The sequence below is a fragment of the Gastrolobium bilobum genome, unplaced genomic scaffold (assembly GCF_033153095.1).
Source record: "Gastrolobium bilobum isolate Gb01-03AN ecotype WA unplaced genomic scaffold, APGP_CSIRO_Gbil_v1 utg1085, whole genome shotgun sequence".
In the NCBI taxonomy this organism is placed as follows: Eukaryota; Viridiplantae; Streptophyta; class Magnoliopsida; order Fabales; family Fabaceae; genus Gastrolobium; species Gastrolobium bilobum.
Window position 1 is genome coordinate 128,837 of NW_026896442.1, and position 72,089 is coordinate 200,925.

The window sequence follows — 72,089 nt, forward strand, 5'->3', positions numbered from 1 at the left end:
AACTTGCTGACAGATCTTTAAGGAAACCCAGTGGTATAATTGAAGATGTCCTTGTAAAAGTGGACAAATTTATTTTTCCAGCAGATTTTGTGGTGTTGGACATGGAAGAGGGAACAAAAAGGCCTCTTTTGTTGGGAAGACCTTTTTTGGCTACTGCTCGGGCTATGATTGATGTTGAATAAGGGAAGCTCGAGTTAAGGATGAATGATCAGACCATCACCATTAATGTCTTTGATTCTATGAGAGAATCTTCTGACAAAGATGATTGTTTCAGACTTGATGTTTTAGAAGAAGTCGTGAAAGAAGAGAAATCTTCTAGTCAGGAGCTTGATGAAGAACTTGAGGTGCGTGATGTTGTTCCTTTTGAGGAAGAAAAGTGTAAGAACCTGCACCGTTAAGTAAGGAAATTAATTAAATAAATATGAGAATTAGGAAATAATTTCATAATTGAGACTAATAATTATTATGAGAATTAATTAATTATAGTAAGTGAGTAATAATACTGAAAGTCGCTTTTCTGACGAAAAGTGCAGATACCAGTTCTGCTACTCGGTATAAATGCGTACCGACGAAGTATCCCGAAAAATTATAATAAGTGCATGAATATTCTTAGAATAATATGTAGGACTTGTAAAACAAGTTTCAAGTCAAAATAATGAGAACTGGTGCCAGAACTGATACTGGCTATGGAAACGCGCGTACCGGAAAGGTGCTGCGAAAAATAAAATAAAAATATGATAAATCTTAGAAAAGTGAGTAGGTTCAGAATCTCAAGTTTGAGATTAAAATGCTAAGCGTAGCTATTAATGTTAATACTGTGTGTTATTTTAAATGGGCCTATTTAAGCTAAAAGGCACAAAACCCTAAGCCATAATTTGGCTGCTACGTGAGTGTCTTGAGTGCTGATTCTCTTCAGCCATTGTCCCTTCCCTTGAAGCTTGGACCCTTGTGCTTGTTTGAGGGCCAAGAACTCACCTTTTTACTTAGATTTCTTTTAACTTAACCTTGTAAACACTTAGTAATACATGGTGGGCAGGTGAGGTGCCTTGTTTCTGGGTTGGTTTCTTTCTTGTGGGGGGTTTTGTGGGCTGAGTTGGTGTTCCCCTTGGTGTGAGCCATTGCTCATGCTATTGGATGCTTCTTGGAGCCATCTTTGAGTGGAAAGGTCCAAGCTTGTGTTGTATTTTCGTGACTTGGCAAAGTCAGAACCTTGGAGCTGTGTAGAGTGCCCCTTGTGTGTCTCATTTTCGGATTTTTGTAGTTTGAGGTATGCTATGATTATAGCCTTTATCATTTTGAGGTTTTAAGCTTGTTTAATCGGTTAAAAAGAGAAACTTTAATCATTTGAGTAAAGAAATGTGTTTCTGAGTTCATAACATGTTAATGAATATCTGTTTAGGGAGTCATTGGACTCCCAATCGCATTTGGTCCCTTAAAAATGGGATTATGCAGATCACTGTTCGTATTTCTGCATTCTGGTGAAGAAGTATTCGAATACTTTTCGTGTAGTATTTGAATACTTGTTCACTGGTAGTCGAATACTCCTTGCAGGAGTATTAGGATAATTTTCTGGGAAGAAAAATATTCGGATACCTTGAAGAAGTAGTCGAATACTGGTTAGTATTCGAATACCACTTGGTATTCGAATACTTCAGTGAAAGTAGTCGAATACTTTCTGGAGAGCAGGAGTATTCGAATACTCATCGAGGAGTATTCGAATACCTCCTGCAGAAACTGCCTAAAATGACTTAAAATGAGATGAAAAGCCTTAATCACTAAATGAAACCTGGAGAAATGGTTATTGATGATTATTTACTGTACAAACAGATTGTGATTGTGCTGTTTGTGGGCTTGAGCTAGTGTGAGCTCTTGGTTTGGACGTATTGCTTAAGAGGTAAGCTTTCGTGTCCTCGGCTTAGCCATTGTTTGTTCCACCATGTCCCATGGGGGGATGGTTATATGCATGATGTGTTTTCATGTACTGTTTTATTGAAATGCTATGGAGCTGTTAAGTGCAAAATGCTTATGATATGTATGTGGTGTTTCGCCTAGCCATGAAGCCATGGGGTGGTCCTGGGGGAGGGTACAACATGGGCTGGTACTGTATGGGTAATAGACGTATTCCTGCACTTCTCTGATCAGTAGAATAGTTATACACACATGACCTGATTATCTGCTGTATTGCACTGATTTTGGAATTGATATTGAATTACTGCTTTTAGAACTTCTATTGCACATGTAAGTGAGCTTGGGGTGGAAGATCCTTGAGGACCCCTTGTCTTACTGAGATTTCTCTTTAGAGATCTCACCCCACGTTTGGGGCACATATTTCAGGTTCAAGTAATGCGGGGGTTGAGACCTCTAACGGCAGTAGGCCGGAGCTTAGCTGATTTCATGCTATTATGATGATTTTGCTGGATGCTGACATTGTTTTGTTTATGATGTTTATGCTTGGATGCTGGATATGCCTGTTGCTATTTGGTTATTAGTTTTATGATTATGATGTTGCTATTGAGACTATGTTGGGCTTGTTGCCTTATTGGTGAGCATGGGGATTGTCCATGCCACATTGACTTGACTTTATGTTTAGGTTGTTTCAGTTGAAATGAATAATGTATCAGGATATTGTCCGGACTACGTGTTGTAGTTCCGTGACCTAGATACTCAAATATATGTTATGAGGTATTTCAGTTAGTTGTTGGATTGCAATCACATACAGGCGATATTTTGTAATTGATGTTTAATAATTAACTTGGCTAAGTATAATGACGTCATAATTGAAATTAAAAAGTTATTTCGCATTTTTAAATTAAGCGTGGCTTAATACGATGACATGTTAACAAACCGGGTTAACACAGGGTGTTACATTTTATGGTATCAGAGCACTTTCTAGGGAAAAGCCTGTATGTATTGCAATAACTTAGGATGTTTTGTTGTGAGTCGTGTCTGTGTGTTCTCTCTATTGGGTTTTGTTATGATAATGCATGTGTGACCACACTGCGTGGGCCTGATCAACTCATTCTTTGTGTAACTTATGCAGAGTCATGGTGCTACCTCGGAGGAATCGAGACATTAGCGGGGATCAACCTGATCCTGTCCTGGCTGCATTGGCTGATATGCAGGCGGCTCGACTAGCCGACCAGGAGGCCATAAGAATGGCAAACCAGGCTATGCTGGACGCCGTCAGAGAGGCGAACAGGAAAGCCACTGAGGATGTTTTGGAGGCAAACCGCCTGACGAACATGACTATGATGGGGGTCATGTTGGAGGAGATGATGGCTGGTCCTGCTGTTGGTCAGTTCCCTCCGCCACCACCTCCACCTCCACCTAGTCTGCAGGACGAGAGCAAGAGTCATGTTGAAGGCACTGGTGACCTCACTAGGGTGATGGAGCCCTATGTGGAGCCTGCTGAGGACCGCGATATTATAGACCGCTGGCTTAATGCTTTCCGTAAGCATAAGCCACCTTCTTTCGATGGGTCGCTTGATTGCATTGCTGCTGCGAGATGGCTGCAGGAATTGGAGAATATCTTTCGGGTTATGCAGTGTACCAACCCGCAGAAGCTGATGTTCGCTACGTATATGCTGGAGGGTGATGCCCATGAGTGGTGGATGAACACCTCTCACGCTTTTGAGATGCAGGGTCATATTACGACATGGCCATTCTTCGATGATTGCTTTCTGGGTCGGTACTTCCCTTTTGATGCGCAGGAGAGGAAGCAGGGGGAGTTCAACAGGTTGGTGAAGGGCTCATTGTCTGTTGACGAGTACTTGACAAAGTTTAATGAGTTGGTGAAGTTTGCACACTTTCATATGGCTATGCCTACTCCGACCTTTTTGGCTGCTAAGTTCCGTAGGGGACTTAGCGAGGAGATAGTTGTTCTTCTTGCCGGAGCAGCTTCGAGGGATTTTGGGACACTGGTGCAGCAGTGTCGGGACGAAGGGAAAAAAAGGAAGTTTGCTGAGACGAAGGGAACGAGTAGTTCCACTTCCTGGAAAGATAAGAAGTTTGCTGAAAAGGGCAACAGGAAGCAGTTAGCTGCTAGGCAGGCGTCTAGTCAGTTCAAGAGGACTTCTTCGCAGCAGGGAGGTTTTGCTAGACCTCTTTCCACTCCTAGATGTGCGGGGTGCGGAAAGGAGCATGCAGGACGTTGTGCTACCGGTCAGTTGATCTGTTTTCACTGTGGCAAGGAGGGCCACTACTCCCGAGACTGTCCGTCGTCGACGGCGAAAGCGACAGCGATTCAGGAAGTTCCATTACAGATGGTTCCTTTGACTGGTACTTCGGCACTTGCAGTGCCACTTGCTACTGGACGTGTGTATACGTTGGATCGCCAACAGTCGGACTGAGCTCCGAACCTTATTAGAGGTACCATTTCCTTTGGTGGATCTTTTTTTGATGTATTGTTTAACTCCAGGGCTACGCTTTCCTTTATTACAACCCAATTGCTGTGGGGCTTGAGTTGCCCATGTCTGTGCTTTCTCCACCGCTGCGGGTGACCACCGCCACCAGAGAAAAGTGTGATTCTACCACTGCACATCGAGATGTCGTGTTTCAGTGGGATGGCTGTGACTACTCGATAGATCTGATTGGATTGCCGATGGATAATCTGGAAATCATTCCGGGCAAGGATGGGTTGTCCATAAATTGTGTGATGATTGATTGTTGTGCCTAGCGAGTGATGGTGTCTCCGTGTGATTCCACAGCCAGTTCCTCGCCTTTTATTTCTGTGTTGCAGGCTAGGAGAGCCTTGTGAGCAGGGACATTGATGGTTTCTTGTTGGGAGGTTTGGTGAGTGGGACACAGGAGGATATCACTGGCATTCCTGTGGTGGGGAATTCCTAGAGGGGTTTCTGAGGAGATTCCTGAGTTTCTGCCACAACGGGAGATGGAGTTCTCCATTGATTTGTTGCCTGGTGTGGGGGCCTATTTCATTAGCTCCATATCAAATGTCGCCACCGGAGTTGGCGGAGCTGAAGAAGCTCATTGAAGATCTTTCGGCGAAAGATCTTTCGACCGAGCGTGTCTCCTGCGAGAGCGCCGATCATGTTTGTTTAAGGTATGATACCTTACGCCATTACTTAATCGTGAGGGTGCCTTGATTGAGGATGCAAATTTCTCTTCAGGGAATTTAAGTGGGTAACACTTAAACTTTGTGGCAAGGCCACGCGCGTTCTTGTATACGCGAGTCTGTGCGCGTACAAATAGTTTGTGAGTTGAGTGGTCTCCATGACTCTAGGTTCTTATGTTATTTATTAATATGCTTCATAAGTAGTTGGCATGTTAACACCTGGAGTAGTGTAAAGCATGAAATAAGTACGATAAATTATGGTAATGTATCAATGTTATTTGACCTTTAATTGACTCTCGATTTGCAGATACCATGGAGATTGAGGTTTACCGTTTCATTGAGTCTTGATTTATTATGTTATTGAAATTGAAAATTTTGTAGGTGTACGTGAACTAAGGTACGTTATTATGTGAATGAATATGTTAAATAACATGTATTGGTTGAAATGAACATGATTATGATTTCGTACTGCAAAAGGAATATGAATTTATGTTGTGGATGTTGATTATAAATTGTAAGTCTTGTTGAGGCTAGAGTCATGGAATAGGACCAAGCTCGCTCAAGTTTGTGTGGATTTGAGTATCTGGGGTCAGGCACCTCTTTTGAGAAGTGATTGGTGATCCTGGAGAATCGAACGACGTTTTGTTGTCTTCGTGAGGTTTCGAGTTTTGACGGTGACTTCCTTGTTTGGGGGTGCACTTCTCGAGATGGAGACTATAAGAGTCAAGAATGAGCTTTTGGAGAAGATCCAATAGGCACAAGTGCAGAGAGAGTGCCTGGACTTTGTGAAGGATCTGGACGGTGTGTCTTGGTTTGAAGAGGGACAATGTTGTTTCGTGTCCAAATGTTTGTTTTCTAGAAGGCGAAGATTGAACACCAGAAGCCATCTGGTAAGCTCCAACCTCTAGAGATTCCGGAATGGAAATGGGAGAGCATTTCCATGGACTTCGTGGTGGGTTTGCCGAAGACTCAGGTTGGCTGCGACTCTATTTGGGTAATTGTGGACAGACTGACGAAGTCTGCCCATTTTCTTCCAGTGAAGGTGAGCTTCACTACCGAGCAGTTGGCCAAGCTGTGTGTTCGCGAGATTGTGAGGCTTCACGGGGTGCCCGAGAGTATCTTCAGTGATAGGGACCCAAAGTTCACATCTCGGTTCTGGGAGGCACTGCAGGAAGCTTTTGGTACGCAGTTGAGACTGAGTATAGCCTATCACCCTTAGACTGACGGACAGACTGAGCGGACCATCCAGACATTGGAGGACATGTTAAGGGCTTGCACTTTGGAGCAGGGTTTAGCATGGGATAGGTACCTGCCATTGGTTGAATTTTCGTACAACAACAGTTTCCATGCTAGCCTGGGCATGACACCCTACGAGGCGTTGTATGGTAGGAGGTGTCGGACTCCTACCTGCTGATCTGAGGTTGGAGACAAGGAGCTTTTTGGCTTGGACTTTGTCCAAGATACTACCCAGCAGATCCAGTTGATCAGAGAGAAGCTGAAGCAGGCGCAGAATCGCCAGAAGAGTTACTATGATGTGAGGCATCGTCCGCTGGAGTTCAGTGAAGGTGAGCATGTGTTTGTGAGACTTTCACCTGTCACCGGTGTTGGTCGGGCCCTCAGAGTGAGGAAGCTGAGCCCCGCGATTCAATGGGCCATACCAGATCCTTGGTAAAGTAGGACCAGTTACCTATCGGCTTGCCTTGCCCCCGAACTTGGCCAACATCCACGACGTGTTTCACGTGTCTCAGCTTCGCAAATATGTAGCAGATCCTTCGCACGTGGTGCAACCGGATGATGTGGAGGTTTGGGAGAACCTAAAGACTCCCGTCGGACCACTCAGGATTCTCGATCAAGGCAAGAAATATCTGAGGAGCAAGATCATTCCGATGGTCAAGGTGCAGTGGACTGGGAGAACTCCTGGGGAGTGCACTTGGGAGCAAGTGGGCGAGCTTCTCTGGCAGTATCCCAACTTCCGAGACAGGTATGTTTCTGATTTTGAGAAAAAAATCCTTAAAAAGGTGGGTGAATGTAAGAACCTGCACCGTTAATTAAGGAAATTAATTAAATAAATGTGAGAATTAGGAAATAATTTTATAATTGACCCTAATAATTATTATGAGGCTTAATTAATTATAGTAAGTGAGTAATAATACTGAAAGTCGCTTTTCTGACGAAAAATGCAGTTACCGGTTCTGCTACTCGGTATAAATGTGTATCGACGAAGTATCCCGAAAAATTATAATAAGTGTATGAAAATTCTTAGAATAATATGTAGGACTTGTAAAACAAGTTTCAAGTCAAAATAATGAGAACTGGTGTCAGAACTGATACTGGCTATGGAATCGCGCGTACCGGAAAGGTGCTGCGAAAAATAAAATAAAAATATGATAAATCTTAGAAAAATGAGTAGGTTCAGAATCTCAAGTTTGGGATTAAAATGCTAAGCGTAGCGATTAATGTTAATACAATGTGTTATTTTAAATGGGCCTATTTAAGCTAAAAGGCACAAAACCCTAGGCCATAATTTGGCTTCTACCTGAGTGTCTTGAGTGCTGATTCTCTTCAGCCATTGTCCCTTCCCTTGAAGCTTGGACCCTTGTGCTTGTTTAAGGGCCAAGAACTCACCTTTTTACTTAGATTTCTTCAAACTTAACCTTGTAAACACTTAGTAGTACATGGTGGGGAGGTGAGGGTGCCTTGTTTCTGGGTTGGTTTCTGTCTTGTGGGGGGTTTTGTGGGCTGCGTTGGTGATCCCCTTGGTGTGAGCCATTGTTCATGCTATTGGAGGCTTCTTGGAGCCATCTTTGAGTGGAAAGGCCCAAGCTTGTGTTGTATTTTTGTGGCTTGGCAAAGTCAGAACCTTGGTGCTGTGTACAGTTCCCCTTGTGCGTCTCATTTTCGGAGTTTTGGAGCTTGAGGTATACTATGATCATAGCCTTTATCATTTTGAGGTTTTAAGCTTGTTTAATCGGTTAAAAAGAGAAACTTTAATCATTTGAGTAAAGAAATGTGTTTCTGAGTTCATAACATGTTAATGAATATCTGTTTAGGGAGTCATTGGACTCCCAATCGCATTTGGACCCTTAAAAATGGGATTATGCAGATCACTGTTCGTATTTCTGCATTTTGGTGAAGAAGTATTCGAATACTTTTCGTGTATTATTCGAATACTTGTTCACTGGTAGTCGAATACTACTTGCAGGAATATTAGGATACTTTTCTGGGAAGAAAAGTATTCGGATACCTTGAAGAAGTAGTCGAATACTGGGTAGTATTCGAATACTGGGGTGTGGATATTCGAATACCAAGTGGTATTCGAATACTTCAGTGAAAGTAGTCGATACTTTCTGGAGAGCAGGAGTATTCGAATACTCATCGGGGAGTATTTGAATACCTCCTGCAGAAAATGCCTAAAATGACTCAAAATGAGATGGAAAGCCTTAATCACTTAATGTAACCTGGAGTAATGGTTATTGATGATTATTTACTGTATAAAAAGATTGTGATTGTGCTGTTTGTGGGCTTGAGCTAGTGTGAGCTCTTGGTTTGGACGTATTGCTTAAGAGGTAAGCTTTCTTGTCCTCGGCTTAGCCATTGTTTGTTCCACCATGTCCCATGGGGGGATGGTTATATGCATGATGTGTTTTCATGTACTATTTTATTAAAATGCTATGGAGTTGTTAAATGCAAAATGCTTATGATATGTATGTGGTGTTTCGCCTAGCCAGGAAGCCATGGGGTGGTCCTGGGGGCAGGTACAGCCCGGGCTGGTACTATGTGGGTAATAGACGTATTCCTGCATTTCTCTGGCCAATAGATTAGTTATAACACACATAACATGATTATCTGCTGCATTGCACTGTTTTGGATCTTATACTGTTTAACTGTTTTTGGAACTTATATTGCACATGTAAGTGAGCTTGGGGTGGAAGATCCTTGAGGACCCCTTGTCCTACTGAGATTTCTGTTTAAAGATCTCACCCCACGTTTGGGGCACATATTTCAGGTTCAGGTAATGCGGGGGTTGAGACCTCTAGCGGCAGGAGGCCGGAGCTTAGCTGATTGTATGCTATTATGATGATTTTGCTAGATGATGACATTGTTTTATTTATGATGTTTATGCTTGGATGCTGGATATGCTTGTTGCTATTTGGTTATTAGTTTTATGATTATGATGTTGCTATTGAGACTATGTTGGGCTTGTTGCCTTATTTGGTGAGCATGGGAATTGTCCATGCCACATTGACTTGACTTTATGTTTAGGTTGTTTCAGTTTTAATTAATAATGTATCAGGATATTGTCCGGACTACGTGTTATAGTTCCGTGACCTAGATACTCACATCTATGTTATGAGGTATTTTAGTTAGTTGTTGGATTGCAATCACATACAGGCGATATTTTGTAATTGGTGTTTAATAATTAACTTGGCTAAGTATAATGACGTCATAATTGAAAGTAAAAAGTTATTCTACATTTTTAAAGTAAGTGTGGCTTAATACGATGACATGTTAACAAACCGGGTTAACACGAGGTGTTACAAAAAGAGTGTTGTGTTTGAAGTTCTTGAAAAGAAAGATTCTGACAAAGAAGATGGTGCCCCAAAAGTAGAGTTAAAGGAGCTGCCTGAAACTCTTAAATATATCTTCTTGGGTGATGAGGAGACTTACCCTGTTATCATTAATAAGGGGTTGTCTTCTGAGCAGGAACGTAGATTGATAGAAGTTCTGAAGGAACACAAGACCGCCATAGCGTGGTCCATTTCTTATTTGAATGGTATAGATCCTTCTTTTTGTACCCACAAAATTCTCATGGAGGATGATGTCAAACCTGTGAGGCAATCTCAAAGGAGGCTTAATCCTATAATGAAGGAGGTGGTGAGAAAGGAAGTGGTGAGAAAGGAAGTGGTGAAACGTCTTGATGCTGGTATAATTTACCCGATTTCAGATACTGGTTGAGTAAGTCCAGTGAAGACTGTTCCGAAGAAGGGAGGCATCACTGCAGCCCACAATGAAAAAAATGAACTAATTCCGATCAGAATTATAACTAGTTCGAGGATGTGTGTGGATTACCAGAGTTTGAATGCCGCCAAAAGGAGGACCTGCGAGAGAGACACCGAGACTCTGTCTCTGAAAGAAAACAATACTTGAAAGAGGTAACCGTCATGCTCGTGACGTTAAACAAGCGCTCATTGGGAGGCAACCCAATGTAGAGTTTATTTTTATTTTATTTTATTTTCTAGTTAGTTATTTGTTTCCTTTGAACCTCTTGCTATGTTGACTACCTGGATTAAAATGCTGAGTTGTATGCTAAAATGCATTGACATATTGTTTTCTGAATTTGATTCCAATTGTTGCTTTGTTCTATTTTATTTTTGAGATAAAGGTGGAATCAAATCTGGTAATGGTGGTTTGCTATATACTTCCGGCTTGATTACTTGTGATCTAATTGCCCTATTGTCATATTCTGTGCATCGGCACATTTTTCTGGTTTTCAGGGTTCATAAGTTGGAAAGTCTTAGAAAAAAACTGGCGGTACCAAAAAAGGCTAAGACTTCTGCTTCTGCATCTTTTGATGATTTTCGGTTTGTTTCTGCGGAGGCCCAGGAAACCACCAGTTCCTCCATTTGCTGAGTCATCCCATGCTGCCCGAGGGAGATGACATGGAGGATTGATTATATCTCCTTGCTGCTGGAGATTGTTTTATTTACTTTATTTTAGTTTATCTTTATAGAACTTTTGCTGTTTTATTATGACCATAGGTTGATGTTAGGGTCATTTAGATCATTTAGGTTGGTATATGTCCCATACATTCTGATGTTTTTATTGTGCGGATTATAGTTTATTCTATATATTGTTGTTTGTTCCATGGTGCAGATATTTCAATAGTCTTGGGTTTAAATATTGCTGGGGACAACAATTCTTTTAATCTGGGAATGGTAGGCATTGGGAAAGCACTCTGGAACTGCAATTCTTTCTATCAGGGGAGATATTCTAAACTCTTTACATTCTATTTTTAGTTAGTTGTTGGTTTGTGTTGCTCTAAAAAAAAAATATTTGGAAATATATTTCTTAAGCAATTCTCAGGTTTAAATGTGCTTACCCAGTTAACTTGCTTGATTGAATCTTAGGAAGTATGTTGTATGACATTCTGGCATGACATTGCATAGGTATAATTGGATTACATGATTGCTCGTTTGTCTGAACTGATGTTGTGAAATTCTGATAATGTCTGAAGTTAATTTTCTTGAGTCTATATTGATACCATAGCTATGAGGTTTGAGCTTAAACACTTTTTGAGAGACCTCACTGTTGTAACACTCTAGAATTTGATCTGTTTCTCTGTAATGCATGCATTGGTTGAGAAGATAAAGGCATTTTGTTCTTATTAGCCTATGGCCAAAATAGCCCACCTGTATGAAATTTTCCATTCTTAGCCCCTTGAACCTGAGCTTATTTTGTTGATAAATGACCTGTTGGCCTGATTGATGGCTTAGCTTATATCCATGTGACTTACCCTGATTGAGATTGAATTACTAATGTGTTGAAAATAAATAAAGAAATTGAGGTAAGCTCTACAAAAGGTTAAGTGATTAGGGGATGTATATTTATTTGTACCCTTATAAAAAAAATATAAAAAAAAGAAGGGACAAATATGCATAAAAGGTGGCTGAAAGGAATTAATTCTCGAAATTCTGTGGGAAAGTTAGTAGAGCAAAACCATTGAGTTGAATATGCTAAATTGAAAGATTATCAGTTTTTCAATCTCATTGTTGTTTGAGCTACTATCCATATATTCCTACCCTTTTAACCCGGCCAAGATACAACCTGTGAAGTCCTTTTGATCAACTGATGCATGTGTTTGATTCTTCATTTTTATGAATTTTGAGAATATGATCAAGCTTATGGTAGTATTATAGCTGTGTTAGATTGAGTGCTGATGACACCCTAAAACACTGAGTGTTGTGTGAATATTATTTATCTTTGTGAGGGGTAATCAATGTAGACTTGTATCTTTAAGAAGCCGATGACATTGTTGGAAATTTATGACATTGGATTAGTCGTGCTTAGTATATTGTGTATGAGAATGTCTATGTATTGTTACGTTGGATTAATTGTTTGTCTTCTGGTTGAGTCTTGTACATTGCTGGGGACAACAACGTTTAAATCAGAGAATGATTTGATGTGCCTCTGGCATATGTAGTTTTCCAAGCTAAAAATGATAAGGATTAAGTCATAAAAGAGCAGTTTATTTACATATTTGCTTATTATGTTGACTTCTCCATTTCAATGATATTTCTCACCTATTTGTTATGTTTATATAGGGAGAAAGAAGGAGAAAATGAAATTTTAAAAGACGGTTGGCGCGAATATGCACGGGAGTTGGTTCTGAGCTGCATCAGTTTTCCCTGGGCCACTTTCCAGAGAAATGGCACGATCCGACGCCATTGTGGCGCGATCCTGCGCCAGTTAGAGTGCTAGGCCATCTATCTAGAGAAGTGGCGCGATCCCGTGCCAGTTTACGGGAAATAACATCACCGTGTTTTTTAAGGATAATTTTGGAGAGAAGCGCGAGGGTAATATAAAAAGGAGTCTGAAAAAACAGAGAGAGGATTCCAGCAGGAGAGAACCTTTGTGCTTCAGAGAGAGAGTTCTTGCGAAGAAATCTTGTTCATTTTTTCTTCTTCCATATTCTATTTACAGTTTATGTTGAATTTTTGTATACGAGCGATGACAATGGTTGGCTAGTACTTTTTATTGTAGTTAGGGTCACAAACCCTATGTGAACCCTTGTTACAACGGATTGATTTATAATTACTCTTTTATATATTTATATTTATCTCTACTCTGTGCGTAATTTCTATCTTCTTTGTTAGAATTGGTCAATGTAATAGTTAATGATAGTTTGAGGGTAAGAACCCTAGATAGGAATATTGGGGTTTTTTATCTTGAAAGGGAGTAGGATAACAATTTGTATGCGTGCTAGGAATAGACGTATATATTATTGCAGATGTTTAATTTATCGTGCTCATTGCTTAATTTCATGAGAAATATTGCAAGGAATTGGGGTTTCAATTGGGGTTAAAGGGTTAACCTTGCAAGGAATTGAGGGTTAGCTATTTAATATTTTTAGATGATAAATTATCTGAATATTTATTTAGATGAGTATTGTAAATCAATCCAGAGTAAAAAGCGGGGATCATATGGTGAGTGCACTCTAGCTACAATGCTTTCTTATATTTTATAAAATCAATCTCTGTTTTATTTTTCATAACAAAATTCAAAATACGTTTTTTCTTTTGTTCTTATTGTTACTCAAATTCACAACATTTTTCACATCTATTTGAATTCTTTCCGTCTTAAAAGGAACGATTATTTGATATTTGATCACAATCCCTGTGGAGACGATACTTTTCTTATCATTATATTACTTGTGCGATCGGTACACTTGCCAGGTAGCATCACTCTCCTATGAATATTGTTTTTCCTTCTCTCAACAATAAGGGCATCATATATAACGAAGCGATGAACTGTTTGCTGTCAGATTGACCCTACTATCCTTGAGGAACGTTGTTATGGTAGTAGGGAACGTTTGGCCAGATAGGTCAATTACTAACTTTTCTTTTCATTTTCATTCGTTGTAAAATAGTATAAGGCATTAATTAGAGTTCTATCCTCGTGGGAACGATAATCTGGGCATTAACACTCTCATTTATTACTTGATGCGTGCACTTGCGCACTTGGGTTGAAACTAAGAGAGCAACTATGTTCTTTCTTAGTGAACTGAGGAACGTCTTCATCATAATATATTTTTCACCCAATAGCTTTTGACCCAACAAGTTTTTGGCGCCGTTGCCGGGGATAGATACACTAAATTTTGTCCTTATTACTGTTTTGAGTACATACATACTTTGTACATTTCATTTTTATATTTTTTGTTTTATTTTTGTCACATATTCTATTGATTCGTACTATCTGTTTTATGGTTTATGAGTGAAGAGTTTGAAACAGATTCTCATCACTCCACTGAAATATCTGAGTTTTTCTTTGACCCTGAGCCAGAACACACTTTAAATAGAAGGAGAAGAAACCTCAGGGAAAATATTTTTGAAAACATAGTTGATCATAACAATAACAATGAAGCAATCCCTCCTGAACAGAACTTTAGAACGCTGGTTGCTCCTTTCAGGAACGGACCAGAAAGGGGAGTAATCCTCCCTCCTGTAGCTCCCAATTTTGAATTAAAACCTATCATGTTCCACATGATAAGGGAAGCTGGAGTATTTTATGGACTCCCTCCAGAAGATCCTTATACACACCTCACAAACTCTCAAGACATCTGTGATAACTTCAAGGCTGAGGGTGTGACAGAGGAAAGTATGAGAATGAGGTTGTTCCCCCATTCCCTAGGCTCAAAAGCAAAAACATGGATGAAAACTCTCACCACTGGATCAATACACTCTTGGGAGGAACTTTCTAACAAGTTCATAGAAAGGTTTCTCCCTATGTCTCGTGTAACACCCCGTGTATACCCGGTAATGTTATCATACTATCGTATTAAGCCGCGCTTAATTAAAAATGCAGAATATCTTTTTCTTTTCAATTATGACGTCATTATACTTAGCCAAGTTGATTACTTAATCAATTTAATAAAATACCGCCTGTACGTGAATTGCAATAAACATCTAACTCAAATACCACCTTATATAGATATAAATGTGAGTATCTAAGTCACGGATCTACTGCCCGTAGTCCGGACAATAATCCTGATACATTATTACAACTCCAACTAAAACAAGACATAAACAAGTCTATGTGGCATGGACAATCCCTATGCTCACCAAATCAACGACATAATCAACCAAGTCTCAACATAATAATCCATAAACTGAAGCTAAAAGCATAAGACGGTAAACTGGATCCAGCATCAAACATAGCAACATAAACATGCAACATCTATCAGCTAAGCTCTGGCTTCCTGCCACTAGAGGTCTCAACCCCTGCATTACCTGAACCTGAAATAAGCATTCCCCAAACGTGGGGTGAGATCTTTAAACCAGAAATCTCAGTAAAACAAGGGGTCCTCAAGGATCTTCCACCCCAAGCTCACTTACATCTGCAATATAAGTTCTAAAAGCAGTAATATCAATATCAGTTCCAAAACTATGCAGTGCAACAGATATTCATGCCATGTGTGTTTATCACTATTCTACTGGAAAGGAGAAATGCAGGAATACGTCTATTACCTACACGTAGTATAAGGAACACCGCTTGCACCTCACCCACAGCCTCACCATCTTGTATGTACCACATACTCAGGCTTACCGTATAGGTGGAACACCACATGCATATCATAAAGGCACTAGCATATAACAGCTCAACAGAATTTCCAAAACATCAAAAGCATGTAACACAGCATGCATATAACCATACCCCCATGGGACATGGTGGAACCACAACATGGCTAAACCGAGGACACAAAAGCTTACCTTGCAAGCTCACTATCCAATGCCAAGAGTCCACACAGCCCAAAGTCCAAACACAGCAGAATCACAATCTGATATGGACCAACAATACATCAACAATCATACTCTACAAGTATACAACATAAAGACAACGCCTTTTTATTACGTTTTACGTCTTAAGGCTTCTCACCAAGCCATAAGCCCTTAATCCCATGATTCTGACTTGCATTAATTAATTACAAAAGTTCAACTTCCTCAAACTAGGGTCCACAAACCTATAGATCAGTTCTGGATGAACAGTACGCTACTATTCCTCGCAAGTCCAGAATATCCGGATATTCCTCGGGGACATATCCGGATATCTCTCTGAAAATATCCGAATATCAGTATCCGGATATCCAGATCCCTATATCCGGATATCAATATCCGGGTATCCATATCCGGATATCAATATCCGGATATTTCACGGGCAAATATCCGGATATTTTGCGACAGAATGCAGTTTCTGCATTTCGCGAAGATATCCCTTCAAGGTTCCATTTTTAACACTCAAACACGTTAAAGCATGCATCTTTACACTGTTTTAAGTTCATACTCAGATTAATTACTTGCTTAACTTATTAAACATGCCAAGACATCAACTTTAAGCATTAAATCTCAAGAACAAAGGTTAGGAAACTCACCCAAAGCTCAAACTCAGCAAAAGGGTGCTCTTGGAGCTCACTAAACAGATGCAAAGGTGTTGTCCCTCAAGGTGCACGAAAATGAGGTGAAAGGTTGATCCTTTGGACAACAAAAAGGCTCTATGAAACACAAGGTGCCAACACAAAAGCTCCCACATCCAACCAACCAAGGTCAGCCTCAAAACTACTTACCACAGTGGCTGAACACTCCCCCCAAGATCACCCTTCACACTCACAAGACACTCACTCAAGTGTTTACAAGAGAAAATGTGAAGAATCAAGAAGGAAATGGCCTTGAACCTCAAGAAAAGAAGAAGAAAGCCAAGGGCAGTGTTTCTGGTCAGCCTCCACAAAACCCACATAGGAAAAATATGGTTTCTAGGGTTTTGTGCCAATCATAAGGGTATTTATAGTCAATTAACCAATAAACACACAGTATTAACTTTAATTGCTACGCTTAGCATTTTAATCCCAAACTCAGGATTCTAAACCTAGTCAATTTTACAAGAATTATCATATTTTTCTTATATTTTTTGGAGCACCTTTTCAGTACGCGCTTTTCATAGCCAGTACCAGTTTCTGGCACCAGTTCTCATTATTTTAACTTGAAACTCGTTTTACAAGTCAAATATATTATTCTAGGAATTATCATGCACTTATTATAATTTTCCGAGATACTTTTTCGGTACGCATTTATACCGACTAGCAGAACCGGTATCTGCACTTTTCTTCCGAAAAGCGACTTTTAGCATTCTTAATCACTTATCATAATTATTAAAGCCTCTTAATAATTATTAGGGTAAATTATGGAATCATTTCCTAATTTAACATAATTAATTACTTAATTTCCTTAATTAACGGTGCAGGTTCTTACATTCACCCAACCTTTTTAGGATTTTGTCCTCATAATCAGAAAACATACCTGTCTTGAAACTCGGGGTACTGCCGGAGAAGCTCGTCCTCACGCTCCCAAGTACACTCAAGAGTTCTTCCGGTCCATTTCACTTTGACAATCGGAATGACCTTGCTCCTCAGCTGCTTCTCGCCACGATCGAGAATCTTGAGTGGTCCGACGTGAGTCTTTAGGTTCTTCCGAACTTCCACGCCATCAGGTTGCACCACGTGCGAAGGATCTGCTATGTACTTCTGAAGCTGAGACACGTGAAACACGTCGTGGATGTTGGCTAAGTTCGGAGGCAAGGCGAGCCGGTACGCAATTGGTCCTACTCTACCAATGATCTGGTATGGCCCAATCTATCGCGGGCTCAGCTTCCTCACTCCGAGTGCCCGACCAACCGGTGACAGGTGAAAGTCTCACAAACACGTGCTCACCCTCACTGAACTCCAGTGGACGATGCTTGACATCATAGTAGCTCTTCTGGCGATTATGCGCCTGCTTCAACTTTTCACGGATCATCTGGATCTGCTGGGTGGTATCTTGGACAAAGTCCAAGCCAAAAAGCTCCTTGTCCCCAACCTCAGACCAACAAGTAGGAGTCTGACACCTCCTACCAAACAGTGCTTCGTAGGGCGCCATGCCTAGGCTAGCATGAAAGCTGTTGTTGTACGAAAATTCAACCAACGGAAGGTACCTATCCCATGCCGAGCCCTGCTCCAACGTGCAAGCCCGCAACATGTCCTCCAAGGTCTAGATGGTCCTCTCAGTCTGTCCATCAGTCTGAGGGTGATAGGCGCTACTCAATCTCAACTGCATACCAAAAGCCTCCTGCAGCGCCTCCCAGAACCGAGATGTGAACTTCGGGTCCCTATCACTGATGATACTCTCGGGCACCCCGTGAAGCCTCATAATCTCGCGAACATAAAGCTTGGCCAACTGCTCTGTAGTAAAGCTCACCTTCACTGGAAGAAAATGGGCAGACTTCGTCAGTCTGTCCATAATGACCCAGATAGAGTCACAACCCGCCTGAGTCTTCGGCAATCCCACCACGAAGTCCATGGAAATACCTTCCCACTTCCACTGTGGTACTTCAAGAGGTTGAAGTTCACTAGACGATTTCTGATGTTTGATCCTCACCTTCTGGCAAACCAAACACTTGGACACAAAGACAGCAACATCTTTCTTCATGCCCGGCCACCAGAAGTTCTTCTTCAGGTCTTGATACATCTTAGTAGCACCAGGATGGATAGAAAACTGGCCCTTATGGGCTTTTGCCATAACCTCATCGGTCAACGGACCTCGAGGAACCACGATCCTCTGTTGAAACAAAAGAAGTCCATCATCATTCCAAGACACACCGTCTTGGTTCTTCACATAATCCAGACACTCTCTCTGAACTTGTGCCTCTTTGATATTTTCTAACAGCTCATTCACGACGTCTGCTGCTTCCATCTTGAGAAGTGCACTCCCACACGGTGCGGTCACTGCCAGGTTTCGGAACTTCTCAGCCACATCAAAGTTACCAAGTAACAAACTGGATGAGCTCCCGGGTTTTCGCCTCAAAGCATCAGCTACCACATTGGCCTTGCCAGGTGGTACTTCAACTCAAAGTCATAATCCTTTATGAACTCCATCCATCTCTTCTGCCTCATGTTCAGCTCTTTCTGGTCAAAGAGATACTTCAAACTCTTGTGGTCACTGAGCACCACAAACTTCAAACCAAAGAGATAATGCCTCCAAATCTTGAAAGCAAACATAATAGCAGTCAACTACAAGTCATGAGTAGGGTAGTTCTCCTTATGAGGTTTCAACTGCCTCGAAGCATAGGCAATCACTTTGCCCAACTGCATCAACACACAACCTAGCCCCTTCCCGGAGGCGTCGGTGTAAAGCTCAATCTCAAGTGAAGGATTAGGAAGGACCAACACAGGTGCAGTAGTCAGTCTCTCCTTCAACTCCTGAAAACAGACCTCACACTCGTGAGTCCACACAAATGGAGTCTCCTTTCGAGTAAGGCGAGTCAATGGCAGAACCAAGGTGGAGAATCCTTTAATGAACCTCCGATAGTAACCGGCCAAACCCAAGAAACTCCTCACTTCGGTAACCGTCTTGGGCCTTTCCCAATCTAGCACGGCCTCGATCTTGTTCACAGACTTGAGCCAAAACTCACACTTGGAAGGCTTCGCATATAGCTTCTTCTCCTTCAGCATTTGCAGAACAATCCTCAGATGCTCCATATGCTCCTCCTCCGTCTTGGAGTAAATCAAAATATCGTCAATGAAGACGATCACAAATTGATCCAGGTACAGCTGGAAGATCATGTTCATGTAATCCATGAACACAACAGGTGCATTGGTGAGTCCAAACGGAATCACCAAATACTCAAAGTGACCGTATCTCGAGCAAAATGCGGTCTTAGGGACATCCTCCGGCTTCACCCAAATCTGATGGTATCTGGACCGGAGATCAATCTTGGAATACACGCAAGCACCCCTGAGCTGATCCAACAGATCATCAATCCGAGAAGGGGATACTTGTTCTTAATCGTCACCTTGTTCAGTTGCCTGTAGTCGGTGCACAATCGCATTGTCCCTTCCTTCTTCTTCATAAAGATGACTGGTGCCTCCCAAGGAGACAGACTCGGTCGAATGAAATATTTCGCTGAAAGATCCTCAATATGCTTCTTCAGCTCAGCCAGCTCCGGTGGCGACATCCGGTATGGAGCTAATGAAATAAGCCCCACACCAGGCAACGGATCAATGGAGAACTCTATCTCCCTCTGAGGCAGAAACTCAGGAAACACCTCGAGGAATTCCCTCACCATAGGAATGCCAGTGATATCCTCCTGTGTCCCACTCACCAAACCTCCCAACATGACATAGCCAAATGCCCCAGCTCTCAAGGTTCTCCTAGCCTGCAGCAAAAATATGTACGGCGAGGAACTAGCTGTGGAATCACACGGAGACATCACCACACGCTTGGCACAACAGTCAATCAATGCACAGTTCCTGGACAACCAATCCATGCCCAGAATAACCTCCAAGGTGGCCATCGGCAATCCTATCAGATCTACCGAGAAATCACAGCTCTCCCACTGAAACACGACATCTCGATGTACAATGGTAGAATCACACTTTTCTCCGGTGGCGGTGGTCACCCGCAACGGTGGAGAAAGCAAAGACATGGGCAACTCAAGCCTTACAGCAATCAGGGTTGCAACAAAAGAATGCGTACCCCTAGAGTCAAACAAGACATCAACAGCTGATGCACCAATAGTAACAGTACCTCTGACTAGGTTCGGAGCTCGGTCCGACTGCTGAAGATCCAGGGTATAAACACGCCCAGAAGATGGTGGCACTGCCGGTGCCGAAGTAGGTGGAAGGGGAACCATCTGAAGTGGCACTGCCTGCACTGCAGTAGCTCTTACCGTCGACGACGGACAATCTCTAGAGAAGTGGCCCTCCTTGCCACACAGGAAACAAATCAACTGGCCGGTAGAACACGGCCCAAAATGAGTCTTCCCGCATTCCGAGCACCTGGGAGCAGGAGGTCTCGCTGCACTCCCCTGAGCAGAAGTCCTCTTGAACTGATTCGGCGCCTGCCGAGCTGCCATCTGGTTTCCATTGCCCTTGTTCCCAAACTTTATGTCCCTCCAAGAAGCAGAACTACCAGCTACTATCTTCGTCGCCTCTGCAACCTTGGCCTTCTTGGCCTTACTCGAGTCGTAGAAGTCCTCGATATCACGACACTGCTGAACCAGTGTCCCAAAGTCTCTCGAACCAGAACCAACAAGGTAACCAGCAATATCCTCACTAAGTCCCATGCGGAACTTAGCAGCCAAGAATGTAGGAGTAGGCCTCGCCATCCGGAAGTGTGCAAACTTCACCAGCTGGTTGAACTTGGCCAGGTACTCGTCAATAGGCAACGAGCCCTGAACCAACCCTTCAAACTTTCCCTGCTTCCTCTCTTGAGCATCGTAAGGGAAATAATGACCCAGAAAGCAATCCTCGAAGAATGGAAAAGTCATCACATGGCCCTGCATCTCGTAGACATGAGACGTGTTTGTCCACCACTCATGGGCATCGCCCTCCAGCATGTAGGTAGCGAACATCAACTTCTGCGGATCAGTTCACTGAATTACTCGAAAAATCTTATCCAACGCCTGTAGCCAACGCGCCGCAGCAACAGGATCATAAGATCCATCAAAGGTAGGTGGCTTATGCTTACGAAAAGCATTCAGCCGGCGATCGATTTCATCTCGCTCCTCAACAAAAACAGGGACGGTCTGCATGGCTCCCGTAAGGTGACTGCCATCGCCCATCTGACTCTGACTGTCGTCCTGCAGACTGGGTGGAGGTAGAGGTGGTGGCGGAGGAAACTGGCCAATAGCAGGACCAACCCTCAACTCTTCTAACATGACTCTCATCAATGTCATGTTCGCCAGACGGCTGGCCTCCAACACATCCTCAGTGGCCTTCCTGTTCGCCTCTCTGACGGCGTCCAGCATGGTCTGGTTTGCCATTCTCATGGCCTCCTGGTCGGCTTGTCGGGCCGCCTGCATCTCAGCCAATGCAGCCAGGACCGGGTTGGGTTGACCCTCATCAGTCTCCCGTGTTCTCCTGGATCCTACCATGACTCTGCACAAGTTACACAAATTATGAGTTGATCAAGCCCACGCAATGTGATTACATATGCATCATCATAACAAAACCCAACGGAGCAAACATACAAGACAGACACAACCAAACATTCTAATCATTGCAATACATACAGGCTTTTCCCTCGAACCTGGCTCTGATACCATAAAATGTAACACTCCGTGTATACCCGGTAATGTTATCATACTATCGTATTAAGCTGCGCTTAATTAAAAATGCGGAATATCTTTTTCTTTTCAATTATGACGTCATTATACTTAGCCAAGTTGATTACTTAATCAATTTCATAAAATACCGCCTGTATGTAAATTGCAATAAACATCTAACTGAAATACCTCCATATATAGATATAAATGTGAGTATCTAAGTCACAGATCTATACTCGTAGTCCAGACAATAATCCTGATACATTATTACAACTCCAACTAAAACAAGACATAAACAAATCTATGTTGCATGGACAATCCCCATGCTCACCAAATCAACGATATAATCAACCAAGTCTAAACATAATAATCCATATACTGAAGCTAAAAGCATAAGACAGTAAACTGGATCCAGCATCAAACATAGCAGCATAAACATGCAACATCTATCAGCTAAACTCTGGCCTCCTGCCAATAGAGGTCTCAACTCCTGCATTACCTGAACCTGAAATAAGCATTCCCCAAACGTGGGGTGAGATCTCTAAACCAGAAATCTCAGTAAGACAAGGGGTCCTCAGGGATCTTCCACCCCAAGCTCACTTACATGTGCAATATAAGTTCTAAAAGCAGTAATATCAAGATTAGTTCCAAAACTATGCAGTGCAACAGATATTCATGCCATGTGTGTTTATCACTATTCTACTGGCCAGAGAAATACAAGAATACGTCTATTACCCACACGTAGTACAAGGAACACCGCTTGCACCTCACCCACAGCCTCACCATCTTGTATGTACCACATACTCAGGCTTACCGTATAGGTGGAACACCACATGCATATCATAAAGGCACTAGCATATAACAGCTCAACAGAATTTCCAAAACATCAAAAGCATGTAACACAGCATGCATATAACCATACCCCCATGGGACATGGTGGAACCACAACATGGCTAAACCGAGGACACGAAAGCTTACCTTGCAAGCTCACTATCCAATGCCAAGAGTCCACACAGCCCAAAGTCCAAACACAGCAGAATCACAATCTGATATGGACCAACAATACATCAACAATCATACTCTACAAGTATACAACATAAAGACAACGCCTTTTCAGTACGTTTTACGTCTTAAGGCTTCTCACCAAGCCATAAGCCCTTAATCCCATGATTCTGACTTGCATTAATTAATTACAGAAGTTCAACTTCCTCAAACTAGGGTCCACAAACCCATAGATCAGTTCTGGATGAACAGTACGCTACTGTTCCTCGCAAGCCCAGAATATCCGGATATTCCTCGGGGACATATCCGGATTTGCAATATCCGGATATCTCTCTGGAAATATCCAGATATCAGTATCCGGATATCCAGATCCCCATATCCGGATATCAATATCCGGATATTTCACGGGAAAATATCCGGATATTTCGTGACAGAATGCAGTTTCTGCATTTCGCGAAGATATCCCTTCAAGGTTCCATTTTTAACACTCAAACACATTAAAGCATGCATTTTTACACTGTTTTAAGTTCATACTCAGATTACTTACTTGCTTAACTTATTAAACATGCCAAGACATCAACTTTAGGCATTAAAACTCAAGAACAAAGGTTAGGAAACTCACCCAAAGCTCGAACTTAGCAAATGGGTGCTCTTGGAGCTCACTAAACAGATGCAAAGGTGCTGTCCCTCAAGGTGCACGAAAATGAGGTGAAAAGTTGATTCTTTGGACAACAAAAAGGCTCCATGAAACACAAGGTGCCAACACAAAAGCTCCCACATCCAACCAACCAAGGTCAGCCTTATCAACAAGGCAGCAGAAAAGGAGCATATGAACCACAAAGAAGAACCAATTATGCTCCGTTCCAAAGAGATGACCAACGCATCAACACCCTGGAAAATCATGCCAAAGAATATGTCACCAGGAACGATGTTGTGGTCAGAAATATTGAATCCCACCTGGGACAGATAACTGCCAGCCTCGATACCAGAACACCAGGAACACTACCAGGGGATACTGAAGTTCCCTCAACCTCTTCTTCACAAGAATGAGAGGTTAGTAACATTTCTAGCTAAAGACATTAAACTAAGTACTGACTGGGAGGCAACCCAGTGGATACCTTTGCCCTTTAACAAAGAGCAAAGTTTTGGGGTGGTTAAACTTAATCACACAGCTCACAAAATGGAGGGAACGTCTGATGTTCAACTCCAAGTCCAAATAAAATACGTTCCGTTCCAGGAACGTAGTTTTGGGGTGGTTCAATAACCACACATTCCCATATTAAAAAAAAAGGACAAGGAACAAATCCAAAAATGAGCAAAAGGACAAGAAGAAAAGAGAACAAAGAAAAATAGGAACAACCATTCAAAAGAATTCAGAAGAGAATACTAGAAAAGCTTCCTCCAAAGGAAGGAAAGAAGGTACAAAGACAAGGTGTTCCCTCAAACAGAAAAGTCCAGATCTAAAACAGAAAAACTGAAAAATGTTCCTTGGCCCAAGACCTGTGACCATTCCATTTCAAACTGTTCCATCAATCCTCTCACAAAGGTCCTTCGGAATGAAAGACACCTGCACTTCTTAGGAAAGCAGCAGATAAGCAAGTTTGAAGAATCACATCCAGGAATGGACAGAGAAACACCAAGACCTGAGTGATAGTGAGATTAAAGATCAGCAACCTTCACTTACCTGGGAACAAATTCTTTCTACTTGTCACCTATGGAAAATAGTTTATTCTATGAAAAGTTTATGATTGCTTACTGGCTCAAGTTTATGAAGTTGAGCTATTCTTTGAAATTGAGCAGCCTAAGCCACTATTTCTGAGTTTTTTGAGGACAACCAACAGTTTAGTTTTGGGGTGTTTGATAGGACGGAAATTCGTGCCTATCTAAGCCCATTTTGATGGCAAAATACCATCTGTTCCCTCACCTGATGAGCAACTTTAGCACTAAAAGCACATGTTTTATATCTTTATCACAAAGACACAGTGGGAAACAGAAGGTGACGTATTCTTTTGGAAAATGTATATAAAGGGGAACATATTTGGAACATTAAATACACCTGCTTCACTCATTTAATATTTCTGACCATTTTGCAGGAAATGTTGGAAACAAGTTTCCATAAAGTATAAGCGGTGCAGCAAGCAAGCAAGAGGAAACGTGCGTAGTAGAGAATAAACGGTTCTTATTGGCTAAGGAGGAAAGCAAGGTATGGGACGATCGTAAGGAAAGACAAATCTCAACAATAACTGTACCATCCAGCCACTTACGCCCCTCAAAGCACTGTTCACACCGCCCCTTCCATGCAGTCAAGAAAACAACTCCAAGAGAATTACCTACTTTGCCCTTCACTCTTCTGCCTATAAATAGGACGTTCCAGCACGAAGACAACAATCGAATTCCTTAAGAAGAGATCACTTAGTTTAGTTTATAGTTTTCTTTGTATTTTTGTACAGTTTTAATTTTAGTTAAGTGACAACACTTCTTCTTCATCTGTATCACCCACTTGAGACTCCTCACGAGCAACAACCATATTCTCCACTTTTCATTTTGTTGTAATTAAGTTATTTTCATTTAAATACAAGTGTTATTTCTTTCCTTTCCATTCGTTATCTCTAAACTGAATCTCGGGTCTATGGGACTTCAGTTTGGAACAATTATGTTTAAACTAGTAGCCATGGGCTAAACTATCTGTGGAACGAAAAAACTGTAAAGTTCTTAAAGACTTATTTTCGAAACTTCTGTATTTAGGATTTTGGATTTCTCTTGTTAAGTGAGCTATACTCATTGTGTATCAATGAAAATTGAATACATACTGAGAAAGGAACTTCCATAAGGAAGGGATTTCCGACAGCTTAACCAGAGGGGGAAGGTAGTGTTGTGGAAACAACACTGCTGGTTGCCTTAGGAATAAGGGGTCACCTCGTTCATTTTAAGGTCCTGTACCCAGTACCTGTTGGAGTTAAGGGAGTCACAGGAATATGGAAACTTGTGAGCCATCCAGTCCATAAGCTGAGGGATCAGACGTTGGCAGTTAAGAGACTGGAACAAAGACAAAAGTGTTAAGTCTTGAGTAGAAAGAATAATTATTTAAGAATGGAACAGTGGATCTGTTCCTTCTGTTAAACTGTTTTACACCATCCATCCTATTGTCTCTTAATTATTGTTATTACTATTTTTCTGTTATTTGTTCGATCTTGTATCTATCACTCTCCCATGAATATTGCTTTTCCTTCTCTCAACAAGAAGGGCATCATACATAATGAAGCGATGAACTGTTTGCTGTCAGATTGAACCTACTATCCTTGAGGAACGTTGTTAAGGTAGTAGGGAACGTTTGGCCAGATAGGTCAATTACTAACTTTTCTTTTCATTTTCATTCGTTGTAAGATAGTATAAGGCATTAATTAGAGTTCTATCCTCGTGGGAACGATAATCTAGGCATTAACACTCTCATTTATTACTTGATGCGTGCACTTGCGCACTTGAAATGAAACTAAGAGAGGAACTGTGTTCTTTCTTAGTGAACTGAGGAACATCTTCATCATAATATATTTTTCACCCAACATCTTTTGACCCAACACTGACTTTTGTGTTTGTATTTGTTTGGCTGCAATGATCCTACGGGTGAGCAGATTTTCAGTTATACAGGTTGCAAAAGATGAGGCTAACAATGTGTAATGTGGATAACTACTCAGAGATTTTTAGCTAGTCCTAAACTTTACGTATAAGACATAGTCTTTGATTTTGTTGTAATATTATGATTGTAAAAAGAGCCTTGCACTTGTCCCTGATACAAGTGCAATGGTAACATTTCCTCAAATTAGCTTTAGATTAGTTTTCGCAACATTTATTAGATTCAAATAAAATATTAAAATATGAATTTTGGCAATTTCTTTATTTTAAAAATTGTTAGAAATTTGGGGGTGTTACAATTGGTCCATTTGTTACTTACCTTGACTTGTCATCAACTAATACCACATTCCGGAACATTTTAGTTTCTTAAAGACACTAAGGTGGCATGGAATAAGAGTGCCCGAAAATGATTTTGATGTGTCCATTTTATGACCAATAGAATTAATTTTAACTTAGTTACTTTTGACATTCAACTAAAGTCTCATTAGTTGATTTTTACTTTAGACTTTCATCATGAATTCCCATTGGTTCTTTCATCTTTAGACTTTCAACTCTTATTCTTATTGGTTATTAACTTATTCAACTATTCTTTAAGTCTAAGTAGTTGAATTACTTTACATGTCACCTTTGAATTTCAAACTTAAATCCTATTGGCTTCTTTATTCTTAAGACTTTCAACCTTAATTTCTATTGGTTAGTTTCTATCAACCTTTGTCTTCCTTGGCTTTAGCATTAACATGATCATAAGGTCATCCAATATGTATAGAAATTTTACTAGTTTTCATAACTTACAAAGTCTTAAGATTTTACAATTACTTTAACTTGAAACAATTTCTATTGGTTAATAATTATCCAAGCTTTGACCAAATTTTAAGAATTAATCTAGACATCATTTGATCAAAATAAGACCACTTCAATTTATAGAATTCCACAAACAATTTAATTAGACAATCAAAATCAAGTTTAGACCTAGTTTCATTTATGGGATTTACATTTGTCATTTAACATGACACAACAAACTTTTCTATACAGACAACCTTTTGTGGGGCCCACACTTTAAAAAAAAAAAGAAATTACGGCACGCAAAACGAATCTCTATAACATTACACAAACACTTTTCTTACAACATAACTCTTATAAAATCCTTCATTTATTTGCAAACTAGTCCCTAAACTTTCACATAATTATACTTTGACCTCAAATCGTTTATATTATTTTCATTAGGATCATATTTGACTTATTTGACATGAACTGTATCCTTCACTTAATTGGTTCACTGTCACTTATTTTCACAATGAGAATTGTTATAAGACGCATAAACTAATTTATTGTAAAAGCTAATTGGTTGAGAGAATTTTATCGTGTCTATAAAATTTTAGATAACATTTTTTTTTTGTATTAAAATTTTAGATAACATTTGATTAACCAAAGCTTTTTACTTTTTTGGCTTCATTGGTGGACGTTGCTCAAGGCTGTATCTGATCCATTGTAAGTATCTCTAAATCTATTGCTCCGTAAAAGTGACATACATGTAAGGCAAACTCAGTCTTTGTTAAATTGATGTCCAAAAACATAACTGCCTAATATTGAACTATGTAAGTTAATTGTCTGGTTTGGCCATTTTAATCTATTTTATTAACCATCATATTTATCTATATCGTAATTAATAAAATAATAATGACAAAATTTCATCTTATCGCAAAATATCTAACTATGACGAACATCAATAATTTTGTTTTAACTCAATGTACCCATCTTTTGTTTATCTTGGCATAAAATTAAGCCGACAGATACAAATGACAGAGAATTTACTTGTGTATGTAAATGCTGACATAACATTTAATTAACTAAAGCTTTTTCTTTTTTAACTTAATCAGTTAACGTTGCTCTAACTGGTTGTATCTGATCCATTGTAAATATCTTCATTCTTATTGCTCCGTAAAGAGAGACATACATGTGAGACAAACTCAGTCTTTGTTAAATTGTTGTCCAAAAACAATCTGAATACCATTGAACTACAAAAGTTAATTGTCTTGTTTGGCGGCCATTTTATTCAAACTTATTAACCAGCATTTATCTATATCGTAATCAATAAAATAATAATGAGAAAATTTCAAGTTATAACGATTTATTTAAGTAGGGCAAACATCAGTAATTTCGTTTTAGCTCAACGTACCTATCTTCAGTTTATCGTGGCATAAAATTAATTAAGACGACAGATACAAAGTATAAATAAAGGAACATTTGAGCAAAGTTGTCCTAAGCATTAACCCAGAATTCATAGTAAATATCTGAGCTTCCATTTTAGAATGACATATAGACAAATTCGAAAGTACTGATGTCCAAAGGAATGTTTATAATTAGCAACTTCTTAGTTATACAAATAATATTGCATTTGGACAACAATCATTTTAAGTTCTAACAAATATATATATATATATATATATATATATATATATATATATATGAGGCAGGATCCTTTGACACCAGTGTCAAATTTCAAATTTGACACCTCACCTTAGAGCCATTAGATCAAAAAAGATCAACGGTGTCACATGCTTACAAATCATAGTCCACTACAAGAAAAAATCTCATTAGTGACAAAATTTTATGAAATTTCGTCACTAATTCCTACGTCACAAGTAAATTTCGTCACTAATTCCTGTGTCGCAAATATATTTGTGACGAAATTCGATTATTTGTGTCGAAAATTATCATTTGTGACAATATTTGTGACGAAAAAATTTCGTCACAAATAAACTTTTTTCTTGTAGTGGTCGTTGATCTTTTTTGATCTAACAGCTCTCAGATGAGGTGTCAAAGGATCCTACCTCTATCTATATATATATATATATATAGGGATAAGATCAACTTACACCGGTGTAAGAATAATAAATCTTACACCACATCTTAACCGTTGATTTTCGCGCATCCAATAGTTGAGATTTATTGGGAATTAAAAATTAATTAATGAGTGAGACCTAATAAATCTTAACCGTTAGATGTAGAAAATCAATGATTAAGATTTGGTGTAAGATTTATTATTCTTACACCGGTGTAAGATGATCCTGCCCCATTATATATATATATATATATATATATATATATATATATATATATATATATATTTAAATTATTAGCAAGGTTAATTGTTAACCCATGTTTCAAATTTATTTACAAAGTACGTAAGCTAATATAATTAATTGATACAATTTTCAACACTTGTTGGGGTATATTTGAAAAAGAAAATAATTTATATTATAGAATATTTTCACACAATTTTACATTGGTTAATGATCACTTAATTATTGTTTAACTAAATGTGTAAATTGGTTAACGGATTATTAATAGTGTTATTAGCTTATCAGATTATTCTTGAATAAATTTTAAACCTGTATCCAAAAAAAAAAAAAAAAAATTAAACCTCGTGACCAAGATCAAAATACAAGAACTAGGTCTAGATACTTACCTCCAAGAATAGTCAATTAATTGGGACATACCCCTTTTTTCTTTTTGTAACATAGAATGGATCACAAAAGTCTTCCATCCTACATTGGCCGATCATAGATAAATAAGGAATTGTTTAGTTTAGTTTTTTTTTAACTTAATAAAAGACTTTTGTGCGTACTTTTATAATGGGTTGACATCTCTCAACACTAAAATAATCTTCAATGATAGGAATGGATAACTCTAAATCCCCTCAAGTTCTCAGTAGTCTTGCCATCTCATACTGAGTCATACACAGTTAACTATAATTTATCTTATCAATTTTATACTCATGACAGACTTAACTAAGTCAATAATCATTTGACTTATTCAAAGTAACTAAATGTTAATAAAAATGTGGGACCACTTGTTGAAGTTTATAAGTTAAATTTTAAAATAAAATGTAACATTACAATTGGTCCAAACATTTTCTCAAGGTTTATGTTTTCCATAACATCTTTATGCTTATATCCAAGAGATTTAAGTTCAAATGAATCACGTAGTAAATTCCCTTCAAGTGAGTATTACTTTGCATGTACTTCAATGCAATCTTCTCCTAGCAAAGTGTTAGGAAGACAAGGACAATGGGGGTTCAAGAAAGCATTTCTAGGATTAAGGAGGAAAGTGATGGTGAATGATACAATTTTAGGACAAAAGAAGCCTCTTTTACTGCAGTCACGTTTCTAAATATAAAAAAATCTCTTTGACTCCGTATTTTGGGCAAATTTTCACATCAAATAAGATGCACTTGGTTCATGACATCTTCATAGAGCTTGGTGTGAAATATACAATGGCCTCTACGTATACACCAACAAAGATGTCATCATGGGATATTCGTGTGAAATATTTTAGGTGCATGAAATACTACAATTTCATCAAACTTTCTCACCATTATGAAGTTCATTTTCATTCAATAATTCACCTTTTATATATATGAATAGATGATTTTGTTTTGCTTTATGTTTTTTTAAAGACAATGCGCATGCTTATTAGAGGAAATTTAACATTTAATTTTAAAAGTAAATGTAATAAGATTAAAACTCATGATCAATTGTTCAAAGATAGCTTTTCTAAGCATTGGTTTGGTAAAAGCTGATAAATTTTATTATATCAACAATGCTATTCTTTTTACACTTGATTTATATACTTCTTTTCGACGCCTTTGCTTTTATCTTAAAAAAAAAAAATTATAAAAAAACAAGAGAGAGAGAGAGAGATCCACCTTTCCACTTCTCCCTCATCTTTATTCTCATGAAAGAAACGCGCAGTACATAGGTGTAGGAAATGAGGCGCAAAAGTAAATATTATTTTTATTTTATTATTTAATTTTTTTTTTGATATAACTTGGAGATATCTCCCTTCAACTTTATCTGGTTACTTTATTTTCGGAGTACGGCTCCAAAAGCTATCTCTTCATTAAAATAGCAGGTGTATTGAACTTTGTCATCGAAAGAAAAATGAAACTAATTCCTGATTCGAAAAAAGACTCGCCCCAATGATTTTGTAAGAATTTGATTGAGATAATTTTCGATCCCGCACTCAATCAAATCCTTATAAACTTAGTTGTCAACTGAGGTAACCCCTTGTAGGTTTTTTCTTTGTTTTTCAAACTAAGCAATTTATCTTGTCTTTTTCTAACTGTCTCTCATGTTCACAAGCCTATATATATACCTGCTGTCTATTCGGTCTTTATTCATGATTAATTCATTATTGACAATACAATCATGGCTGTTTCCATCCCAAAACTCCTAGCAACCAAAAATCCCATCTCTGTCTTGTTAACAATCTCAATATTTTCCCTCTTTCTTGTTAACAAAGTCAAATCAGACTTCTCTGTCAACTTCCCCACTTTTGGCCCAAACGTTGTTAAAGATATAGCTTTTGAAAACGATGCCACTTTATCAAAAGGAGCAATACAACTAACAAAGAAGAATGAAATTGGTAATCCACTGCCACACAGTGTTGGTCAATCAGGATTGTTCAACCCAATTCGTCTCTATGATAAAAGCAGTGGTCAAGTTGCAGACTTCACCACTGAGTTCTCTTTTGTGGTGAACAAAAAAGGTAGAGAAAATCATGGTGATGGATTTGCCTTCATTATTGTAACCCCAGACTTTGAATTCCCAGACCCAAAGGAATCAGCTGGTGGATTTCTAGGAATGTTCACACGAGAAACTGCTTTCAACTCCAAACATCAAGAAGTTGTGCTTGTTGAGTTTGATACCTATGGAGATGAATGGGATCCTGTTCCTAATTCTCAGTCTCCTCATGTAGGAATTGATGTGAGTTCTATTAAGTCAGTGGTTACTGCCCCATGGTTTAATGACATAACCCCCGATGGAATAGTAGTAACTGCACGCATAGAGTATAATTCTGGGGCCAAAAAATTGAGTGTTTCAGTAACTTATCCTGGTAATGTCCCACTTGATTCAAGATTAACACTCGATATTGATTTGACGACTATTTTACCAGAAAAGGTTCAAATAGGCTTCTCTGGTTCCACTGGTGACTTGGTTGAGACGCATGACATTCTTTCCTGGTCTTTTCATTCAACCTTGTAGAGACTTGGAAGGAATATCATCATATAATATACATATCAAAATAAAGTTTCCGGAATAATCCCTCTAAAGAGGAGAATAAAGTGAATGTAATTGCCTCGGCAATCAAATCAATAATAATACAAGTTGTCTATTAATGTTGAATAAAATTCTCTACTTGCGTTACAACAAATATCTTGTATGGGAAAACATTTTTTCATGTGGTAGGATAGTTGTTTTCTCTTATTAGTGACTCTTTGATTTTCGTGTCATATTTTCTTTTATTTTTTTAATAGATGCGGGCCTCACATAAAATATGTCTACAGCATGAGAAAATTTTCTCCTACCGCATGAGAAAATCAAAACTCATCTTTTATACACGTAAATTATATTAAACACTTATAGTCGAATGTAACTATATATTTATATGTAAAAAATAAAATAAAATAACATCATACTTCCTAATTGCTACAATAGAATAATTTTCTTAGCAATGATTAAAAGTAATTTTTTTTTAATTAACTCAACTCTAATTATCTCTTTGAGGCAACACTACAAAAAAACCGGTGTTTAGCCACATTAAAAAACGTGGCTAAATTTCTTTTAAAATGTGGTTAAGTAAAACTACCACACTCTTTATGAATGTGGCTAATCGTGGGGTAGCAATATTTTAGCCACTTTTATTGTTTCAGTTGGCTACATTTTGTTTGAGTGTGGTAGCATTTTTTTTAGCTACAGTTACTGATTAATTTTAGCACGGTTTAACCGTGGCTATTTTAAAAAAATTTAAAAAAAAAATGATAGCCACATTGTGGCGAAATTCATAGAATTGAAAACCAATCAAGTCCACCAGCCATTTATAGATACCAACCAGCTATTTAAACGCCCTCTTCCATTCAACAAAAAGTAGATCTTTCTTAAGATAGTTTTTAGCAATGTCACACATCTTTATGGGCTTTGAATGAATGTTCAATTATCAATCCATAAATACAAAAGTCAGCACATGCCTCTCATTACTGTGTGTGTGTATTCGCCAATGAGGAGAACACTCAAAATCAGAGACTCCATAACAAAAGTAAAGGAGATGTCATAAGGATAAACTTCTCGTTCTCCAACAACAGCTAATTCTGCTTCTCTCGTTCGGAATTTGGTGAACTGTACCATAAAATAATATAAAAAAAATCAGAATATTAATATTTTCATATATACATATCTAATAAAAGCATATAAGATAGAGAGTAGCATTATTCAATACCACAAAATTAAAAATTGTTTATTATAGCCGCACAAGAATAATCACATTCAATATAGAGCTATCGAAAGCAAGGATCTTCACAAATATACGGAATAGAAGACAGTTAACAATTAAGTGGTTAAGCCAATATAGAGCTACCAACAAGGAAAGCAAAAACGAAAAAGAAAAAAGAAAAAGGAACATAGCCATTATCAACCTGGGTGTTAACAATATCTTCATATCCAATGTTGATATCAGCCACCAGCACCTTCAATGTGTCAAAGAGATAATCAGACTCAATGAAATGCTCAAGAGAAACAGCAGAAACAAGGACTGACAGAGAGAGCGTACCTGAGAGAGCACAAGAAGTTGTTTATCTGGTAATTGTGGCAATGAATGCAACAGTTTATCCAAAAGCTTGACTGGAGCTTCATACACATACTCCTTTCCATACTGTTCATACATGAAAAAATGAGCTGGAAATGGCTCCACAAGAAAGCTTAGAAAATGCAGGTTGTATTAATGATTTTTTTTTTTGGTAAGTATGAATTTTATAATTAATCCCCAAGTGAAGTATATCATCAAGCTATAAGTTACAAGGTGTAATATGCATAGCTCAGATCATGACTGACACCTTCGACTGAAAATTGCAAATAATAGTAGAATTATAGAACCCCACATGTCACTAGATAAAACCAAACTTTATCATGAAGAGCATCTAGTAACAGACTCTAAAAAGCTTTATCATGTGGTGAAAAATGGGAAACTATTTCGCACATTGGGCATTTAGCATATAACCAAACTACCTTAGCTATTCTCATTCAGAAAATAATAGGGAAAGATCATCTTGAGCTATTCTATATTACCTGCTATTCTATATTCAGATAATCATATATCAACTCACAAAAATCCCACTTTTTCAGTACCTTATCGTTGCATGAAAAAAAGGAAGAGTAAAATCACAAGAAATCCCCACAATAGCATCTGAAAAATAAGCAAAGACTATATATATATATATATATATATTGGAGTGGTGGCCTAAAGAAACAAGGACAAGAAAAATAGCTGAAGCAGTAGAAGAGGATATATTACAAATTTCTCATAATGATATAAAAAGACAAAAACAAAAATATGTTTTCATTATTTTGATATATTGCCAAGGTAGATCCTTTAACTTTGTCGTATGTGCAGATTAAATTCCCAACTTTATATATAAAATCCTTTTCATCAAGAAAAAAGTAAAAAATGTCAAATAACTTACACATGGGTGACATGACACTCTTTACATTCCATTCACCACTTCACTCCCCTACCACATTCCACCAGCACAATGTACGTTATGATATGCTATACTTGTATCTCAATCCCATAACAGAATCTAAGCATTTGATTACGCAACAGACTTACATATATATGTAGAAGTAGAAAACTCACCAACAAAGCAGAGAGGTCCATTTGATTTGCTCAGAGAGATAAGATCTGGAGCTCTATAATTTTTAATATAATCGATGTTTTGCTGCACATTCATACTGGGAATTAGGAGGCCTGGTGGAGGATCAAACTTCCAACATGATTACCACATCCAAATCTTAAAGGCTTGGCCAGTGCCATTGAGCTACGAGCTCGTTGAGAGATTCCAAATCTTTTTGATTTAATAACTAAAAAAATGGAATAATAAATGCTTTTTATCTACATCTACCCTATGGATTTTTTATTCGTCAAAGCTATATTGTTAGAGGACAAAACTGATATTAAGTCACAAAGAATCATACCTGGATTCTGTACTTGTAAAATGCATATCCTCCATAACCAGCAACAACCAAGATCAAAATAACCATCCAAACAAAGCCTCCGCTGGCCAATGAAGCAGCATATTTCCCTGCATCTTGTAAGATACCACAAGAGTGAAAATTTAATAAATTATTCTTTATCAAGTCTCAATAGCTATGCAAGGAGTATCAACATAGAGAGTTAGAAAGGCAAGAATAAAATTTAGAAAACTTGACAAACTACAAATGGGATAAATAGAATCTCAATTCAAGGTAGCTATGAAGAATAACTAGCACTAGAGTTATCTCAAAAAATGGCATTCAACGAGTTAGAAAAACTAAGAAATCCTCACCAATACACATGTCACTTTCTCGCATGTAGTATAAGCCATTACTGCATCTGCAATCATAACTACCCATGGTATTTTTGCATTTGCATTCTGGGCACTGGCAGGCCAATTTCTCTTTGTATCCACATCCGCAACATAATCAACACAAGAAATATAGAAAGCCTATATCAGATTTGTAGAATAGCTACCAGCATAATTGCTTACTACTGTAGGATCACATTCGAGCATTCTGAAAAAGTTCACTAAGCAAATGTCTCTGATGTTTTTGTGATTAACTTGATACTAAAATAGTTTAAACAAATTTAGGCTGGCAAAGTACCTTCACAGGACTGGACTCCATCACCCCTGAATCCTGGTGGACACTCACAACTTTTGTGTGGTCATCCTGCATATATTGTCCAAAACTAAAACACAAAACCAAAAAATTAATAATAAAAATAAATAAAAAATAACAAAAGAGACACTACAACTACAAGGAAATGAAACGAACAAACCTGAGAGGTCGAAACCGGACGGTGACAATGACATTCTCCTTGGCCTTGCTGACGTCAGAGGCGTTGGTGGCGGCTACAGGGGATTCAGACAATTTCAGCAACGGTCTCGACGATATCGAAGAAGATGACAGAGTGGTAGGTCTTCGGCTGGGTTTTGTGCTGGCCGTAGGAGACTTCCGTGACCGAAGAGGCGAGATGGTGGAGGAGGCTCTCTGAGAGGAGCGAGTGTAGCCGGTGGGGGAAGACATTGACGGAGAAGAAGGTCATGAACCTGTTAAATTTCATGACGGAGAAGATATTGTAATTGTGCTAAGCATTAAGGATTCACAGAGCATGAGACCTGCTTCTTCAGATCAATTAACACCATGAATGAAAACCTAAAACAAAAACTAAAAAAGAAGAAACATAAAATCAAAATCAAATGCGTGCGATTGGAATTCTAGAAGAAAAAAATAGATCCACGGAAAAAGAAAAGTAGAAACTCACAGGGAACTCGGGTTCAAGCGCTCGAGATAATGATACGTTCTCTCCATGGATTCCGACGGAGAGATCAAGATTCAGAGGAAAGGGAATTGAAAATGATAGGGTTAATTGACTCAATGAGGAAGAGAGGAAAAATAAGAATAGGAATTCTTGGAGTGTTACCCTAAAAGATACACGATCGAGGAAACAGTGAGGGGATCCTGTGATTAGGGAAAATATACAAAGGAAGCGAATATTTTTGCGACATTCCATCCACTGTGTAGCAGATCTGGTAATATTTCAAAATTTTGCGATGATATCTACGAGTGAGGCTAAACGAATGTGCCTAAACGGCGTTTCTCTTGTAGTGCAAGTTGGCTTCCCACGGTATCTACACAAATTTTGACTCTTTAGGCCAGCTATGAGACTAATCTGGATTGCAGAGCGGGTTAAGGGTGAAAATATTTAAACCCCTTCCAAAGGTGACATGCAGGGATCGAACCGAGGCCTTTTTCTTTCCACTTACTTAGATCCCTTGCTATCAACTGAGCTATCATCATTTGATATTAAAAGTATGTTTTATTCAAACAATATAAATAGACTCTTATAAAATGTCCATCAATAATCTCTGTACTGATTACATTATGCTTCCAACTTTTGTTGCTATTTACGAACTTCGAAGGCCCAAAATACATACGTTAAACTATTAGAATGCAATATCGAATGGCTTAAAAGTAGCGGGGCATTCGGAGTTAAAGGCAAGAAAATCGCGCGACAAGTGATGAATTAAACTTCCTTATAATAACCTTCCGTCAACATAATGGAAATAAACTGTATTATTAGAGATTAATAATAGATATGAAACATTGGCTTGTTATCTCCTGAAATTTACCTTCTAGAACTACTATTTTGAAGAGAACTTCTTTTAAGCACAATCTTTATTTAAAAATAAAAAGGAGTTAATATTTATATTTTACTTAAATTTTAAAAATTATAGTGCGATACATATTGATATAATTTTAATTTTGTAGGTTCATGAAGTACCAAATAAATGATGTTAATTACAATAAATCTTAAGCACATAACATTATTATAACATTTAAAATCGTAAATTAAATTGATAATTATTATACCCATAAATCTTAAGGACATAGCATTATAAAATTTTATTAAATATTGATATCACAAATTCACAATGTCAAAATTACATCAGACAATGATAAACAAATAGAATAATTAAATTTGATAGTAATCCAGCAAATATCGATTTGTGGTTATTTAATACAGCAGTCTGACCATATATGCAGGAGAGGGGTGAACCAAGCCCGCGCGGGACACATCTTGAACAAACCCATCACCTTGTCTAAAATATGCTGATTTTGTTTTAGTTTATGCGAAATCTATCTCTGTTGTCACTGTAAAAAAAATCATATTCTGCAACAGATTTTTATTATATACTCTCGGGAGTATATAATGAAAATATTTTTTTAATAGATGCGGGCTCCACATAAAATGTGTCTACAGTATGAGAAAATTTTCTCCTACCACACGAGAAAATCAAAACCCATTTTTATACACGTAAATTATATTAAACACTTATAGTCAAATGTAACTATATATTTATATGTAAAAAATAAAATAAAATAAGATGATACTTCCTAATTGCTACAATAGAATAATTTTCTTAGCAATGATTAAAAGTAATATTTTTTAATTAACTCAACTCTAATTATCTCTTTGAGGATGTAACACCCCGTGTATACCCGGTTTGTTATCATGTCATCGTATTAAGCCACGCTTAATTAAAAATGAGAAATTTCTTTTTCTTTTCAATTATGACGTCATTAATATTACCAAGTTGATTACTTAATCCTTTTCAAAAACATTGCCTGTATGTAAATTGCAATTAAACATCTAACTGAAATACCTCAATAACATAAATAACTAAATGTGTCTCTAGTCACGGAACTGCAACACGTAGATCGGACATATCCTGATAGTTTATACAACTCAAATAAACTTAAACATCGTCAAATCAATGTGGCATGGACAGTCCTCATGCTCACCAAATAAACAGCATATATACTCATCAAGTCTCAAAACAAACAACATGATAATGGATAAGGTATGATCACTAAACAGGTGCATCAGCATAATCAGCAAGCATATCAATCTACTAAGCTCTGGCTCCTGCTGCTAGAGGTCTAAACTCCTGGGTTACCTGAACCTGAAATATGTGCCCCAAACGCGGGGTGAGATCGCTAAACAGAAATCTCAGTAAGCCAAGGGGTCCTCAAGAATTTCTCCACCCCAAGCTCACTTACATGTGCAATATAAGTTCTAAAAGTAATATACAATATCAGTTCCAAAATCAGTGCAATGCAACAGATAATCATGTCATGTGTGTCAAGATATTCTACTGGCCAGAGAAATGCAGGATTTATATATGTCTATTACCCACATTTAGTGCAAGACGCCACTTGCACCCACCCACAGAATCACCGTATGGTATGACGCCACATAGTCAGGCTTACCGTCTAGATAGAACAATACATGCATATTATAAGACCCTTGCACATAACAACTCAACAACATTTCAAAATCAATACATGAAAACACGTCATGATCATGCATATAAACCATCCCCCCATGGGGCATGGTGAAACCAACAATGGCTAAACCGAGGACACGGAAGCTTACCTCTCAAGCAATCAATCCAAATCCAAGGTCCAAACCCGCTCAAAGTCCACACACAACACAATCACAATTTGTTTGGACCAATAATCATATCAATATTCATACTCTACAAGCATATGACACAAAGACCACGCCTTCCTTTTACGTTTCTTGTCTTTAGGCTTCTCACAAAGCCATAAGCCCTTAATCTATTATTGTTTAGCATTCCTTAATCTATTATTGTTTAGCATTCCTTAATTGAGACTTAGAACATATGGATTATATTGCAAATGAAGGGAAATGAATTGATTTTGTGAATAAAATATCCTAACTTTGTGTGAATTGTCTTTTGTTGGTTAAAAATGTTAATGGGCTGATTTCTTTTGTGTTTTAGGCCCAATTGGTTATGATTCTCTATGCAAAAAGACTAAAGGAAAATTGGGCCATTATTTTTCTTATTAGAAGCCCGAAAAAGAGGAAAGAAAGAAAAGACAAATCAGAATTGGAAGAAAAGAAAAGAAGAAAAGAAGAGAATGGGCCAGGAAATTTAATCCATCAGCGGCCCAAAGAAGGAAAGAAAAGAAAAATTGAAAAAAAGAAAGAAAGAGGAGCAAAAGGGACAGATAAGAATCGTAAGAGATAGATCAGACACAAAGAAAGAAGAAAAAAAAACCCTAGCTCTCAAACCGTCCAAGAAAACCCCTTTCCATCTAGACCTTCATCTCAATCGTTCCTTCCAGATTCCCTTCACCGAAACACCTTCTGATTTTCACTCAAGACACAAAACCCTAACCCTCCATCACAGTTCAATTCTTGAATCGAACCAACCCACACAAGACCTAATCGATTTTTTGTTCAATACAGAAAAATCCAAAAGAGTTGATGAGCTGGAGATCGTTAGTGGCTGGAGTTGCTTTTGGAGTGTGTTTCTGAATCGTGCAAGGGACACCCACGATCGATGGGAGCAAGGAGCGTACGTTTGGGAGAGCTGATTTTGGAGTAGCTATAAGAAAGGGACAAAGGGCATTTTGTAGGACATTCTCTCCCTACCTCTCTTCTCTTCGCTGATTTTATTTTTCTGCTCTTTGAGAATATTTTTAGTTTTTCTATCTTTATTTGTAGTATTTTTATTTTGTAAATTTTATGAGCACTGTGGTCAGGACTATCGGCTGTTGATAGTTCCTGAGTTTTTTTATTTCCAGTACCTTTTAAAGTTTCTATTTTCATTATGAACACTTGCTGTATTTTAGCTCATCAACCTGTGGTGATGAGCTGATTTTTCTGAGAGTTGTGTTGGAAAAAGTACCCGGAACTCACTGTTATTGGATGATGTTTTAATGTTTACATGATTGTTTTCAGCTTGTTTACTGTGCATGTTTATTGCTGAGTTTGGCTATGCGATGATCACACATAGTCAACTCTTAGTGGTAAGGCAGCAGCCTCCACCCATTTGGAAACGTAGTCTACAGCAACCAATATATATTGGTTTCCAAAAGAGGGTGGAAAGGGGCCCATAAAATCTATGCCCCATACATCAAAGAGTTCAATCTCCAGAATAGGTTTCAAAGGCATTTCATGCCTTCCAGAAATGTTGCCAAGTCTTTGGCACCTATCACACTTATGGACATAGGAATTTGCATCCTTAAACACAGTTGGCCAATAAAGACCGGACTGCAGCACCTTTGCTGCTGTCCTCATGCCACCAAAGTGACCACCATATGGTGAGTCATGGCATTGCCTAAGGATGTCCTCTTTTTCTTCCTCTAAAATACATCTTCTAATGATCTGGTCAGCACATTTTTTAAACATGTAAGGCTCATCCCACAAATAAAACCTGCTCTCATGTACCAATTTTTTCCTTTGTTGGTAACTCAGCTCCTTAGGCAGTTCCCCACTAACTAAATAATTAGCTATGTCAGCATACCATGGGGTTGTGTTAGTGGCAACAAAAAATAGTTGCTCATCAGGGAAGGTTTCTCTAATGGCTTTCTCCACTACCTTTTCATCTTGCTGCCCTTCATTAAGCCTAGACAAGTGATCAGCCACTTGATTTTCGGTTCCCTTCCTATCCTTAATCTCCATATCAAACTCTTGAAGGAGAAGAACCCATCTAATCAACCTAGGCTTGGAATCTTTCTTTTCCACCAAATATTTTATGGCAGAATGGTCAGTATACATAGTGACCTTGGTGCCTACCAAATAAGATCTAAACTTGTCAAAGGCAAACACTACAGCCAACAGTTCCTTTTCAGTCACTGTATAGTTCAATTGGGCTCCATTTAAGGTTCGGCTGGCATAGTAAATAGAGTGGAAAACTCCATTTTTTCTTTGTCCTAAAACAGCCCCCACTGCCCAATCACTTGCATCACACATTAACTCAAAGGGCAGTGACCAGTCAGGGGCTATTATGATGGGAGCAGAAATTAATTTCTGTTTTAGCTCCTCAAAGGCTTTATGACAAGCCTCATCAAAATGGAATGGGGTGTTAATTTCCAACAAATGACTAAGAGGCTTAGAGGTTTTGGAAAAATCTTTTATAAACCTCCTATAGAAACCAGCATGCCCAAGGAAAAACCTTATCCCCTTTATGTTAACAGGGGGTGGCAATTTTTCAATTTGGTCTATCTTGGCTTTATCAACCTCTAACCCAGCCTTGGATATCCTATGTCCTAACACAATGCCTTCTCTTACCATAAAATGGCATTTCTCCCAATTTAGAACTAGATTTGTCTCCTCACATCTCTCAAGGACTTTTCCCAAATTTCCTAGGCACTCCTCATAAGAGTCCCCAAAGACACTGAAGTCATCCATGAAGACTTCCACAAATTGTTCTATCATGTCAGTAAAGATAGCCATCATGCACCTTTGAAAGGTGGCTGGTGCATTGCACAGCCTAAAGGACATTCTCCTAAAGGCAAAGATGCCATAGGGACAAGTAAAAGTGGTCTTTGGTTGGTCCTCAGGGGCTAAGGCTATTTGATTGTATCCTGAATAGCCATCTAAAAAACAGTAATATTCCTTACCAGCCAATCTATCTAACATCTGATCAATAAAAGGCAAAGGAAAATGATCCTTCCTAGTGGCTTTGTTGAGTTTTTTGTAGTCAATACAGATCCTCCAACCAGTGACAGTCCTAGTGGGTATTAGTTCTTTTTTTTTCATTTTCCACAACAGTGATCCCACCCTTCTTAAGGACACACTGTACTGGGCTGACCCAGTTACTGTCAGAAACGGGATATATGATCCCAGCATCCACCCACTTAATAATTTCCTTTTTTACTACCTCTTTCATGATTGGGTTAAGCCTTCTTTGCTGCTCTCTAGAGCTGCTGGTTGGGTCACTAAAAAGGATTTTATGTGTGCAATAGGAAGGGTTAATTCCTTTTATGTCTGCCAAATACCAACCTATAGCTCTCTTAAATTTTTTAAAAACAGTCAGCAACTGTTCTTCCTATAACACAGTGAGCAGGTTGGACACTATAACAGGCAATGTATCTTGTTCTCCTAAGTAAGCATACCTAAGGTGATTAGGCAGAGGCTTGAGCTCTAACACAGGGGGCTCTTCAATTGAGGGTTTAGGAAGTTTTAACCCTCTCTTGGCCAAGTCTAAGGACTCAAAATTTTTATTTTTCCAAACCACATCAGATCTGGAATTTAACCATTTAGCCACTTTCTCTGAATCAGTTTGACTGATTTCAAGACCCTCAAAACCAGAAATTTGTAAAGAGTCCAATGCAGACTCATGCAAAAATTTATCTTTGACTACACAGTTAATGATATCTAGCCTAGAACACTCCTCTATGTCTCTTGGGTATTTCATGGCTTTCAAAATATTAAAATTTACTTGCTCACCATTCACATTCATAGCCAACTCACCCTCCTTAGCATCTATCACAGCCCCACCAGTGGCTAAGAAAGCCCTTCCTAAAATTATAGGCACCTCTCGGTCTTCCTCATAGTCCAAAATAATAAAGTCACCATGTAGAATGAATTTATCTACCTTCACCAAGACATTCTCTACTTTCCCTTCCGGATAAACTAAGGACCTATCAGCCAATTGTAAAGTGACAGTGGTGGGATTAGGCTCTCCTACTTTCAACTTTTTGTACACACTCAAAGGCATTAAGTTCATACTAGCACCTAAATCACACAATGCTCTGCCTATGTAGTGGTCTCCTATGGTACATGGGATTGTAAAACTTCCTGGGTCTCCTAATTTAGGAGGTATCTTACTAAGCAGATATTGACTGCTCTCTTGTGTAAGAGCAACAGTCTCAAACTCTTCTAGCCTCCTTTTTCTTGAAAGAATTTCTTTCATGAATTTCACATAAGTGGGCATTTGTTCTAATGAATCCACAAATGGAATGTTGACATGCAACTGTTTTAGGAGGTCTAGAAATTTCCTAAATTGAGTGTCTTGCTTCTGTTTTTGATGCTGCTAATGTCAATGTGGTGAGGGAGTTTTATGCAGAAGTCTTGAATGAAAGTCAAACTGAGGTTAGTGTTAGAGGCATTAAAGTTTCCTATGATCCCAAGGCTATTAGGGAATTCTTGTCCCTACCTAAGGCCTCTAAAGATGAGTTTGCAAAGTATGTCAAGAAGCATGATTATGCTTTCATGGCTGAGATATTAGAGGTCATAGCTGTCCCTGGGGCTGCATGGGAAATAAAGGACAAGAACTATACTCTGCAAAAACATTTTTTAAATGAAAAAGCTCAAACTTGGTATCATTTCATTAGAGCCAGATTGCTTCCCACTACTCATGTAAATTTAGTGACTAAGGATAGGGCTATTTTGTTGTGGTGTTTATTGGTTGGGAAACCAGTAGATGCTGCCAAATTAGTTTTTTCGGGAATTGGAGCTTGTGCTGGAGGTAGAAAAGGCAAGCTCCGGTTCCCCAGCTTCATATCCCAGTTATGCAAGAAAAAAGGTGTCTCAGCAAATGCAGCTGATGAGTTCTTTCAAGTGCGTGAGGCTATCACTGTTCAAATCATTAATAAATTAAAAAAAGGCATTGCTGAGCCCTTGGTTGAAGAGAAAAAAATTGAAAACAGTGTGTAAAGAAAAATTGAAAGGGGTGGTTGAAGAGGAGAAGACTCAATCTTCTCCTCCAAAGACGAAAGGAAAATTTGTCCCTAGTGCTGAGAGTCCTCAGAGGCAGAAAGCTGAGAATATTGCAAAGCACCTTGAGACTATGGGTCCTCCCACTGAAAACCATTTTCCACCTGGCTGGCTTCACAATGATCTGGTTCATATACACAAAGTGCTCTTACAAATGCAAGATCATAATAAAAAAATTGACTTGTTGTTTCAAAAAACTTACGATCAATTTTATTCTTTCATGTATGATAGAACCAGATTTCATGATTATATTGTACAGAGGGACAGAGTGTTGAATGATTTTTTGAAAAACACTTTTGTGAATTTCCCTGGTTTGCTTTCACTACCTCAAGATTTAACCTGGCCACCTTCTTCAGTGTTTGTTGATCCTCAGGTTAAAGAATTCATGGCAAGAGCTGCTGGTAATCCTCCTCAGCCTCAATCTACAAGGAAAGAGGCAACTCCTCAGCCTACCAAAAAGGAGGACCCCTCATCTAGCTCAAGGAAGAGGGGAAGGCCGAGGACAAAAGCTGCCATGGAGGAAGTGAGTGACAATGAAGAAGAGGAAGAAATGCAATATTCAGAATCAGAATCTGAAGATGTGGATAAATCTGAGTCAGGTGACTCAGATTATCAAGAGGAATAGGCCAGAACTTCTTCTGGCCTCAGGTTACACTGATCTTACTTGCAAAATTTTTGTTTGTGTAACTTGTATGAGGCACAACAGTGAGGACACTGTTGAAGATAAGTTTGGGGGAGAGTACTCTGCTATTGAACCATGTCTGCTGGTGAACCATGTTTGCTCTTTAGAATTTTTTTTAATTCCTTTCTTCTGTTTCAGTTGCTGTTTTTAGGTATTTGTATTTTGTTTGCTGATTTTTCTTTGTTTTGATTGGATTTGCTATTTTTAGAGTTGTAGGAGGTTTTCTATTTATTTGGTTGTTTTGAGTTAGGTAGAGATTATTTGTTGTTTGAAGTAAATTAGTGAGGTAAATGTAGGAAGGACTTGCAAAGAATTCAGCAGTTGTTTGGAAAGTTAATGAGAGGATTGGATTGAATATATTTTTTGGTAGAAAAGAGAAGAAATTTTTTGTGAAAAGTGTGATGGAAGTGGACAAGTTGAATGAGGGCAGTGAGATAATAACATTGGGAGACTGAGAGCTAAAATGAATGAGGCTGAGAATGAAGTTGGAACAAGAGGCAAGTGAGTTGGTGATTGAGCCTAGCCTAGTGAGGATTTGAATCCTAAACAGTTGATTTTTTTTCTTGTGAAGTTCCTTTCTGGGGTAGAAGAAACAGAACTTGATTTGATGTTGGGTAATTAGTTGAGGCACAAGTAAGCTTTAAGATGAAGAGGGCAAACTTTCTTCTGATTAACCCATTTAAAAAAAAAAGCAACCTTTAATTTTTGGCCTTTGATTAACCCACTTTGAGCCTGTAGCTGGATTTTTTTTACTCCCTAAAATTTTTTTCCCCATCTAATGACCACCTTCCCACTTAGTTATGATGGAATAAAATTTTTGTGAAGTTGCAATCCATTGAAAAGTGAATTCAGTTCCATGGCTGAGAGAAAAGGATGTGATTGTACACTATATATTTAAAAAAAAAAATTTGTACAAAAAGAAAAAAGAGGACAAGAGAATAAATTTTTGGCAGCCATGGAAATGTCTAGTTAAGTTGTCTGATTGCATCCCTTGTCCATCATAGCTGAGTTAGCCATTCATCCATACATTTCTAACCTTGATCCAAGCCAAAATACAACCCATAAAGCCCCTCTGATTGAAGTCTCATTTGTGTGTCATCCAAATGCCAAAGCAACTTGTCAAGCCTATGTTGAGGCTATTCCCAGTAGAGGTGTGAGATAAAACAGCTCCCTGCACTATTGAGTGATGAAAATATGTGAGGAGAGAGTTTTAGCCATTCTCATATGCCTTTTGTGAAGATGTAGTTCTCCGTATTATGAAATGATGAGTTAAGGTCCTCCTTGTTATTGTTCATTTGCCACTGATTATACTTGAAGATTAAAGTCACACTGATCATTGAAATTGTTTGTATGCTGTAACTACAATCCTCTTTTCTGATTGATGCATAAACTTTGGCTGAGTTAATTGCATGTCATTTAGTGAAAGTTAAGATCTGATGTCTGTTTTACACTGCTGTGAAGAAGAAGAAAAAAAAAAGAGAAGTGAATATTTGTGTTTGGTGATTCAAAGTTGTCTGTTTGACTGAAAATCTAGATCATGAGAATTCTGTTTGGAAGCATGTTTTATGAGAAATGAAAGATTTGCTTGTTGTTAAGGAACTGTTTTGAAAAAATTGTGGTGTTGCATTGCATTTGTTCCTTGAGGACAAGTAACAACTTAAGTTTGGGGGTGTATAAGTCTCTTAATTGAGACTTAGAACATATGGATTATATTGCAAATGAAGGAAAATGAATTGATTTTGTGAATAAAATATCCCAACTTTGTGTGAATTGTCTTTTGTTGGTTAAAAATGTTAATGGGCTGATTTCTTTTGTGTTTTAGGCCTAATTGGTTATGATTCTCTATGCAAAAAGACTAAAGGAAAATTGGGCCATTATTTTGCTGATCAGAAGCCCGAAAATGAGGAAAGAAAGAAAAGACAAATCAGAATTGGAAGAAAAGAAAAGAAGACAAGAAGAGAATGGGCCAGGAAATTTAATCCATCAGCGGCCCAAAGAAGGAAAGAAAAGAAAAATTGAAAAGAAGAAAAGAAAGAGGAGCAAAAGGGACAGATCAGAATCGTAAGAGATAGATCAGAAACAAAGAAAGAAGAAAAAAAACCCTAGCTCTCAAACCGTCCAAGAAAACCCATTTCCATCTAGACCTTCATCTCAACCGTTCCTTCTAGATTCCCCTCACCGAAACACCCTCTGATTTTCACTGAAGACACAGAACCCTAACCCTCCATCGCGGTTCAATTCTTGAATCGAACCAACCAACACAAGACCTAATCGATTTTTGGTTCAATACAGAAAAATCCAAAAGAGTTGATGAGCTGGAGATCGTTAGTGGCTGGAGCTGCTTTTGGAGTGTGTTTCTGAATCGTGCAAGGGACACCCACGATCGATGGGAGCAAAGAGCGTACGTTTGGGAGAGCTGATTTTGGAGCAGCTATAAGAAAGGGACAGAGGGCATTTTGTAGGACATTCTCTCCCTACCTCTCTTCTCTTCGCTGATTTTATTTTTCTGCTCTTTGAGAATATTTTTAGTTTTTCTGTCTTTATTTGTAGTATTTTTATTTTGTAAATTTTATGAGCACTGTGGTCAGGACTATCGGCTGTTGATAGTTCCTGAGTTTTTTATTTCCAGTACCTTTTAAAGTTTCTATTTTCATTATGAACACTTGCTGTATTTTAGCTCATCAACCTGTGGTGATGAGCTAATTTTTCTGAGAGTTGGGTTGGAAAAAGTACCCGGAACTCACTATTATTGGATGATGTTTTAATGTTTACATGGTTGTTTTCAGCTTGTTTACTGTGCATGTTTATTGCTGAGTTTGACTATGTGATGATCACACATAGTCAGCTCTTAGTGGTGTGAGGTTATTGGGAAATAACTCACATTAGACCCCACTGTGAGCACATGGAAAGTTGAGAGAAAAATCTCTCTCAATGGGTATGGATTCAGTGATGAAGTTACCCCCATGTAACTTGTGAAAATTGTTCTTTAAGATCCTATGACAACAGTGACATAGGGATATGCCAACTGTTGTCAGTGGAAGAAAATTGTTGTTGGGAAACAACAATTACCTTAATATTTTCGTTAAGCTGGGAGCATTTTTTGTGCTTTGTTAAAGCATCCCAATAACAAATGAGGGAAGGGAAAATTGACACCCAACTCTTTTTCAAATACTGTTTTAAAATCAATTTTTGTCACTTATTATTTTTCATCAAAATCTGAAATTATTTTTTCTGTTTCTAAACTTAAAAGAAAACCATTAAAAAAAATATTTTTCCAGCTTTTTATTTAAGTCATTTTTCTAGGCAGTAGTTAAAGAACCTGTCACCAATTAAACCATTGTTTTAAAAAGAGAAAATCACTACAAAAACATTTTCAGTTCATTAGTTGAGAAAAGTAGTAGCATTTAATTTTATTAATTTTTATTTTTAGTTCTTTTAGCAATTACCATTTATTTTAAGTTAAAACGCAAAGATCCTTGTGGGAACGATTACTGGGACTCACAAAAGCCCTATATTACTTGTTGTCGCGTATACTTACGCGCATTACTTGCACAACTGTAAGCAAGGCAACAGGTACTCTTTGGGTCAACTTCTTTCTTTTGTTTTCTAATATTTAAAGGGAAGATATGATAAAATGCTTTATATTACTAAGGAATGCTAAACAATAATATGATGCCTCAAAATTAATCAATCAACATGACAAATAAGTTTGCAAAATATTGGTTGGCATTTTAAATGCACTATCAAACATGTCTATTGAGGCCAGTCATATGCAAAGTCAATTGACATTGTTTTAATCACCATTCTTCCTTTGTAGTGTCAAGTGCCGATGTAAGTTATTTGGCTACTTCTATTCGCGTACGATTCATTTAAATTTTATTTTCATGGCTGACGAAAAATTCTTTATATAGTGAAACACTTTGCCATTCTCCATATCTCAACCTTAAGTTTATAAAAGCCATGGTTTTGTATAACTCAAAGCCAGTTTTCTTGATCCTCATTTCTTTCCTTCTGATGCATCACAATTCCATGACATCTTTCGAATTCCCCAATTTTCATGGGCCATACACAAACGACATCATTACCTTCCAAGGTGATGCCTTTGCATCAAACGGGGTTATACAGCTCACAAAGATTGTAAACGACACTATCATACCCAGCAGTGCTGGCAGAGCTTTCTATGCTCTTCCAAAGCGCCTTTGGGATCCCAAAACTGGTAAGCTAGCAAGCTTTACCAGTACCTTCTCTTTTGTTGTGACAACAAATGGTCCCGGAATTGGAGATGGGATCTCCTTCTTCATTGCACCACTCAACTCTACCATTCCCAATAACTCAGGTGGTGGATATCTTGGTCTCTTCAGTCCTGAATCTGCCTCAGATACTTCCAGAAACCAAATAGTTGCCGTTGAATTTGACACCTTTCATAATCCATGGGATCCTGCCGAAGCGCATATAGGAATTGATATAAACTCCATTGTTTCCGTAAAAACAGTGCCATGGCAACATGAAGATCCTTCGAGCAGCGTAACAACTGTATTTGCCACCGTAACCTACGAGCCTTTAGCACAAAATTTAAGCGTGATTGTAAGTTACCCTGAAAGCATTGTGCATGAGCCTACAATTAGCCTCTCACATTTGATTGATTTGACGACCGTTCTGCCAGAATGGGTTAGCGTTGGCTTCTCTGGTTCCACTGGAGTGTTGGTTGAAGAACACGAGATTCTTTCTTGGACTTTCAGTTCTACTATCTAATCTAATAGGACAGTCATGTATTGTTAACGACGAATATAAAGCACGCTTTGTTTTTATATATATATATATATATATATATATATATATATATATATATATATATATATATATATATATATATATATATAGGGAAAACATTTTCTCCTTTTAAAGGAGAAAATTTTTCTCATGTTAGTGACTTAAAGCATAAGTGGGTCCCACATTGAATTTTTTTCTCTTTCCACTATTTTGTGGGACCCACTTATGCTATGGGTCACTAACATGAGAAAAATTTTCTCCTTTAAAAGGAGAAAATGTTTTCCCATATATATATATATATATATATATATATATATATATATATATATATATATATATATATATAGCTTTAATGTTTCTAAAGTAAATGTAGATAAATTATATACATTCGATTCCAAAACGACGTCGTTTTGGTTGAAAAATTAAAAAATTATAATGAAAAAGACTATTATAACCCTGAAATAAATTATAATTACAAAAATATCTTGATTTCCGTCTCAAAACGACGTCGTTTTAGGCTCACTGTAGATAAGTTATCTACATTGGGTTTAGTGAGTGTACAATGATGGGATATAAAATTTGGTCCAGTGCATTATGTTTTCCCGGGAGAACACATATATAGTAAATATTATATCTATGTTCTTCCAGGAGTACACTATTATAATATTTAGTGCACGATGTTCTCGCGGGAGAACATAGAGCACTGAACGGTCCAATCACTGTCATTTTTCCCTTTATATATATATAGGATATACTCACCACCAAAAATGTTTACCACATTTACAACCAATCTAATCATCGTTGATTTTCTTAATCTAACGATTATAATTTATAATTAATTAATAAGTACAACCCAATAATTTCCAATAAAGTATAACCGTTAGATTGACGGAAATCAACGGTGATTAAGTTAGTTGTAAGGGTGGTAAACTTTTTTGTGGTAAGTATATCCTTCCCAATATATATATGTGTGTGTGTGTGTGTGAGTGTGTACACACACACACATATATATATATATCTGTGTGTGTCCATTTTTCTCGTGTTGCTGGAAAAAAGTTATACTAGGCAACCCATTATAATTATGTACTACGGATCGTACATAGTTATAATGGTATAATTGTTTTTCTCTCTCCGCCATGTTAGCCAACAATGTTTAAGGAAAGAGAAAATATAAAGCAGTTTTAATAATATAAATATGTACTATCCGAGTACCCGTAGTACATAGTTATTTTTTTTTTTCACACACACATAGGGATGGCAAAACGGCTAAACCCGACTCAACCCGACCCAACCCGCGTTCAACCCAAAAAAAACGAGCTGAGTTAGGGTTTACTCGAAAAATAAACGAACCAGAAAACTCAACCCAACCCGACCCAAGTCGGGTTAGGTTGGCTCGAAAAAAAAAAATTTCATTGATACTATAACTTCTAAATTTTTTCCCTAAATTATTAGTTCATTCAATACAAAGACATTATACAGATAAACCATAAAAAATTCCTTTTGCATTTGGACTTGGACTTATTGGCAGTTGGCACCACATTCACACTGTCCCACATACTATAAAAAAGGTCCTTAATGCACGATTTTGAACTTATTGGCAGCTGCAGGGTATTTTCGTTTGTGTCTTTGAAATTGGAATTTTAGGTTTTAGCTTTTCACTTTACCTTCATTAATTTTTATACTTTTATATTTAAAAAAAAAACCATAACCCGTGAGCCAACCCGTTTGACCCGTGGGTTGGCTCAGTTTTTTTTCGAGATGAAACAGGTCGGGCTGACTCGAGTTACTAACTCATTTTCCCTAACCCTCGGGTTGGCTCATTTTTGCCAAGCCTACACACACACGCGCGCGCACACACGCACATGCACACGCACACGCACACGCACACGCACACACACACGCACACGCACACGCACACACACACACAGTTATACCAAAAGTATTTCTACAGCCACTTTAAATAAGGTTATCCACAGCTATCTCCTTTTAACTAAGTCTGACCGGTCATACATAGTTATAACAATAAAGCTGCTCTTTTTTTCTCTCTCCTGAGATATTGTCAGCTGACGTGGCGGAGAGAGAAAATGTTATTTTTATGTATGACCGGTCAGACTTAGTTAAAAAGGGGTAGCTGTAGATAATTTTATCTAAAGTGGTTGTAGAAATGTTTATCCCTATATATATGGATCTGGATCATTTTACAACGGTGTAAGACTAATAAGTCTTACACCGCATCTCAACTGTTGATTTTGGTGCATCCAACAATTATAATTTAGGAAGTCTTATGAATTAATTAATATTAATTAATCAGTAATTACATTATAAATACCAACCGATGATTTCCGTCTATTAACGTTTGAGATGTGGTGTAAGACTTGTTAGTCTTACACTGGTGTAAAAAGAACCCGCCCCTATATAAATTTATGCATTTGTTTATTTATTTTTATATACACTTTGCTTTGATATGTCATCATATGTAGAATTTTTCAAAGCCTAATATTATCAAAAAATAAAAATGTGTATGTTATAGTGTAAAAAAAATCATTCACCATTAAACCCCTTGATGAGCGAGGGTAGGGATAAAGATAATCCTTGTTCGTAGTCTTAGATTTACATATGTATAAAAGACTGTTTTACGAATTCGAATCGTAACTTTTTTTGTCATAAAAGAATAACTTTATTGCTACTTGAAGCTTGTCCTCTTAATATTAATAAATAATCTTGATGAAAGAAACGAGTAATCATTTCGAAATAATTGTTAAATATCAATTTAAATTTGAAGGTCACAAATTTTTTAATTTGACTCCGCAGTTTAATAGAATTTTTCTCTTTGGCCCCTAACTGTGTTACTTTGGTTTTGCCCTGCAAGGAATTGTGGTTTTCATTGCAGTGATAACATGTAGTTGACAATTTCTTCTTTTTCTCTCTCAATTCTGCTGCAAGAAACCTTTTGAAAGCACAATTACGGACAATGTTTTGAGTCGTTGAAGAAACTGTGGTAGCATTGTTACTCATATGGAGTACTTTGGATGAGAAAATGAAATTAATAGTTGGTGGTTCCGCCATACTCATGAAATTAGAAGGCTTAGTGTAACACCTCGTATATATTCGGTTTGTTATCATATCATCGTATTAAGCCACGCTTAATTTAAAAATGCGGAATATCTTTTTCTTTTCAATTATGACGTCATTATCATTAACCAAGTTGAATTACTTAATTCATTTCATAAAACATCACCTGTATGTAATATGCAAAAGACAGCTAACTGAAATACCTCATAGCATAGATGTGAGAATCTAAGTCACAGACCAACAACACATAGTCCGGACAATATCCTGATACATTATTAATTACAACTAGAAACAACTAAGCATAAAGTCAAGTCAAAGTGGCATGGACAATCCCCATGCTCACCAAATAAGGCAATAAAGCCCCACAACAGTCTCAACAATAACATCATGAAGCTAAAAGCATAAAAGGAAACAGTCAATATCCAGCATCCAACATAAGCAGCATAACAACATATAATCAGCTAAGCTCCGGCCTCCTGCCGCTAGAGGTCTCAACCCCCGCATTACCTGAACCTGAAATATGTGCCCCAAACGTGGGGTGAGATCTCTAAAAAGATATCTCAGTAAGATAAGGGGTCCTCAAGGATCTTCCACCCCAAGCTCACTTACACGTGCAATATAAGTTCAAAAGCATTTAACAGTATAAGTTCCAAAACTATGCAGTGCAACAAATATTCATGCCATGTGTGTTTCAACTATTCTACTGGCCAAAGAAATACAGGACGTACGTCTACAACCCCACAATAAGTACAAGGAACATTAGCCTCACCATCTTGTATGTCTCCACATACTCAGGCTTACCGTATAGGTGGAACACCACATGCATATCATAAAGTCACTCGCATATAACAGCTCAATCGCATTTATCAAAACAATACATGAAAACAACATCATGCATATAAACCATCCCCCCATGGGACATGGTGGAACCAACAATGGCTAAACCGAGGATACAAAAGCTTACCTTGTAAGCTAACAATCCAAGCCAAGAGTCCGCACTAGCTCAAAGCCCAAACACAGCAGAATCACAATCTGTTTCGGACCAACAATATATCAATAATCATGTTTAACAAGCATAAGACACAAAGACAACGCCTTTCCTTTACGTTTTACGTCTTTAGGCTTCTCACAAAGCCACAAGCCCTTAATCACTTAGATTCTGATTTATATTAATCATTACATAAGTTCAACTTCATCAATATAGGGTCCACGAACCCATAACTCAGTTCTGTATGATCAGTACCTTCACTGTTCACGAAAACCCAGAATATCCGGATATATGTCGGGGGCATATCTGGATATCAATATCCGGATATCTCTTTTCCAATATCCGGATATTCAGATCCCCATATCCGGATATCAATATCCGGATATCATATACGGATATTTCGCGATAGAATGTAGTTCTGCATTTCGCTAGATATCCTTCTCAAATGTGGTTCATTTCATGCATACAGAAGCTTAAACATGCGATTTAAGGTGTGTTTAGCATTACCCAACCTTAAATTATCAACTTTAGTTCATTACATGCATCAAGGTTCCATTTTCAACAAAGAAACTCAATCACAAGGGTGATGATCATACCAAAAGCTCAAAATAGAGCAAGAAGGTGCTCTTGGAGCTCACCACCAAGTCTTCACAGTTCTGACTTGCAAGGAAACGAAAATGACACACCAAAGGTTGGTTCTTCCTTCAAAGGTAGCTTCTTGGAGCACCAAGCACCAAGAATAAGACACCACCACCCTAAAACCAAAAACTCAGCCCCTCACACCTCACAAGGCAGTGCCAAAACTCAGAAAAGATGCACCTTCCCCACTCACAATACACTACATTAAGTGTTTGATGAAGAAACCAAGAAGAAAGAGGTCTTCTTGGCACTCAAAGTGATGAAGAAGAAGGGGAACAACAATGGAACAATGAATAGAGAGCTGGTCAGCCACCCTTTCACGTAGGAGTTATTAGGTGCCTAGGGTTTTGTGCCAAACTTGCGTATATATAGTATTTTAAGAATTAAACACACAATATTAGCACTAATTGCTACGCTTAACATTTTAATCCCAAACTTTGGAATCTGAACTCACTCATTTTTCTAAGATTTATCATATTTTTATTTTATTTTTCGCAGCACCTTTCCGGTACGCGCTTTTCCCTAGCCAGTATCAGTTCTGGCACCAGTTCTCATTATTTTGACTTGAAACTTGTTTTACAAGTCCTATATATTATTCTAGTAATATTCCCACACTTCTTATAATTTTCTGGGATACTTCATCGGTACACATTTATACCGAGTAGCAGAACCGGAATCTGCACTTTTCGTCCGAAAAACGACTTTCAGCATTATTACTCACTTACTATAATTATCTAAGCCTCGTAATAATTATTAGGGTCAATTATGGAATTATTTCCTAATTTAACATAATTAATTAATTAACTTCCTTAATTAACGGTGCAGATTCTTACATTTAGCTACTAAACATATGTGGCATTACTACCATTTCTACTGTATGTTTTTTTCCAAATTCCTAGCTAACGCTGATCTTACATAAGTTTGCAATGCTAAATGTTTTTGCTCATGCAATTTGGCCAAACACACTTCATGAATATAGGATGTAGGTTTAGCTAGTAATAGACTAATAGTGATATTTCAAGTAATGATGCAACCCTGCCGAAAACAAAGCTACTAACCAAGGTTATGCCACACTAGTTACCTTAGTGGATAGCTCTAAGTTCTGGACTTTGACGGCACTTGAACTTTTGAGTTCCCCTCACACGTTCCATGCACACGTGTCCTGTGCACGTTAGAGGTCACACAGCCCCACACCACGGTGAAGCCGACATGCCAGAAAATGGTTATATTCCTCACATCTAAGTAAATTTTCTGGATTCTCGATAAATATCTTTGTCTCCATCACTTGTATCTGCCAAATTCTCCCATCACCAGCCATAAATTTTCCCTCTTCATCATTCCCTTGATTCTGAGTTCATTTGAGACCAGTACAGTGGCACTTCAGAGTCTTGGTCCTTATCATCGCCTCTTAAGTCATCGTCAAATTGAGGTACTTCACCAAAATTGGGAAACACAATTTTCCTTTTCTGACAAATTCTCTCCTCAAATTGAGTGTGATATTCATCTATTGATGTTATTTGTTTTACATCCTTAAGTGATGTTTATGGATCCTGATATCCATTGGCGACAAACCTCAACTGTAGAACCTTCAGGATTGCTTCCAAAGAGTATCGAATTTGATTATTGGTGCTCCACTTGAACCATGCGCATATTGGTGAGTCAAGTTAAAAGATAAATAATTTTGATTCTTCCAAATATTCCCCATTGAAATCAAGAACTTCAGCCTTGATACCTTTTTAATTTTGTAACGATTGGCAACTTGCAAGGATCAACGACTCTCCCCACACACTAACATGGACTTTTCAGCGTACTTTGTCGTCACTCGCAAACTTTCCAGGAAAACTTTTCAGGAGATCACCCATCCCAGAATTGCCCAAGTCAAGCACGCTTAACTATGGAGTTCTTCCGTTCCGGGCTAACGAAAAGTAGATGCATCTTGTTAGTATAGGTAGTACCAATTAATTCTTATAAGTTATTCCCAACTGTACCATCCCATGCCAGCACAATCTCTGGAATCCCTCTCTTTCGGGTGTTGATTGGATTCATTCATGTACCCCCGTCGCTGGAAGCCTGCCAGGAGTCGTTCCTTGTCCATGCCCTTTCGCGCCAGCAATCACTCCCCGTCCTCGTCAGCGCCCGGGATGTTACATGCCCACCAGCTTCCGCCTGGTTCATCCTCGAACCACACCGTACTGGAAGAGAGGCCCGGCTCTGATACCACTTGTAACGCCTGGTAACTTTCAAGGATCAACGACTGTCCCCGCACACTAACACGAGACTTTTCAGCGTGATTTGTCCTCTCTCGCACACTTTCGGGAAAACTTCCTAGGAGGTAACCCATCCCATAATTGCTCCAAGTCAAGCATGCTTAACTATGGAGTACTTCCGTTCTGGGCTACCGAAGAGTAGATGCACCTTGTTAGTATAGGTAGTACCAATTAATTCTTATAAGTTATTCCCAACTGTACTGTCCCATACCACCACAGTCTCTGGAATCCCTCTCTTTCGGGTGTTGATTCGATTCATTCATGTAACCCCGTCGCTGGAAGCCTACCAGGAGCCGCTCCTTGTCCATACCCTTTCACATCGACGATCACTCTATGCCCTCATCAGCGCCCGAGATGTTACAGATCTAAAATAGAATTTCTAAGTTTTCCACTGTAAGAGACTCGCTCTTTGAATAAGAATGGTGATATTTTTCATTAACTTCCAGCTTGTATTAGGATGATGGATTTTAAAAAGGCAAGGAATATAAAATACATTGAAAGTCAATTCCTTCAATTGCAGAATACTTTGTTTGGAAAACAATTTGATGAGATCCAAAGATCTATAACTCATTTCTCTCTCGCTGAATTCACATTTTCTCTTTCTAGCCAAGATCGAACCAATAGAGCTATGTACATCTTCTTAATTGGGTTTAGAGAAAGTGACCCAAGACGTATAGTTGGCAAAAAAATTAAAATATTGTAATTTAAAAAATTATTATGTGTTTATAGCTATTTTTATACTATTTACGGATATATTGCAAGATCTTACGCCCTGATTGGGCCTCACCGGTCACGCCTCACTCAGGCGTGAGTGCCACGTAGGTCACGCCCAACTTAGGCGTGACCACTCACGCCCAGGCCAGGCATGAGCTGCTCTATATAAACCAAATAACACCTTGTAATTCTAAAATCTATATTTATAGTTAGAATATGGTTTAAAGGGTAGGATCAGTGAAAATCCTGAATTTTGAGTCAAAATACGTAAAAAGGGTAAAACAGTAAATTGTCAAACACGTAACCCTGAAAAGTAAAATGTTAGAAGGTTTCGAAAGGGAAAACTAACCCTGAAAATGGATTCAGAATGAAAAATTGAGTGGTTAGGAAAGTTTCTGAAAATTTGATGAATAGTATTTTTACCGGGTAAAAATATAGTGGTATAGTTGCACCGAAAAGCGTGAGAAATGAAATTTGAGCTCTCGGCTTGAAAATAAGTTGAAAAATTATATAGGAATAAGAATTATGATTATTGATTAAATTTGATTAAAATTAGAGTTTTTGGGGAAATGTGCCCACAATTCACATAATAGCTTAAAATTGTGATTTCACCGAATGCCGAAAAACTCCAGATTCATCTGCTCAAGGAAAATTAAAGGATTTTGGTGAATGTTAAAATTTAGAATTTCTAAATAGTCTAGGAATTATTTGGAGACTGGTAGTTTAAGTGGGAGGTTCGAAATAATTTGAATTGCACGATGTGGTGAGTGGGACCCATCCACTTAACTAGACTTGTGCCACATGTGAAAACACTATTGCATCACCTCCTTCTCACCTCCTTCCTTCTCCAAACCCGCGGCCATGGCAAGAATGAGAGCAAAATTTGTGAAGCGTTGTTCTTGATCATTCATCCACCAAAATCCAACTTCCACCACATGAAACTTTAAGTAAACAACCATCCAAACCCAGCCATACCATCCTCAACCTTTGAAACTCTCTATTTTGGGAGAAAAACCCTACCCATTCCACGGTTTAGTTGAGGAAAATTAGTGTTCTTGGAGTTGTTGCTCAAGCCATTGCTTGGGTATTACTTGGAGGAGTCCTAAGCCTTGTTTGTGGGTAAGTTTCAACACTTTTTATTGGATGAATGTTGTGATTTGATTTTGGAAAGCCTAAGCTATGTGTTGTGTGATTGAGGTGGTTGGGGACCTCAAATTGAAATTGTGTATTAGATAAATATGTCTTAGAATGATGTTTTATGATGATTGAGGCTCATAAAATTTATTGAGGAAAAATATTATAACTTAGGCAAATTTTGTGATTGATGAGCATGACTTTGTGAATTGAGATTGTGGTGTGATTGGAAAATTGAGTTGTGGAGTAGTTTTAGTAGTTAATTGTATGTTGTATGGTATGTTTGAAGTGTGAAATTGAATTGAAAATCTGTTGGTATCCATGCATGCACAACTCGACCTAAGAGGGAAGTGTGAGGAAAAATGAAGTAAAGTTGATATAATTGAGTTGGTGATGGTTTGAACCAAGTTTAAATAGGTTGTGTGATTGTGTTATGTATGAGAATTGGAAGCAAAATCATTGGATGTGCCTAGGTGTTGATTTCAACCTAAAAGCGAAAATTTAGGAAAAATGATGTTGAGTTGTAATTTAATGAAGTCGTGGACTTGAAATGGTGTTGTCATAGGCTTAGGAAGCCATATGAACGTTGAAATAAAATTAACAACATGGTTAGACATTTAAGGCCTTAATGGCCGAAATGGTGTTTGTGTGTGTGTGTGGGGGGGGGGGGGGGCGGAGTTCATTCTGTTGTATTTCAACTTGATGCCCAATTGAATTGATGATCCTATGTGTGATCATTGTAGGTTGCCTCCCACAGACGTGTTCCTTGAGGATTAAGCTTGGTGGATTACCTTTGGTCCTTGACCAAAAGGATTTGGGTAAGTACTTATGTCACAATTGCATGAATGCTTGAATGACCAAGTGAGTGGTCTTTATGATGCTAATGTATATGGAAATGACATGTTGTCTAGGCATTTCTGGTTGGACGAAGTTACTGTATAACTTACATTGAAGCTATCTAGCTTGGGAGCTTCAAGAAGGTAATCTCTTGGTACTGGGGTTGATCCTCGTGTGTGCTCCACCATGCTCATTGGGGTAGTGGTTGGAAGTTGTATGTCAATGATGTGATTATAACATGCTCATGCATATGTATATATATATATATTGGGTACATAGGATGCACTTTATCTCTGGCCAGTAGATAGATTGCCTTATGGCATTACGGACTTCCACTGGATAAGTCTCCGGGAGGGAGTTCCAGTTGGCCTGGGGCCATAGAGCTGTTATCTATTGAGGAGCACTCTAGGAATGTCTCGGGTGTATCGGATGGAGGGCGCCTTGAATGATGTTCTGGGAACACATTCTTGCACTAGAGCCCGTAGGCTATATGCCGAGGCCAGTAGGCTGGATGTTACATGGTTTCGGCTATGACCTTTCTGGCTTCATCGTATGTTTTATTTTTATACATCTGCACTTTTCTAATTCCTTTGCTATATCCCTTTGTTGTTATGATTTATTATTGTACATTTACATCTGAGTGAGCCATTAGGCGGAGTGCTCCTCAAGAACCTCTGGGTTACTGAGATATATTCATATATTTCACCCTGCATTATAGGACATTGTTTCAGGTGGTTGTAGCAGGACTGGAGCTACGGGCAAGAGGCCCACTGGTTGAGCTTATGGAGTTGGAGATCATTTTGTATTTTGGGGCCATATTTGGAATAGGCTAGACTTAGAGTATGAACATTGTACATTGCATTAGGGATATTATCATGTCATATTTGTTCATGCTACATTTTGGCTAAGTCTAGTGGAGTATATATATTGTTGTATTTTGAGGTGTTTTATTGTAGTTATATTTGCCATTTGGAAAATTGTAATTAATGAATCATGGATCTTGTGTAATATTATAAAGCATGTATGTGATGAAAGGGCAATATGTCTATTTTAGGTTACGATTTATATGTCAATTGTAATGAATTTAAGTTTTGATAAAGTTAAATAATGGATTGTAAATTAATGAGAATAATGTAAATTGTTATGTGTTATAAGAGCACCAAGGCATTGTTAGTTCTTGTGTGCCACCATTTGAGGATTTGAAACACACTTTTGATAAAGTCAGATAGGTTAAATAAACAAAGGAGGTGCCGTCAAAATTTATACTAAAATGGTAGTTTTGAGGCTGATTTTGGGAGAGCATATCTCCCTCCACAGAGGTTCAATAGGGACTTACCATACACCATTTTGCAGCTTACGGAGTCAGATATGTTGTGTCAAAATTTGGTAGCATGTGAAGCTGTGTAGCGACCTGTAGGATCGATTGAGTAGAGACTATCCAAAAGGCCCTGCACATGGGGCTGTTCGGGTTACTGCTTTCAAGAAATTGTTTCTCCCTCAATTCTTTCTCAAATTAGGCTCATGATATGTCAAATTAAATCTTAAGGTATCTAGTATGAAGTATAAAAATTTGAGAGTAATTGGTTGAGTGGTTTGTTTAGAATCGCAGAAATGGTGAGGGAGGTTTGGTGCCCTATTTTGGGTTGGCTGGCAGTTCTGCTTGTCCAACTTCAAATGGTGGTAATCGGAGCTAGAGAGAACTTTATGAGGCGTGTGATATCTTGTTGAAAAGGTAATTGAGTCTAGAATAACATACTAAAATATTAGAGGTTCATAGCATGGGAATTTTGTACAATGTCCAAAAGACTGAAGCATGTTCAGTTATAGAAAAACTGTAAAAGTGAGATTTATGCTAAGTGAGTTTATGGGAACCCCTTAGTGTCTTAAAATAAGTCATGTATAATATTTAGGCATTTATTTTATTTATTTCTCATTTAGAAAAAAGTTTACTCGCATTTTTAAATGAACTGCTGTGATTGTAACTGCGCTTAATATCATAATCAATGTTAACAATACTGGTGTACTACGGGCTGTTACAAACCCCCCTTTCACTTTTTACCATTTCACTCTCTCTCTTTAACTTTTCTCTAGGTTTTCTTGCTCTCTCTTTTTTAGGGAATTGAGCAGCGAAGCTCTGTCCGTAAAGTAAGTCGACCTATCTGCTTTCTATATGTTTCAATTACAGCAATATATAAATGTCTATAGACATATTAAGTTATTAGTTACGTAGGAAATAATTAGTGACTTAGGAATATGTTAGTGACTTAGGAACCACTTAGTGACCTAGGAATTTATTAGGGACTTAGGAATTAATATGGTAGTTGCGTAGAGATTTATGTGTGACTTAGTAAATTGATTAGTGACCTAGAACAATTATTTGTAAATAATATATATGCATACGTTAGCAAAAAACATTATTTGCAATTTAATTTATTTTAAATCTTATACTAGGTATATACATTATTTATAATTTAATTTATTTTAAATGTTGTATTAGATATGTAAAATATTTATAATTGAATTTATTCTAAATCTTGTATTACACATGTATATATTTTGAAAATAAATAAATTGAAACAATTAACTTATTAATTTTTATAGTATATTAGTATGGCTCATTCGTCATCATCAGAGTCACCTCGGTCTACATCTGATAATGATGTCGAGCCTACTGATCCCAGCATGTATGTCATACCTGGACTGTATAGGTGGGAGGTACTTAGGAGGAGGACACAAAGGGCACATGTTTCATAGCACGTGTGGAATGATGAGCATGTTCGTTCAATTAAGACCTAATGCGGTAAGATGCAGGGGGCCAGCTTCCAATGATATTTTGGATGTCGTCGCTGATTACCTCACACAAGCCAGAATTATACATGTTTCGCATGCATGCGACATATACAGGTAGGCACTTTAGGGTGTAATATATTATGTTGTGGTTGATTATAATCATTATAAATTATTGATTTGTTGTGATAATTGTCTTACGCTTTTTCAGATTGATACTACACTGATCAGTGCTTTGGTAGAGAGGTGGAGACCATAAACACATACATTTCATATGGCTCAGGGCGAGATGACTATCACCCTGCAAGATGCGGCGACTATATTGGGATTGCCTACTGACAGGAAAGTCGGTAGTGGCTCTACATCAGAGGATTGGCCTGCTGTGTGTAAGACGGTTTTTGGTTCTAGTCCTTTGGCCAGTGAGTTGCATGATGGCGGCGATATACACATTTCGTACTTTGATCGATTGTATGGTAATTGGGGTAAGGTAGCTCGGGGATCATCAGCGTGAGATTTTTTTCATGAGGGCGCACATTGTGTGGGTGTTGGCTCCTATGTGATAGATCAGGTGGTAGCAATATTGGATGTCGATTATTTCCATTGCTCGGAGGGGGTTTGAAGAGATTGGGCAATATAGCTGGGGGTCTGTTGTTCTTGCGCACTTGTTTAGATAGTTGTACGAGTGTACAGACCCAGGCAAATCAGACATGAGTGGGTGCCACATTATTCTTCAAATTTGGGCGTGGATCAGATTTCCACCTATTGCTCCCCCTTCCTCCTACTCCTCAGCCCAGGACGCACTATGGATGCCAGTATGTGTCTTTATGTATTGAATGTATAGTTCAAACCACACAAGGTTGTGTATTATCGGGCTACCCTTGACACATTATGCAAGGATGGGGTATGTTATATAATTTAAATTTTTTGTAAAGTGATAACATCTAGTAATATATTCTAATTGTATGTTATTTTTTTGTGTAGGTGGTTTGAAAACCATACATCGATTATGTATTATTGGGTGTATCTCCTCATGAGTAGTATTTGTGGTTGGCCATGACACTAGTCATTTGTTTTCACACAGTTGAGTGTTGCCAACTTGATAGAAGTATGCGACAATTTGGACGAGATCAGCCGATACCAGATGTTCCTAGAAAGCTTAAAGGTGTCCATGATCATACCCTGCGAGGTAAAAAAGATGAAAATTGGTCGCGTAAGCTTAGGCCATTTATACGCAGATGGGAGCTTAGGGAGTAGCAGATAGTGGTGCCCGACCCATTGCACAGTCTGATGACACCGAACCATGGGTACATGGACTAGTACAAGGTTAGAGGCAAGCGATATATCATGAGGAGGGCTGCGAGGATAGGACGCATGGTTATTCTTATGTGTTTATAATAATGTCAGTTATTAATATTATGTATTAATTATACATTATTGTTTGATGTATGACATTTATGTTGTGAGTTATAGATTGATGGGCTGGAGATGTTGTACCACGCGACTACTGCTGAGGAATTCCTGATGTACGGTTTGGATTGGGTTCATGACCAGATTTGCTGTAATATTGGGGTTTTTAGAGAGTCATCCAGGGTGGATGAGCCTGTACCACCGGCACCCTCGACCCAGACACAGCCTGAGCCGTCGTTGTCTCTAGAGGTTCTGACTCATAGATAGGAGGAACACGGATTAGGTCGTCGTTGGGAACGGGTTCCACCAGTCCCAGAGCCTATTGTTGGACCTCACCCATGCGCAGAGACACATGGATGGTTCATGCCGCCAATTATTGGTTACACATATGACACACAGCCTATGTATTATGAGCCCTCACAGCAGCCTGGTTACCCTAGCCAGTTAGAGTCACAACATCCATATATAGAGTCATAGAGTGAGCCCGTGTTTCAGGCTAGTCCATTAGCTAGAAAAAATAGAAGAAAAATAAAATCTAATATGTTGAAAACATACAATAATGATAGAAAAATTAGAAAAAAAATAAATCAAAAATAAGAAAATAGATTGAGGACAAAAATGAAAAAAAAGACAAAAATAAAACATAAAAAGTAAATAGAAGAAAAAATCACTAATATTTTTTCCTCAATCTATTTTTTTTACATATATTTGATCTTTTTTTTCTAATTTTATTCTTTTCACATTTAGTCAAGAAATGAAAGAAAAGTTTACAAAAAAAAAAGAAATGAAAGAAAAATAAGACAAAAGAGGAATAAAAGAAAAAGAACTTATTGTTTTAAATTTTCAACATATTTGGTCTTATTTTTTCTTTTATTTTTTATTTAGAATATTTTTAATGTTTTTTATTTTTAATATTTTTTGTTACTGTTGTATGTTTCCAATATATTGGGTCTTAATTTTTATTCTTCACTTTTTACCCTTAATCTATTTTCTTATTTTTTATTTAGATATATTTGATTTTTTTTCTTTTTAGTCTTTTTTATAACTGTTGTACGTTTTGAATACGTTTGGTCTTATTCTTTTTATCGTTAATCTATTTTCTTATTCTAAGAAGGGTAAAATAGACAAATTAATTTAATTTCTAACGGCTTTAAGAATGAGTTTGGATGGAAGAAACCATAGGAGAGTAAATGATTAAAAAAGAAAGCATAGAAATGTAAGTGATTCAAGTCAAAATGGGATTTTGGAATTTTTGGCTATTAATTAATAAACATGTCATAGTTTTTCCAAGTCATGGATACTGATCCGGATAAAAACAGAATGGTAGGATTACAATTCTCATATTAGGTGGATTTTCTTCAACCTACAATGCCATTTCCGGTCTTTGACAACTTCATTATAACCTAAGTCCCATTGTTAATGAGAAATGAAATCGTATGGATGTTATCTATTTTTTTGTTACCATCTAAGGAGGAGATAAATTTGAGACAAACGGAAATCACTAAAGTTATATTGACCAAAATGTGTCCAATTATATATATATATATATATATATATAAGGAGGGTTATATTGACAAACTTTTTTTCTTAACTAAACTGAGTCTGACTAGTCATAAACTCTTAATCGAAGTACGACTGGTCAGACATAGTATAGTTTATAAGAGTTTATAAATTACCAGTCATACACTCTTGATTGAAGTATGACTGGTCAGACACACACATATATATATATATATATGGGTAATAGTTTTCTCATGCAGTAGAAGATAATTATTATCTCCTAATGACTCATTTGTATATGTGGGGTCCACTTTCAAGGGAAGAAAGAGAAAAAATAGAGTGGGACCCATATTGAATTTGTGTGTGTAGGATAGGAGATAAATTTTTGAGTAAACACCCTTTTTAGTCTCTGACAATATCTACGAAGTCCTTTTCAGTCCCTGGCAATAAAAAAGGACCAAATTGGTCCCTGAAAGTACAAGAAAAGGGCCACTCTACATATTTGGGAGTTGACATAAGGACTAACATGGCCCCTTTTTTTGTAATTTAATGGACCAATTTGGTCCTTTTTTATTGCCAGGGACTAAAAAAGACTTCGTAGATATTGACAAGGACTAAAAAGGGTGTTTACTCTAAACTTTTTCTTATATAACATAAGAATAATAAATCCATATATATATATGGGGAGGGTTATATTGACAAACTTTTTTTCTTAACTATACTAAGTCTGACCAGTCATATACTCTTAATTTGAAGTATGACTGGTCAGATATAGTGCAGTTTATAAGAGTTTGTAAATTACCAGTCATACACTCTTGATTGAAGTATGACTGGAAAGACATAGTGTAGTTTGTAAGAGTTTGTAAACAAAAGGTTTGTAAAAATAATTTTCACACACACACACACACGCATATATATATATATATAGGGATATGATCCTTTGACATCAGTGTCAAACTTTGAAATTTAACATCAAATCCTAACCGTTGATTTCCGCCAATCAACGATTATCTTTTATTGTGAATTAATGATTAATTAATAACTTTGATTTCCAATAAATAATAACCGTTGATTGACAGAAATCAACGGTTATGATTTGGTGTAAAATTTCAAAGTTTGACACCGGTGTCAAAGGATCCTGCTCCATATATATAGAGAAAAATATTTCTCCGGCAACTTGAGATAAGTTTATCTTCGCTCACCCCAAAACTACGTCATTTTATTTATTTATTTTCTTATATTAATTGGGGTTCGCTATTTCTGTCGTTACTGCAAATAAGTTAATTGAAGTAAGCCCAATACGACGTCATTTTGGGGGCAGAAATCATGGTATTTTTGTAATTTTAATTTACTTTAGGGTTATTGTAGTCTTTACAATTATAATTTTTTAATATTTCAATTCCAAAACGACATCGTTTTGGAAGTAAATGCAGATAACTTATACGCAATAAATGCATAAATATTTTTTCGTATTAATTGATTCACCTTTGAATGTTTATGATTCCTTTTTTCTCTCTCTTCCTTTATCACCATTGATCCATCTTTGTACGATTATGATTTAGTAGCCGGAGATAAAATTATCTCAAGCAGCTTGAGAAACGATAAGCCGTATATATACGGGGTAAACATTTTTACAGTTGCTTTAGATAAAGTTATCTACAGCTACCCCAAAAACTACGTCGTTTTTGATTAATGAAGGGTGTTTATGTAATTTTAGGTGAATTAATGAAGGTTATTTTCGTAATTTTGTTTATTTTTTTATGATATGCATTTTACTGATACACCCTTCATTAACTCATCTAAAATTACAGAAACACCCTTCATTAATCAAAATGACGTAGTTTTTGGGTAGCTATAGATAACCTTTTCTAAAGTGGCTGTAGAAATATTTTTTCCTAATAGGGATTAATATTTTTCATGTTATAGGAGATAATTTTTTTCCTACACACACATTAAAGTGTGTGGGGTTCATACGACGAGAAGAGAAAAAGAAAATATGGGTCTCACACACTTTTTTATAAATGACATAAAATTATCTCCTACAACATGAGAAATATTAATTTCATATATATATGAGATTAATATTTCTCATGTTGTAGAAGATAATTTTATCTCATACACATATATAGATCCCTATATATATATATATATATATATATATATATATGAGATTAATGTTTCTCATGTTATAGGAAATAAAATTTAACTCCTACAAACACATAAAGTGTGTGAGGCCTATAGTTTCCTTTTCTCTCTCTTTTCCTCTCATGGCCTACATGGGCAGCCACATGCTTCTATATATGTGTATGAGATAAAATTATCTCTACAACATGAAAAATATTAATCTCATATATGAGATCTATTTATCGCATGTTGCATGAGATAAAGAGACAAGATAACGCGGTCCACTATTTTTTTCAAAAATAAAATAAAAAAATAAAAAAATAATGGACCCCACTATTTTGTCTTTGTTGCATGAGATAATTATCTCTTGCAACATGAGATAATTATTTCCCATATATATATATTTGTTTTATTAATCTCATGTTAAAAGAGATAAGTTATCTCATGTCATAGAGATAAACTTGTGGGCTCCACCACCTGTAAAAAAAAAAGGTGACACAGTTATCGAAGGGTGTGTAGGAGAGAAATTTATCACATGTAACATAAGAGTAGTTTTTTCCTATATATATATATATATATATATATATATATATATATATATATATGCGGTAGGATATTGTAACAACCAAGTTATGTTACTACCAATAATTTCACCGTTAGATTGATTTTTTGATTCGAGGGTCTTGATTTGATTCTTATATACCCCTTCTTTCTTTCCTTTTCTCTCTTCCCCCTTCTCTCTCTCTGACTATACTCTCATCCACCGCCGCTATTGTCCGCCGTCGCGCCGCCACACCCTACGGCCTCGGTGAAATGAGATTCCTTTTTTTATGAAATTGTGTTGGCTTTATGTTTCGGGTCACTTGTTCGAGTCTTCAAAATGAATAATTTGTTTTGATATAGCTTGGATTTGTGTTAGGTTCTGAAAATCAATAATTTGTTTATCTTTTATTGTTTTGATGCATTTCAATAGGAAAAAAAATAAGGTTTAAGCAAATACCTCGGGAAGCAATCAAAGAGGCAAATTGTTCTGCATTATCATTATTTAAAAAACAAAAATTTAAAATGGTGAGGCAAATTGAAAACGACAAACTACAAGGTATCGTTGAAAACGGTGGTGGTGAGGCTGTAGGGTGTGGCGGTACGACGGTCGTTATGGGCAGCGGTGATAGAGTGCGGCGGCGCGATGGCAGGTATGGGCAGCGGCAGCGGTGGATGAAAGTATAGCCAGAGAGAGAAAGGAAGAGAGAGAAGGGAAGAAAGAGGTGGTATATAAGGATCAAATCAGGACCGTCGGATCAAAAAACCAATCTAACGGTGAAATTATTAGTAGTAACATTGATAGTAACATAATTGGTTGTTACAATATCTTACCCCTATATATATATATGGAAATCACTTTTTTTATGTTGCAAGAAGAAAGTGATCTCCTGCTATATTCAGGTTGTAAAACGTGCAACTATTTTTATTTTTAAAAATTTGTACGACCCACTTGCACAATAAGAAAAATAACTCCTATATATATGTATGAGATAGATTAGTGTTTTTCGTCTTGAAGGAGATAATTTTATCTGTTACACACACATAAAAGTGTGTGGAGCCAATGGAAAAGAAGAGAAAAAAATGGGCCCTTACTCACTTTTATATGTGTGAAAGAGATAAATTATCTCTTACAACATGAAAACACTAATATATATATACATATATATATTGAAAATTTTTTGTCATTTTAAAGGATATAACTGTGTCATTTTAGATGAAATGATGTCATTTTGATATATAATTGATAATTTTTTATATTCTCTCTCCTCCCGTACTTTCTCTCTTTTCCTAATTTATGGAGGAGAGAGGATGTAAAAAATTACCAATTATGTATCAAAATGATATTGTTTCATCTAAAATGATACAATTTATATCCTTTAAAATGGTAAACATTTTTTCATCTTGGTCCGTATTTCCTTGGATTTTCAACTCTTATCGATTTAAAAACTTTTTATTTTTATTTTGGTATAAGGACTAGGAGCATATTTTCAATGCTTTGGGACTAGATACTACTTCAATAAAATTATAATAAAAATGGACTCAAGTGGCATTGATCATAAAGTGATGGGTGGAATAAATGGGCTTAGATTTATCACATTTTTACAACTTATGTAAGCGAAATATGGAGTCTTTTGTACTAATGGAGTTTTAAAGATATTTACGAGGTTTAGTTTGATAATTAACATCACGTACAAGAAACAGAATTTAATTAATCCAACATATCATTTCTTTTTGTCAAATATAATTTTTTTTAATATTTTTGCTTTTTCTATAGAATTTTTTTTTATCTGTTAGACTTACACTCATATAAGTGAATGCATGGGTCCTATTGTAAAGATAAAAGAAAAAGAAATTAGTGGGGCCATTCACTTTTATGTGAATGTTGTAGATACATTTTTTCTGCCGTAAAAGTAAAATTATTTTTTTCGTATAAAAATTATTCTAAAACTAGCCCACATTAGATGATCAGTATGGCATCTGACTGATGAACTCCTCTCTCAATCAAAATTTCAGATTTTTTTCGTTACCTCTTAATTTCAAATTATCGTAATTCCCCATATAGATATAAAGGACCTAAAATTACTAATGTTGTAATGAAACGATGCTACTCTGTATCCTTTCAGTTTTTAAGCTACCATGCTTGATTGTATCCTAAAGGACACACGCAGACTTGGTCAAATGCAAAGTCGGAATTTCATTGTTTACTTTTAATTACCCGTTATTAGTCAAAAATCTATCTAACGTATTATTTTTGTCGAACGTTAGCTGTAGCTGTAGGAATTAGAGTCGAACTTTTTAAGTAAAAACTTAGGCATATATTATTAATTTATGATAACAAATAAATATTTAAGAGTTTCAGGTAGTCACCGAATATGACGACGTTAAAAACAGAATGGTAGGACTACATTACTCGTAGATGGTAGGTTGATTTTTTTCAATCTACAATACAACTCCCACTATTTGACAACTTAATTTTTACCTTAGTCCCTGTCCGGAGGACATAAATGTCTAGCCCAACAAATTAGTGAATTACTGTTGGATCTAGGTACTTTTTCGAAGGTATCAATGAGTTAGATATCCTTAAGTTTAGCAGATCATTGTACACAAAAGAATAAAAGACAGCTTTCGCCAAAGGGGTAGTGTGTGCGCACAGTGACAGTATAACATTAATAGAGAGAGAATAGTCATACATGTAACTTTACCTCTTATTTATAGTGTTTACCTGTGGATATTAGGATTCTGGACCTTCTGTGCCTCTTCTAGCAGCTCAAACTCATGTTTAATGCTTTCGTATTAGGATTGATATCTATGATGGATATCCTTCTTTGATTATATCAGATTTATATTTGGATTGCCTATTGTTGGGCCTGATAATAAATGGGCCTCATATATGAGTCCATAACAGTTGCTCCTCAGCCAGACAGTCCGGGTGTCCGAGCTGCCGGGGTGCATATAGCTTTAAAATTTTTCCGGATTCTACAAGTTTTATGCCCGCCCGGGCTTTTGAAAAATTGTCAGGATTTTTCAATCCAAAAGTATCCGGGCTTGCGTCCATACTTATCCATATTCCCATTTGGGAATGTCCATGTTTGCTACAGATATAAATTCGAAGGGATAATGTATTGCTTCCTATCTAGGCAATTTGAAAGTTCAATTTGCCGAGATATGATTTATATTGATTCAATCCAAGTTACGGTTAGCCTTGGATTATCTTCACTTTTTGATGACAAGTTGCCCCCAGGTTCAACCTTTTATTGGAATCCTGGTTCAACTGCCCCTTATAAGGCTTATAATTATTGGTTATGCAAGAAAGTGTCTTTCTTGGAACCCGATTCTTAATCTCCACATAATTTCTTATGTTTAGATTCTATATAAACCGAGTTTATTATCAGTTCTCGGCTAATTCCAAGACTATGGTTCCGAGATAAGAGCTTTACACTTATTCAAATAATTATGAGATCTTTACATATCGTGACTTTTGCTCTTGGTAGCGTGTTGTTACCAATAGACGTCGTCTTCGCATTTCGTGTGCATTAAATGCACGAATCATTTCGCCCATCTAATCATTACTTTTGAGGTGAATTGAAGCTTATGTATAACATCTCCTAATTCTAAAAAATATAATTATATTTGAAATATGAATTAAAGGATAGGATTAGTGAAAATCCTGAATTCAGAACCAAAATACATAAAAAGGGTAAGACTGTAATTTGCCAAACACATAACCCTAGGAAATGAAATGTGAGTACAATGTCTCAAATGGAAAAATTAATCCTGAAAATGAATTCAGAACAAAAAATTGAGTGCTAAGACAAGTTTCTGGAAATTTGATGATTAGTGTTTTTACCAGGTAAAAATACAGTTGTACAGTTGCACCGAAAAATGTGCCAAATGAATTTTGAGCTCTAGGCTTGGGAGTAAGTTATAAATGGTACATACGACCAA

At 37.4% G+C, this 72,089-nt stretch overlaps 4 protein-coding genes across 5 annotated transcripts; 2 read left to right on the top strand and 2 right to left on the bottom strand.

Moving 5' to 3' along the window:
* Positions 1-31,761: 31,761 nt before the first annotated feature.
* On the top strand, positions 31,762-32,598 carry LOC133299780 (lectin 11-like). Its single transcript, XM_061499264.1, has one exon. It carries the CDS (start codon positions 31,762-31,764, stop codon positions 32,596-32,598), a length of 837 nt encoding a protein of 278 aa, XP_061355248.1.
* Positions 32,599-33,541: 943 nt separating this feature from the next.
* On the bottom strand, positions 33,542-34,600 carry LOC133299783 (protease Do-like 9). Its single transcript, XM_061499266.1, has 3 exons — positions 34,160-34,600; positions 34,026-34,076; positions 33,542-33,729 (listed from the first exon to the last, which is right to left on the bottom strand). Exons 1-3 carry the CDS (start codon positions 34,271-34,273, stop codon positions 33,571-33,573), a joined length of 324 nt encoding a protein of 107 aa, XP_061355250.1. The 5' UTR covers positions 34,274-34,600; the 3' UTR covers positions 33,542-33,570.
* Positions 34,601-35,239: 639 nt separating this feature from the next.
* Positions 35,240-36,982, bottom strand: LOC133299781 (uncharacterized). 2 transcript variants are annotated; one of them, XR_009749979.1, is made up of 5 exons: positions 36,422-36,640; positions 36,247-36,331; positions 35,931-36,041; positions 35,581-35,687; positions 35,240-35,324 (listed from the first exon to the last, which is right to left on the bottom strand). XR_009749979.1 is itself a non-coding variant. In XM_061499265.1 (5 exons), exons 2-5 carry the CDS (start codon positions 36,667-36,669, stop codon positions 35,634-35,636), a joined length of 498 nt encoding a protein of 165 aa, XP_061355249.1. In that variant the 5' UTR covers positions 36,670-36,692; positions 36,908-36,982; the 3' UTR covers positions 35,568-35,633. The 2 variants fall into 2 exon arrangements, 1 of the variants encoding a protein (XP_061355249.1); XM_061499265.1 differs by lacking the exon at positions 35,240-35,324 and adding an exon at positions 36,908-36,982 and having other exon boundaries at positions 35,568-35,687; positions 36,422-36,692.
* Positions 36,983-49,322: 12,340 nt separating this feature from the next.
* On the top strand, positions 49,323-50,114 carry LOC133299777 (lectin 7-like). Its single transcript, XM_061499262.1, has one exon. It carries the CDS (start codon positions 49,323-49,325, stop codon positions 50,112-50,114), a length of 792 nt encoding a protein of 263 aa, XP_061355246.1.
* Positions 50,115-72,089: the final 21,975 nt, after the last annotated feature.

Excerpts from the sequence above, each read along its gene's own strand:
- LOC133299780 (XM_061499264.1), top strand. The coding sequence starts at position 31,762 with ATGGCTGTTTCCATCCCAAAACTCCTAGCAACCAAAAATCCCATCTCT.
- LOC133299783 (XM_061499266.1), bottom strand. The coding sequence starts at position 34,273 with ATGTATGAACAGTATGGAAAGGAGTATGTGTATGAAGCTCCAGTCAAG. Across the intron at positions 34,077-34,159 it reads AACTTCTTGTGCTCTCTCAG|GTGCTGGTGGCTGATATCAA; the intron begins GTACGCTCTCTC and ends GACACATTGAAG. Across the intron at positions 33,730-34,025 it reads AAGATATTGTTAACACCCAG|TTCACCAAATTCCGAACGAG; the intron begins GTTGATAATGGC and ends TTTATGGTACAG.
- LOC133299781 (XM_061499265.1), bottom strand. The coding sequence starts at position 36,669 with ATGTCTTCCCCCACCGGCTACACTCGCTCCTCTCAGAGAGCCTCCTCC. Across the intron at positions 36,332-36,421 it reads GTCCGGTTTCGACCTCTCAG|TTTTGGACAATATATGCAGG; the intron begins GTTTGTTCGTTT and ends TTTGTGTTTTAG. Across the intron at positions 36,042-36,246 it reads TGGAGTCCAGTCCTGTGAAG|AGAAATTGGCCTGCCAGTGC; the intron begins GTACTTTGCCAG and ends GTGGATACAAAG.
- LOC133299777 (XM_061499262.1), top strand. The coding sequence starts at position 49,323 with ATGGTTTTGTATAACTCAAAGCCAGTTTTCTTGATCCTCATTTCTTTC.